This window comes from Engraulis encrasicolus, chromosome 16 (assembly GCF_034702125.1).
Source record: "Engraulis encrasicolus isolate BLACKSEA-1 chromosome 16, IST_EnEncr_1.0, whole genome shotgun sequence".
Classification (NCBI taxonomy): domain Eukaryota; kingdom Metazoa; phylum Chordata; class Actinopteri; order Clupeiformes; family Engraulidae; genus Engraulis; species Engraulis encrasicolus.
The window spans coordinates 24,124,092-24,196,180 of record NC_085872.1 but is presented as its reverse complement, the minus strand read 5'-3'; the positions used below and the strand labels follow the sequence as shown (position 1 = coordinate 24,196,180).

Sequence of the window (72,089 nt, the reverse complement as noted above, 5' to 3'; positions counted from 1 at the left end):
AAGCAGACAGCTGAAACGCCTCTTCATTGAATAAAATCATAAAGCAGGGTGTGCGGCGCGGCATCTTCATTTTCATTGATGTTTTGAACTACACCAGCAGTGGCCACATCCAGCACCTCAACAAAGACTTGGTGTACGGTGTGATGCTTTTTCTTTTTCTATGATAATAAATTTACCAACATGAATAGAGGGTGTAAATTACAGCACCTGGCACTTGTCATGCCAATGTACACACGGATTGGATTCCTTCTAAGTCATCACGGAGACTTGTGGTGCTGCATCTCTATCATCCTGAAGTCAGTGTTGCCAGATTGGGCTACTTGGGATGGCCGTAAGCAGGTAAAAACAGGGGAAAAAAATGGCCGTTTGGAGTTTTTTTCTGCCGTTTTGTGCCCATAGAAGTCAATGCAATTTGCTGAAATTGGGTGGAATTTAGCGCATTTTGGAAGTTTTTGAGAACTTTTTGGGCAGGATTTGACACATTTGGCAACACTGGCTGCAGTACATGGTTCAGCTGTGGGAGAACCTGGGGACGGGGTATAGTCATCTCCTCTGAATAGACAAGTCGGTGTGTAAAGGTTTTTTGATGTTTCTCTATTAATTTGCAGGCAGCGCTCGCTAGCACCCAGGACAGAGTGCATCTTTGTGTTTAGTCAGGATATGATAATTGCGCGTTGGGAAAAGGGGCCAAGCCTAAAGCATACAGATGGCAACAGTACTGGCACTGATGATCAATGTATGGCATAGAGGTCACTTCATCGAGGATCACTAAAGTGGTTTTAATATTCTAATGAAACTCAAAAGGGCATTGCGAATAGTCTGTCCTGGCATACTAAGTGGAACCGTCTGTCAGGACCTGTCCTCACTAATCACCATGACTGATGAGAAACACTTCAATCCGGGTAGTATCATATGCAACACTTTACTTCAAACCCATTATTGATTAAACACATTCATATAAGTATATAAAGTGCTCCGGTTGCACCATAGAGGCTAAAATAAGTGGAAATTGCTGTGTTTATAATGTACTGTGATTATCATTATGAAAGCTAGAGACAGTCATAAGACTGAATTGTGTGTACGGCTGCATAAACAGCATTATTTAAAAGCACAATGTATTATGGGTTTAAGCAAAGTGTTAGTGCTTAACCTATTGTCTGTCATGCACAAAACCTTCTAATCCACCCACATCAGAAATATGTATGAAACGCTGCATTGGTAGGCTATGTAATGGTTCTAAGAATGTTCTGTCTGCCATGATTCTCAGAATGCAGGAAGTGGCATGGAAAATACTTACTGTGACTCACGGATGGATGGCACTGGCAACTAGATTCCGCCCTGATGTCACCATTAGGAATCATGTTGGGAATCTACAATGAAAATGCTAATGTGTCTCCTATCCTCAGTAACATCTCGAAGGCGTCGTGCTCTCCGTAACAACACACAGCCATAGGTCTTCAGAGACCGCAGGCCCGGCCCTCTGATCTCAACACTGTCTCCTCATTCTTCTTCTGTTAACATAATTCATCAGGGCACAGTGGCGGTGGGGAGCCATCAGGTACAGTATAAAGTTGCCAGGGTCCTTCGGTGAGCTGAGGCGGTGAGGATGAAGATAAGATTAAGATTCAGTTGGCACTACTATTTGTTTCCGTCGGAGGCGTACCCTGCACTTATAGGATTTCATCACCATGAAACGGGGCCTTTACAACGTATAATGTGTATAATAATGGATGTGTTGCGGTGTCCTCGAGAAGGTCAGGAACTAATCGCTCCACTCTCATTGAGTTTACATCTCCTATCACTTCTGTCAAGGACAAGAATGGATATTTTCACAATAGCAAAAAGAAAGATATGGGTAATGCAACATATAATGCATCACAGGTTATATAAATCTACATAGGCCTACATGGACAAATAGAGGAAAGAGGCTTTCATGATGTTCTGTTCCCATGTGTATAGATTAGATACCCAATACAGATGTGCAAAGCAATCTGCTTATATCACTACGACAGTGATCAGCTTTGATATGAGTATTGGAAACATGGGGCAAACCAACCCTTGCACATGAACTGGTATGAATAATTAATCCCCTTTCACAGTTAAATAATCATCCCCTTTCACATGTTTTCCACAGGAAATATGACCACAAGAATAACAAACAATATTTGCCAGATACATTGTTGGCTGTACGGTATGTTTCTGGAAATGTACATGAGTCTGTAATTACCGTGTCAAAGACACAAAGTCGTTGTACAGAATATGACTGTCTAAAATTAAATCAATGTTCTTTAAACTTTGTAGAGGATACAACCATTCAAATGCATGACTGGAACAGTCCTGGTCTCATAGTCTGCTAATGATGGGGTGCCGCAAGGGGGAGAAAGGTGTTACAAATTCTAAGGGCCCAAGCACTGACAGCACTGATAGGGGCCCTTAAGGGGGCCCAAAATTCGAATCTTTCATGGGGCCCAAAATTTCTGGCTTCGCCCCTGCTACTAATGATGAGCAAACATATTGAAGACCTCTTTTGAAGCTGCCCTGTGATAGATTGGACCCTACGCTCCCTTCATCGTCCTCAAGGTGATGAGGGAAAAGCGGATGAGCGATAGAGCAATATCCACAATCGGTCACAGTGATCTCCTTGTAAAAGGTTTAGCACTGCGTTAGTACAGGTTGTGTTGGAAGATTTTGTTGGAGCTTGTGATTGTTTAATCGCATATGGCATAACAATCATTCCAAATACAATGTAATCAATATAAAACACTGTCAACCAATTCAAACAGACAGCAGCTATGGCTCACCTATGTCGAAGTAATTGGAAACAGATGAAACAATTTGGTATGACACCACTAAGCTATGATTGCAGTTAAGGAGATGTGAATGGTTAAGTCTGAATAAATGACGGATCAATGTTAGTTGTAATGGCTGCATCAAACTCAGTAGGCCTATTTATAGAAGAGCATGGCTGTTAGCACCTCTTTTCCCCAAAAGACAAAGAACATCACCCTTAGATTTTACTCAGTTCACTGACAAGTTCTATCGGGCTTTACAAATTGTCTGACCCGGGGAAGATTACATCTGGCGGTGAAATCTCCTGCGCTGCATTTGTCATACTGTACAATGCTGCATGCTCTCCCAGGAAGGGCCTCTCATTATGGCTGACTGTTGGTGTCTCTGGCATCGTTACATTCAAACAGAGGAATCGCTATCCTCTGTGTGTGTCTTTGTTTAATTATCTGTTGTTCAGCTCGATTTGGTAGCTTTGGACGGACCACTGAGTAAATCAGAGGACCCCCCCCCCCCTTTGTTAGCCCATGATGCTTTCTCCCTGCTATATCCTCTACAACAGTGGTTCCCAACCTTTTTTTTCAGGGACCCATGTTTTTACCATTGTAAGCTTTGGTGACCCAACCGCACGAACGCCTGGACGAGACATGACACTGTTATTTTATCCCTCAATTCGTCTTTGGTCAAATATAGAATAAATGTTTAGTGTAACACTTACATTTTGTTGCGTCTATGCATATATTAGTTAAATAGGTTAAATGCTTCGTCATTTATTCAACATGGGCTATATATGGTATTTAAAATAAAACCCCTTAAAATCAAGAAGGCTTCGCGACCCCCTGTGGATTTTTGGTGACCCATAGGTTGGGTCCCGACCCATAGGTTGGGTACCACTGCTCTACAACACAGCACAGCTCAGCTCAGCACAGCCATTCACTCAGGAGACATTTGCATTGTTATGCCCTACACTTGCCCTGCTTTGATGTGCAGAGACCTCCCCAAGGAACTTCTCCACCCACTGCAGCCCTGTCCTACCTGCCGGCTGCCTGGTTCTCACCAATGCAAGGAGATGAGCTCATTCAAATTTCAGACAAGCCATTCTGAAGTCATCACAACGTTTCAAATGTGAGTTAAATCTACTCAATGAATATTAATGAAATTCAGTTCAATTTCTTTACTTATAGGTACAGAAGAAAAAGGCAGCAGCAGAGGAGCTGCAGCTGCAGACATGGAGGGGGATTGTGGTCACTTAATGCAACTAGGTGTCATATTTGGGTTGTAAACATCACTCCTAATAAACCTGGGGAATGCACTACAGTCAAAGAGTAGTGTAACTTTCTCCATTTTCAGTTCCCAATAGAAATATCAAGATAAAACGAAGTCAAGCTTTGCAATTGCTTAAAGCTGAATGCTGAATACTGATGTGGCAATGATAAGATATGACATATATTAATTACAACGCTCATAAAATATTCAACATCACCATCTAGGATAGCTGATTTCCCTTTTTTTTTTATCCAGCCCTACATAGATGGATGTTTCCCACATGTGTATCACTTCACAGAGAGCAACCAGACAGACTTTTCACAACAGCATGATGTACTTTAGCACAACTCATCCCAATCCACGCCTTTGGTGTGGTGTGATGTTTTGCAGATTCTTTGACTTTTACTCTCACTTTAACACGTGGTGCAATCAATGCTGCAACAATCACATCTATAGGTGCAGATAATGATCCATCGAGGCTGAAGCACTGGGAGGGAATGCCATGCATTTCCCCTCTTCTGTAGGTAGCAATTAGCGTGTCACTCATTGCAAGACAATATGGCTGAAGCTGATATGAAAAGGTTGCCTCTCTATTGGCCTGTTGGAATATAACAGTGTTACAGCCAATTAGTACAAATCATGATTTCTAAAATGGCAATTTAAGCAGGTGCTGCTGACAAATAAAAACAAATCATCATTTCTTGTTGAAACCAGTGAAAATATCTGTCTAAAGTGAAAGCTCCTGGTCAAAAGTAAGTAGCAGTTACAAACTTGTTTTGCCCTTGTGTGGTAAGAATCTCTAGAATGATTCTTTTCACTGATGTATTTAGCCTTTTGAGCGCACAAGTCCACAGAAATGCTTTCCTAAACAGTGGCCAACGACGGAAGGAAAACACATCCATGACTGTTGCATCATGATAATGTGTTTTAAGGTTTTGTAAATCCCAGAGAGGCCATATATTTCTATCTTTCATATCATGACACACCTATGCAAATGTGGAAACAACTTGTGAGGCTTTCAATTACGCCTACTAATGAGACAGTGAGTTCCAGGGGAATGGAGATGTGTTTGAAATGCTAATCAGTTTTGAAAGAGGAAACAGTCGATCCCATGAATATGGAAGTATTAAATGTGTTTATATAAAGAGCATTCCTCACCATATGATAGCACTACTAAACAAGTTCAAAAAACACATCATACGAGCTAAAATAAGATCTTTAACCCTCATTTACAATAAAACGTACATTACTTTTCTTGACATGCCGTTAACTATTGCAAGAACTTTTCTTGACTTATAGCACCTATAGATACCACTGTACATTGTTTTTCTTCTGGGAGATAGTATCGCTAATGCAAAGGTGACTACGTGGAGTGCCTTCAGAGTCATATATTAGAGTGCTATACAAATAGCTGCATTTGATTTAATGGTAATATCTATTTTTATTTCTTTTCTGCCTACTGGTATGCTTTTAATTCTCACCTTTACTCTTGATATGTGCGTGCGTGCGTGCGTGCGTGCGTGCGTGCGTGCGTGCGTGCGCGCGCGTGCGCGCGCATGCACACACTTGCATGTGCTCTAAACTCGAAACTCTGTGTTCTCTCTGCTTTTATATTTAAAAGTCATATTTTTGTTTCGCTATTTCTATTTTCATTTTCAATTGCCTGTGGTGTGTCTCGTGGGTTTGGTGAGCAACTTATTAGTATCTCACACTTGCTCTGAGGTTCATTCACCTGGGCTGCATGTGGAGACCAGGTCTGGTTGTGTGTCTGTCTGCGTAATGTATTCTCACCAGGTCTCTTCCCGAAGAAGTAGCAGTAAGTGGACCCATTTGACCCTGGTATGGAGTTGATTTCCTTAATTTCCGTCGGGATCAAGAACAACTCTCCACTCTACTATTACTTGGTTGCATTAGAGATATTTCACAGAGAGAGAGCGCAGTCCCCATCAAGGTGACACATTTGGAGGCTTCCCTTTGTGGTGCCTCTCAAAACACACTGCTGATTCAGACAAGGTTTTGTGGGAGATTTGTGAAATACATCCTCCAATTTCACTCCTAACAGAATTTTGCATAGCATTTATGTCTACTTCAAAGTCACTCACCATCATAACATTACGCTGCCTTTTTTTTCTCCCAAATGTGTATTTGCATGACTTCAAAAGCCAACCATCGTCAAAAGCCCTACCGTACGTGGTACAGCCCGATTTCAGGAACATAGAAAAGAGATGGATCCATCACAAAGGTAGGTAGCTTGCCAGTCCTTCTAAACACACTCTCAGCAGGTGCATTTAATATAGTATACCAGGTCACTTTGGGCTTGGGCTCATGAAACATTCACTCCCATCTGATGTCTTTTCCTCTCTTTGAAAACAAGCTGGGGAAATATTAAAGTTTCATATGCATATTTCATGTTGGTAATTTCAGTGTCCCTGTTGGCAATTTGAAATTTCGAGTGTGCCTGTGGTGCACATATAGGAGAACACCGGACGCTGTTTTTGTTCACACAAAGTGGTTCCAGCTCCTTTTTTTTCTCCCACCCCATTCTTGCTTGGACTTAAAACCACACCCCTTTCTTCTGGATGTGTCCCACTTAGACATTCTGTGATACTGCACATCAACCAGACTGCATGACTCAGGAAAAAAAACAACAGATGACTGAAATCATTTATCATAGCATTCATCATTTATAGTTCCCACACATTTGAGTTGGGATACGGTTCTCACACATTACACTACACTAGTCTCCCATGGGTCCAAGTGCTGCTGCACTCTCCTCAGTGTCAGCACTATCTGCTATTTTTCACTCCTCAAGATTTATCATAGAGGCTTGTGGTCGGTATCGTTTCTGCAGCTTGCTATCCATTGACATTCAGCCCATCATAGTGCTTGTGTGTTCCACGCAGAATACTAAGAGGAAGCAAAGACTAGGCCGCTGTAGAAATTACTCTGACTGCAGATGAATTTTGGGACACAAGACAGGAGTCATATCTAGCCTACTTGCACCTGCTGTGAATTTATATTCTGTTGCCGCTATATGAGCATTGTGCATCGGCTCATGAGCAGAGGCCTCAAAAGTAAAAGTAAATTTGTGGTCTAACTACAACATAGCACGTGATTTTACACCAGTTAATCCATTGTACCCAAAGAGGTGGATAGACTGCTAAAAACCTAACAAAAACCCTCCATAATTTTGATTCAACCAGCATGGAGGTAGCTGATCACAAGACAAGTGCAAGCGTATAGTTACTCAAATAAGTTATCTGTGTTGGAAGGAAATTGTGTTTCCCCTTTTTTACTTTTACTTTTACTTTTGACACCTCTGCGCATGAGCAGTGGATAGCCATGCTCAAAGCAGGGCATCAACAGATGGAGCTGCTGAGTGTGAATGTTGCTGTAGTTGTAATGTACAGTATGTTTTCAATGCAATTAATGCAATGAACTTTGGCTGTAGCCCACATACTAACTGGAAACATAAAGTCTGTGTCGGTATAGATACCAATATGTCTGTGAGCATTTGGCTTCCACAGCTTAGAAGAAGAAAGACGCACGTTCACTTTCAAGGTCTGGAATATTCAGTTTTTTTTTTTAGGCCTGCGGGTAAGTCTGTCCTCTTCCTGTCCATGGATTATACATAGTTGCCTACTAGCCATGGCAGAGGCAGAGGCAGGCAGGAGCCTCCCACGGTGCCAAAGACATTATTATTATGTATGCAGTGATAAAACTCTCTCTCTCTCTCTCTCTCTCTCTCTCTCTCTCTCTCTCTCTCTCTCTCTCTCTCATACATGCATGCACGCAGGCACGCACGCACGTGCACACACACATGCACGTACGTACGCACGCACGCACGCACGCACGCACGCACGCACGCACGCACGCACGCACGCAACAAACAAACAAGCAAACAACCAAAATACATACTACATATCTAAACCATATGTAACAGTACCTTTGTTCATGTGCTGGGTGGGAGGAAAATCCATGTTGAACATATAGTTGCATTATGTGCTCTGGACAGCATACGGGAATAGGCTATGTACAGTTCACTAAATTGTTGAAAAACAATGAAAAATGCACATATTTGCATCTTCAGTGGCATTGTTTTCCTAGCTGCAAAGATCTGGTTGTGCCGTGAGGATCTTAAATCTGTGCACTCTATGGATGTTCACATTTCTTTCTTAAACTGTTCCCATATTTTACTCTCGCTTATCAAGGTGTGCCTGCCATGTCTGCTCACTCAGTAGTGATTGTTTTTTGCCCATTTTTGTTTGTCGTGTTGCACTGGTACCATAGTATTCACTGCACATATCCTTACATATAAAAAAAAATGTGCTTCAGTATTCACTTATGAATTTTTCATTCACTCTGAAATTCCATTTAACCTAATACTTAGCCTCCCTTTTCACACCAATTTGTAGCAATGCATTTCCTGCATTCATGGCCTGTATTTTGCTGTTTTCCTTGATTTTTTTGGAAGTATTTGTTTTTATTAAGTCATTACTAAGTGAAAACATCTGCTCTAAATGATGTACCAATATGCAGTACTAGGAGTAGGGACAGGAAGACATGCTGCAACACTACACTACATCAGTGCATTTAACAGTGTGGAGCCCGGACTGACCTTAAAATACATCAGAGCTGCAAAGTGACGCTGGGCAATGACAGCACATCCTCAGGGATGGGGCAATAACAAATCAGTGGCCAGCAAAATGCCACTGAGCAAATGTGTTACTTGTGACACCTTGGTTTTCTGATGAGATACCTCCCAGGAAGAGGGTCATTTTAATCTTCAGCGAAGCTTGGAAGTAACCTTTAGCATTATCACTTACAAGCTTATTATTCTTTTGGACAGTCTGTCTATACAGTGCAGTGCCAACATTACTCAGGAAGAGGTAGTGTCCTGAATATTTTTTTTCCCATGGCATACATTTATGACATTGAGAGTGTACTTGGCCTGCAGTCTTTCACTTTTGTTTCTAGGGAGGGAGAAGACTTGGAATGAAATGGCGGGAATACGACAACAGTATTTGTGTTGTGAAATGTCATTATTGTCTGAGGTTGCTGCCTCTCTGACCTGGGATTTATTGCCAATGCATAGTTGTCCGGCTATTTCAGCTGGCTGTTTTGTATTAGTTTTGTCTGGTGTTGCAACAGAACCTTCGCTTCTAGAATTTGGCAGTCACCTCAGTCTCTTTCAGGTGAAGTGTGGTTAGCCATAGATTAATAGCTTGTTTGATTGATCGAACGTATGATTGATGGCATACTCATAATAGATAATAATGAAATAAAAAATGTCCTTGCCAAAATTGTCCTTGTTTTGTGCACTGACACTGTTATGTGGCCTTCTGTGCAGAAGCATGGTTCACATAGACAGCACTTGGACAGGAGCCATGCTGTGGCATGGTGTGTGATATTCTGTTAGTGCTCAGGGTTGCCAGATGAGGCTGATGATTTCCAGCCCAAAAAATGCTCAAAACCCGCCTGGAAGCACAAAATCCCAATTTTATTGATTTCTATGGCAAAAATTGGGCGGGTTTTTCTGCTAAATACCATTTTTTCCCGCACACGGCCATCCTAAGCAGCCCAATTGGGCGGGAAACAGCCCAATCTGGCAACACTGTTAGTGCTCTGTGTTTCTGACCCTGCAGGCCCTTTCTCATGTCACAACACTGAGAGCATCTGAATGTTATCACATCAAATAACACATTGCTAACAACAAGCATGTGTTTTACTGATCTTCCTTGCTGTCAATCACACTATTTTGGTCTCCTGTGCTTTACAAAGTTGTCGCTTAGCAAAGATGGCAACATGAAAACTGTAGACTTCAGCTCAACTAGTGCTAGGGGACTTTAAAAATCGTCTGGCAGGCACATTTGTCCAGATGTGTAGTCCAAAGTCTGTTCATTGTCATATATAGACGTGAGTCAGTTTTACAGATGGTATCAGTGTAGTCAACCATCTAATTCAGTCTCCCTAAAATCTGTGCAGCAACAGTGGTAATATTATGTTTTCTTGTGTCACTTACACTAAACATTTCTGAATAGAGTTCTCTTTAACATTGTATAAAATATTTTATTTAATTCTTCAACATTTGCTGAATAGTCTCATGAAACAAGTGTAAAACGTGGACCAACTATTTTCCTTTGAGAAAAGACATGGCCGGCAATGATGGGATGGATATTTTAATAATTATTCACACCTTTCTGATTCTGATTGTGACAACCTATTTGACTTATCACTTAAGTTAAGGCAATATCTGACCTAAACTAAGATTTGAACTGAAAAAATCGCATGCTAAAAATGTGCTCACACTCACATCCAGAGAGCATCATGAGAGACTACTGTATCCCGCTCACCGCATCACCTGTGTAAAGAAAGCTTTAGTTAGGCTGCCACCAAGTGTTCAAGGATGGAATGAAAAGGTTTTCCACGTTAAGATGCAGAAGGCACCCAGTATACAAGTAGGCCTACCTGTGCGGTTGTAGAAACCAGTCTATGTACATGTACATGTTAGAATGGAGAGGCCAGCCTTCAAACACCCACACAGTAACTAATATACAGCCCCATAAATGTCTTAATCCCCTCCATTCTGTAAAAGCAATTATGTTTAAAATGCAAATGTACATGCAAACTGTTTATGCCATGGTGTTTGACTATGAAGACATGTCCATAGCAGCCATTTGAAAAAAAATCTACAACTGAAAAATGTCACCATGTGACTGCCTTTCAATTTTAATTTTCCAGCTTTCTTTAAAAAAATGTGACAGAAATTGGCAAAAAAAATATTAGAAGTTCAGATCCTGTGCTAACCTTTTATGTGCAAAGGGTTTTGCTCTGGGCACAATAATGTGCAATGTGGCCTGGTCTCCCTCCTTCAGTACAATGTAACAATCACCATGAAGCAAATAGCTCCAGCATAATTGTGCCAGACAAGCCACGTTCAGTCCAACTGGCAAGGGAGCTTTTCATTTCCCAGAAGTGCAGGCACCCTCACTTGGCCACTTTTTTGCTTTTTGCATCTCATCGACTTCTACAACTTTGTAGAAGACATATAACCGCTTTGGTCGCTTTTCATAATACGATTAATAGAAAAACGGATACATCAGAGCCGTATATAGAGCTCTGCGATACATTTGTGAACCAAAACCAAAAGTCAATCTTTTTTAAAAAGTTTTTTCTCTCTCAAACGGTCGGTAATACTGCTTCTTCATAAACCATGATGTCACATGAGAGAGAACTGTAACATGGTGTAATCTTGTGGTAGCTTCAGACAATCACAAATTGGCAAAAAGATCCATTTTGTTTGGCCCATTCTATGCATCACTATCCATCAGATGGTGAAGAGTTGATAACATTGTTAATGGACTTTTCCATTGCATTATGTATTTTGATTAACCCATTAAAATACTGCGTTATACATTTGCTGTTACCAGAATAGCAATGACAGAGTTGTAGTGCATTACTAAAGGCACTGTGTTATGTCATAGTAGAGTAGTGCTATGGTAATTAACCTTTCAATGACTATTACAACGTGCCTCAGATGGTATGGCGTGCATTAATGGGCTACCACTTTTGGTCACATGTCATTTTCTTGCCCTTTTTTTTGTGACATTATGTACCATTTTGTATTGAGATACCATATGATTGCGTTTAGATTGGTGGGTATGTGCAGGGTAAGCCACAGGCTGATACACTAAAAAAAAGGGAACCATAGGGTAATGTTACAATCGTCCTTACTGACAAATGCACTTACGCAGATGCATATGGGATGGTTATTACAATTATCTTAGTGGACTATGAACCAAAATATCCATTTTGTGCTCATGGGAATTACCATGTGATTGCTCTGTTTATGGGCTTGCTGGGAACGGAGTGGAGAGATTAAAGGGTGAGGGGTGACAGATGGGCAGCTGTCAGTTGAAAAAGTGCAGCTGACGTCACTTGTGAAAATATTTTAGTCTTAATCCTTATACCCCCCCCCCCCCCCCACCACACACACACACACACACACACAATCTCTGTACTGTATGCGATCTGTTACTGCATGACTGCACTGGGCGTCAGTGTTGCAGCATCCCTTTTTTGCATAGCAACGTCCAATCAAGGCACATCTCCATCTTCAAATTAAGCTGAAATACTAAAACGAAAGACTCCCAAGTGTCAAAGTTGCAAGTGCAAAAATCTCTGAGAACAGACAGCTGGCTTTTCTTGACCATGAAACTGAATCTGCACGCGTATCATCTTTGGATATCATCTGGGAGGATGTTAAATAGTAGATCAACGACTTGCCAAATGTTCTCCCTTGAATATTGGTAGCTGTTTAATGTATTACATAACCAAAAACCCCAAGTGATGAAGAGGCAGGGGGTAACAAGCAGCATGAGGTAGGTTTCTTGGGCTGCTGGTGTGGGATTGAGGGCACCATGCTATCAAGCTTTCAATTGATAATGAAAGCTCTAAGACTCAAGGCCAGTTTAGTGTTATTGGACCTTCATCTGTGCCTGACTACATATATAGCACCACTGAACTGAAGTTTTTAAAACAGGATGTTATTTTTTGCCATTCCCTTAGCATTATGTAACTATCCATTTGCGTCAGCTTGAGATCAACTAACAAGCGAGAGACTAATGCCATCTATTTTTGTTTTTTATTAAAAAAATAAAATTAATATACATAAAAATGTGTGTAGAAAACTCAAATATCCACCATACGTACATACATCAAAACGGACATCAATGATGTGCAACACCGGTCCCTTCTAAACATGTGTTTGCCGTCCATCTGACTCCTCAGTGTGACACCTTTTTTGAAAAAATGCAAATGCCTTCAGCGGAACTAAACGGAATTTTTTTTTTATATAATAATCTTTGAGGAATTCCAAGAACAATTCTCTCAACAAGCCACGTCACTACAGTATCAAAACCCAATCAGCCGTACTGCCCTACAAAGGCAAAGTGCAGTAACTACACCAGCATTGATAGTGAGAAAAATGCCTTCAAAGTATTGGTATTAGGTTGGATACTGCAGTTGCTGCAAATTTGACGTCTAAAATGGGACTCATTTGGACCATTAGGCTTTGTCACAAGATAAAGGAGGTGTTATGGAGACCATTTTCAGTCTAAACTCAATTTGGACAGAAATATGTAGTTACTGCATTTTACCTTTGTAGGGCAGCGTATACTCCCACACTGCACACAGACTTCAGAGCATGTTTTTCTCACTGCTGTACTGTACAATATAAGATGATTACCACGGCTGCTCTTAGAACTAAGCTGCTGCTGCCACATACACTTAACACCTCAATACCAGAGTTGTCCTCTGGTACATGTGATACAAATCGCAATTGGATGTCTTGAAGGCAAACATAAAGATGAAGGAAAAAAACCCAACGTACTAGAGAATGAAATCATGTGTGTGTTTGTGTCATGTGACTTGCATGTGTGTGTGTGTGTGTGTGCGTGTGTGTGTGTGTGCGTGTGTGTGTGTGTGTGTGTGTGCGCGCGTGCGCGCGCGTGTGTGTGTGTATGCGCGCATGAGGCCGCGTGTGCGCGCATGTGTGTGTGTTTGTGTGTGCATGTCTGCACGTTTGTTCAGAGTCACTGTAAAAGTCAAGCATGAGACTAAACTGCTCACACAAAGCAACGGCCACGATGCCATGACGTGCAACTAGGCTTTGTCCTTTGCTATGTACATGTCAGCAAGCTTTTTAAACTGAGGTCCCCAGCTGCTCAGGTAGTCAAAGTCATGGTCTCCTTCTGTGAGGCTGGACCCAAGGGAGCTCAGGGATTCGGCGGTAGATCCATTGCCTTCGTAGGCGTATGTGGCCAGGGAGTCATACGGCGGGGCGGCGGGGTCGTTGTCGTTCTCCTGAAGCCTGCAGTTGATGAAGTCTCTGGCGTCTGTACACTCCGGCGTAGGCGACGGCCGGTGGTAGGGGAAAAGTATCTCCGGGATGATGTCTCGCCGCTGCTTGTTGCTCTCCATGACCTCCGGGTGGCGCAGTGCGCCCATGTCGAAGGCCTGAGTGTCCTCCTCGCCGCCGCCCTCGTCGTTGTAGCTCACCACGTTGTCGCGCACGTCCTCCTTGGAGATGATCAGAGGCTCCTTTCTTCTCTGCCTCTTCAGTGCAGAAAACAGCGCTACAATCACTGTGGGGGTAATAGAGAAAAAAAAGCATAATCAGCACTTAATACTGAGGTGGCACGCCATGTTTTTTTCTTCTTTTTTTCCCCTTCGTTTTCATGTTTCAAGGTGAAGTGAGAGTGAGTGTCTGAGTGCACTTAAATAGTCTATTTAGTACAGCCTCCATCAGCCTGGATGGAGTGCGCCTCATGCAGTCCGCTCATTCACTCTGTTTATGAATAGCTACTCATAAAATTAATACCTTAGTCCTGGGTCTTGTAAAGTGGTCAAGTGCATCTCGCTGAAACCTAGTTTATATGAAAGCATGTCTGAGTGCTTCTGCTGTTTAGCAACGTCTGTGCTTATGGCCATGCTCCAGCGCATACAATGTGACGAACTGTATTTTGTAGAGAGAAAAACCCACAAACTTGAACCTTTCTGAGGTTAACTAGTTTGGGTGCAGATGACGCCAACAGAGTTTCATCATTTTATGGATATTAGCAGTCAGTGCTGTAAAGTCTTTAAAGATAACGATTCATTTACGGCTGTTGAACACTTTAGCTGATTAACTTGTGCTTTTCTAGATATTGATCCCGGAGATGGTAACTAAAAGGGTAACAAAAATGAAGTATTAAACAATTATTTATATATTAAATACAGCACAATCATTAATGTTTAGTATTAGAAGTATAAAAGCACTTGCATTACATTATCTTAAAAAGTATCAGCTTCAGCAATCATGCAATTAGTCCTCTGGAAACATGTCCTAATGTCAATGTGTCCCCTAAAGTAAAGCTGTCAGATCCCCATTTTAGTCTATACATTATGTAGATACATTGAAAGAGGTAGGCCCTATGTGATGTGTGCAAAGAGGTGTGTGGTGAGGAGGTGCGTAGAGTAGAGCAGGGAGGAGTGTGGGAGGGAGGTGGCAGTGACAGCCTCTATCCACCTTATTCCTGGGGCCGCTACTGTGGCAAAAGTGGTGAAACGTCCGATTCAGCTGATGAAACACGTAAACAAATAGTCTGAGTGGCTACTACTTACCTAAGGATTGAATTTCTAAGCGTTTGTACGAACCACTGGTTATTCAAATATCTTGGTTTTTGTTTTGGTTTAGTTTGGTAACCAGGGAATCACTAATGCCTCTTTTCCACTGCTGGTTTTCTGAAAGGCCTACAGCTCAACAAAGCACGACTCTGCCGTTTCTTTTTGCTTTTCAAATAGGCACAACACAGCTCAATTGAAAAGCAGAAAGTGGAGGCCGAGTCGCACTGTGTCGAGCTGTAGGCCTACCAGAAAATGGGCAGTGGAAAAGAGGCATAAGAGGAAGATGCACCCCTTCTTCACGCAGGGTATAATGGGAGCGAGGAATAAGGTGAATAGATCCTAAATGTAGGCTGCACAAGGTGCAAAGAGGAGTGCAGAGGAGTGTCATGAGTTGCTGAGTGGTGCCCAAAGCAACTCACTGAGTATTGTAGTAGACCCTCTTTGTTTTATCCCTCACAGTGTGTACAGAGAGGAGGGTAGAGCGGGTGTGTGTAGCTAGCCCGACAGGCCATACCATTCATTATGAAGACAGGCCATACCATTCATTATGAAGTCATTCATGAGGTCTGGTAAAACCAGGCTAGGAGTGTCGTGAAGAGGTTTCGGCTTTGTCGTGGAGCAGCATGAGGCAGTACTAGCATTTAATTACTTTATTTTTTTGTGATCAACTTTGTTATTGAATAACATTCAAAACCGATGCAATCAATATGGGGTCCTCACCCCACCCACTCAATCCCACCCAACTCTAACCCCCCAAAAACCCACATAAAACACAACATGTAATACACATATAAAACAAATATAGGGCATTTAGTTACTTTATTAAAGTAGTAGCCTGAGCAATCACTCTTTGTCTTCATCCCAGAAAAAAAAATGTCTAAAAAAGTGCAATCTGTATGGCGACCAGTGGTGGTGCTACCCATTTGACGGCCCTAGGCAAAATATAGACATGGGGCCATCTTGAATTATTTTTGCTGGCATTTACCATGGGTGGGGCTGACTGTTGGGGGGCCCTACAGTGGACAGTTTTGGTGCGGCCTACAGGCAATTGCCAAGTCTGCCTATCAGTAAAACCGCCTGTGGCGGTGCCTCAGTTCAGTTCAGTTCAGTTTGGTTAAATTGGTAGGGACAGATACATATCATGTAGGCTATACAAGCCCAAACAGAGTAGCATCATAGCATCTATACACGTATAGCTTTGGCTAATTTCCAATGGCAATACTCACTGAGTAGCAGGATGATGCAGAGCAGGATGGCGACGAGCGCGCTGGTGCTGAGGCCGGCGGAGAGCAGCAGCGCCTCCACGCTGCAGGAGCGCAGGTTGCCGCCGCTGTCGCAGCCGCACACGCGGATCGTCAGCGTGCTCGTGCTGGTCTGGATGGGGAAGCCGTTGTCGGAGATGACCACGGGCAGGTAGTAGGCGCTCACCTCGTGCCGGTTGAAGCTGCTGCGCCGCGTCAGGATACGGGCTGTGTTGTCTGTGGTGGCACATCAGGAAACAAAGGCGGGGGGAAAATTGGGCGGTTAGGGAAAATTGGGAGTTTTGGGGGCTTTGATGCCTTTATTTGAGGCATGGCAGTGGAGATGGTGACAAGAAAGCAGTGGGGAAAGAGAGACTGGTTGAGGATTGTGAGTGACACTGTATTGGTATAGAAACCGGGTCCCCTGGCGTGATACTTCAGTGCCTTAGCCATTTGAGCCACTGCCAAGACCAAAACAGTTCATTCAATCAATTCAAGCGCTCCTCTGTCTGAACTAAAATGTGTTGACAGATGAAGAGTTCAGATGCAAAACCCCCTAAGTGCCTTTTCAGAAAATAATCTTAATTCATTTTTATTTAATACAAATCTATCAAAATTGCATGGTTTTTTAAATTTTATATATGTAGCCTAATATAACTATTTATATGTATTATCAAGTACATGAATGTAAACCAAACCAACAACGGGGTTCTCTAAAAATATAGTGCAGGTATTCAGAAATGGAGTTAGAGGGTTTTGCATCTGAACTCTTCAGATATTACTGTAAGAGTTGTTGTTGGAAGTCTGAATGATGAAAGATGAAAGAAGGGCTCCATAGATAACGATATTTGAATGCAAAACAAAGGTTAAACAAAGAGGGGTTTATTTACCTTCGTTGTCAAGTATTGTAAAATTTGGGTTGTTGGTGTTTAAACTGAACACGAATTTATGTCCAACAAGTGGTTCATCTGTATCTGTGGCACTGATGGTCTGTATGATCTAGAAAGGTAAACAAAAGTGTAAATTAATCATGAATCATATACAGTATATATTCAATTTAAATATCACAAACACATACTGTAGCATCTGGCCTACTGTATAGTGGAAATAAATGAATTTAGGCATACCTGCCCAGCTTTTACATTTTCACAGACAAAGGTTTCATAATACATGGCAAATTCTGGGGCGTTGTCATTCACATCCAGGACTTTAATGAGAACAGGGACGCGGCTCAGCTGCTGTGGGTTATCTGGAAGTTCAACACATGGAGACGTTTTAGTTTTCAGTTCAAAGGTGAAACTGAAATAAAATGGATTAAATGGGAGCTCAACGGTGTGCGGTTTCTTTTTTCATTACCAAAGGTGAAACTGAGACGGCTTATTTCATTCAAAATTCCTATTGTATTATTTGTCTAAAACAATTCATAAAATTGTTCAAGATCCTATAAACTGTGGTTGATCCTGTTTACATGATTTTGTTTTCACTTATCTGGACAAGGTGTTGGCACTTGAGAGGTGCAGTTACAGGCACAGTTAGGCACAGTTACAGTTTCCCTCTGTCCTTAGAGAGCGATAGAGAGAGAGAGAGAGAGAGAGAGAGAGAGAGAGAGAGAGAGAGAGAGAGAGAGAGAGAGAGAGAGATAAAAAAGGGAAGAAACTCACTTATTTCGGTTGCCAGAACTGAGATGTTGTGCCATTTTGATAGTTCCCGGTCGAGGGGCTGTAAGGTTGTGATCGAGCCATCAATGGGGTCTATGTAGAATAGTTTTTCTCGGTTGGTATGGTGGTCAATGGAATACCTATGTTCATAAAAAAAGCAAAGCAAAACATATGCATGTCAATTCCTATAACAAACATGACAGTTACCGTACACCGGCAAGATGTTTCAAGTTGTTATTTTCTACAGCAATGAAAATGGTGCATCTGTTTCAGTGTATGAGATATTGTATAGTTGGAGAAGTTCAGTCTGCTGCTGACAGGGGGTGCTCTAGTTACATAGTAGGAGTCAAGCGACTATTACTAGCCTGAATGTTTACAACTGATATTTTTTGTTTTGCATTTCATAATACTAAATTTGCAAGATGATCCATATCAACAATAAAGTAGACTCATTTATGAGTTTGAAATTAGACAGAAGCCTTGAGCTTCTTTTAAGTAGTGTATTTGCTGCAAGAAAATGACTAAATATGAAGATTTGTTTCAAACTAATTAGATTCTAATTACTGCAGCTTAACTACACAAAATGAGATTTATTTTCTTACATTTATTCTATTTCCCCTGCTTATAGTCTCAGTTCCAGCCGAGAGAGTGTATGGAGTTACACCTAGTGCAATTCTTGCATGAAGTTAATGGAGTCCTAATAACACGTGATCTCTAAGGCTGTGTTTTAGGGTTTTGTAGAGTGCCGAGCAGGGGTGAAAGTAGTTTTCATGTCTTACCGGTGCTACGGATGCTACCGGTGCTACCGTGTACTACATATCTTTAACTCTGCTTGACTATTTGGGGTAACTTTGAGCTATTCTCTTCATTGGACACAAAGGTCTCATAGGTCTCAAACGGCAAAGTGTGGTTGTATATTTTCCACTTACGTAAATAGCACACCTTACTTTTTTCAAATGTGGGTTTTTGGCATGAAACCTACTCTCTTACTGATACTGCGCACTGGCTGTATATTTTATACCGGTGCTGTGTCTACTTTCACCACTGGTGCCGAGTAATACGTGATAAAACATTGGAAATAGGCCTAATTTAACTGCAATGCAAACTCATATCGCAAAGGTCTACTCTAGATCGATCACACTGAGCAGTCATTTCTGTTTGTCATACTGCATTTGCTGCATGCTGTTGCCATGTTCTTCTTCCAAAAAAAAGGTATTGTTTCTCCTTTTTGCACATACTTGAATCAAGAAAGGACCCAGTAAGAAAGGTACATTTGTCACGTTTCATTTCTCAGAGTAAATTATGATCGTTTCCTGCATTTCGGTGTAATGGTGATGACATGGAGTATTGTGTATTCTGCTTTTCGCAGTCATTATAGTAAACGTGGTAACTGGCTATAATGTCAAAGTAGCTAAGCAACTGTGAAAACCACTTTGGTGTGTGTGTGTGTGTGTGTGTGTGTGTGTGTGTGTGTGTGTGTGTGTGTGTGTGTGTGTGTGTGTGTGTGTGTGTGTGTGTGTGTGTGTGTGTGTGTGTGTGTGTGTGTGTGTGTGTGTGTGTGTGTGTGTGTGTGTGTGTGTGTGTGTGTGTGTGTGTGTGCGCTACTGTGTAAGTGTGAGTGTGAGTGTTGGGGGGAGATTGTGTTCTCCTGAAACTATCATAAGAAAAATGTCAAACTGAAATCCTGAGTTCACTCCTTTTGTTGGCTATCGTTAGAAGATGGTGAAGTGTTCCACAGTAGTTCCAATAGGACTGCAGATCTAAAGCACAGCCATATTCAAGGCCCTGCATTCAAGTCAGTGTAACTCCTTCTTTCTACAGCTGCCCCTGTGGCCCTTGGCTCTGTCATTTCATGTACGACATGGCCTATTCATGTGCTTTCTTTATGAGACTCATACAGAAAGAGCCTTGGGCATCCTTTAGTTTTAGAACATACTGGCATTATACTGAAAAGAACATTGCATTTCATTGTCTGTTTCTACATAAAGCTGCACTACTGTGGAGGCAATTTGTATTTTTAAGGGATGTTTTTCTTGTTCTATGAAAAACAGCATGGTTTTCCTTCCCCCAAGGACATTTTTGGTATCATCATTCCACAGAAACCTTTGTCAAATATAATTTTTGTTCTGAGAAACTACAATGTGTCCTTTCAAAACAGTAAGTAGTTTTTCTCTGCAGTTGTCCTGCTATAAGCAGAAATATTTCTCATTCGAACTTCAGAAACATAGGTGGCTTTGTAAAACTTGCCTAGTGGAAATCAAGGCCCTTCCAAAAAGTGAGCATAGTGACTTCAGCAGTTTTATTAACCCCGTTAAGTTGAATAAATACAACCATTTTGGAAGCATTAAGTTAAGGTTGAGTTAAGGTTGGAAAACAAGAACTTCTAGAACCAACTACTTAGTGTTGCTTTAAGGCCTTTCATTAGTGTACTCTCTGAAATTTGGATTAAGCATGTATGCATACATCTTTGTTCTCCACGCGGTGGACTGATCATCAAAGTTCTTCATGGGGTCCGCAGGGACCACTGCACTCAAGCAGCTGAGAGATTACGTGGCATATTGGGCAAGATCGCTGGCCGTGGTGCTGAAATACTGCCACGGCTGACAAGTGTCTATGCAGCAAACATTGTCGAGCTTGGGAGTATGGGGCGTGGGGCGTGGGGCGTCATTGGTTTAAACTGTTCTTTCCAAATCTTTTTCAAATATACTGTACATATATGGATACCAACAACTTGTTTGGACAAGGTCATATGTTTTTCATACTGTATACGTTTTGTCAAAACCGTCATACGGTAGACCTCCCCCACCTGGCTGGATGATGAGGGGTGTCCGGGCCTACCTGACTGGATGATGAGGGGTGTCTGGGTCCCAGGCTGTGACCTTGCCGATGGTGTTGCCTCTGGCCATGTCCTCCCGAACCTCCAGCACGTACGGCGACATGCTAAACACCGGCGGCTCGTCCACGTCCTGCGCCGTGATCTTCACGGTGGCCGTGTCCTTGAAGGGGCCGAGGGAGAGGTAGCGGTAGTCCAGCTTAGTGTTGTTCACCTCCACCTTTATGGTGTACACCCTCTGGGACTCATAGTCCAGTTTCTGAAGGAGTAGGACAGAGCAGGTTAGTGTTGTTCACCTCCACCTTTATGGTGTACACCCTCTGGTACTGATTTGTGGTAACATCTGAGCCTGTTCTGTCCTACTCCTTCAGAAAACTGCAGTTTCTGAAGGAGTAGGACAGAACAGGTTCAGCTGTTACCACAAAAAACAAACTCAATAGTTGCCAGGGTGTGTCTAAATACATATACAGTATAATGGTATATGGATATACTGTATATGCATGATGTATAAAATAAAATACCATATGAATCAAGATACCAAGAACCACAGTATCTGCATAATGCAGTTTGTCTGTTGTAACACTGCACATGGGTTGTACGGTATATATAGATACTGTATATGCATTGTAAATCACCCATTACTGGTGCACAACATAATTGTCTATTTTGTAAGATGAAATATGATGCATTAAAGGGACACTGTGCAGGAAATGATCAAAAAAGGTACTGCAACTATACTGCTCATTGAAACTGGGCTGCCTATTGCCAAATTTAACCTTTACATGAAAGTTTAGTAAGTAATAAACAAGTATTTTCTAGTATGGTCCAAGTAAAGTCATTTTTGCAGCTAAAAATGGCTATTTTTGGAAATTCAAAATGGCGGACCATGGAGAAGATCCCCCTTTTCATGTATGAAAAGTGCAATTTTTCCAGTCATAATGAATACTTAGAATTTGATGCTGGTGGTAAGTATTCATGAAAAAGGTAACATTAGTGAATGGGCAGCATGAATTCTGGAAATAAACAACTAAAAATCTCACACAGTGTCCCTAATAGGAATTGGCGAGGTTAGTTTACCTTTTTTAATGTGATGATCCCCTCCTGTGTGGTTTTGTCACTGACGATATTGAAAAAGTCCTTTGCATCTCCATCTGTGATGCTGTACTCCATCTCAGCATTTTGTCCCTGGTCACCATCTTTGGCTTTTATCCGTCCAATGACGGAGCCTATGTCAGCAGATTCTAGTGTGCTAAGATGGTAGGAACCTTGAAGAAAAAGATCACAAGAAAAGAACAGAGAGAGACAGAGAGAGAAAAGCTGTGGTGTGATGATGTGCTAAAATATGCATCAGTTATGTTTTAATGTCAATATTATATGAGCGATTCCTTCTCGTTAAAAAACCTACTGGATGAAAATCGGGGTGGGCTATCGTTGACATCAGTGAGGGTGATGTTTACATCGGTGGTCCCAGACAGACCACCCATCTGCCCTCCCATATCCTTGGCCTGGATGACCACGTGATACTGCTCCCGCACCTCCCGGTCCATGTTTGACAAAGCTATTTTGATCCAACCTAAAATAAGAATAATAATGAAACACACACACACACAAAAAAAACATGTCATTAATACTCCTGACCAACAAAGGCCATGTCTCGCATCATGTGACAGACACAATAATGATAAAGAAAGTAATCATCAATAATAATTACCATGTCAGTACAGAGCAGCAAATAGCTATTTTTGATAATCATACAAATATAGTACAGAGAATACAGGATTCATCACAGAAAGACGTGCTGTATAGTTCAACACGTTTGTCTTGTGATGAAAATGTGAAAATTACGACAATAAATTAACACAGTATACATAAGTGTGGCAACTGTCCTATAATCAGAACACTGGCTATTCACACCATTCCATCATCAAGAGTTAATGCACTTTGAGGTGTTATCGCCTTGAATATGCATTAACTTCTGCTACCAAACTGCTGTGTCTTCCATTATCCCCTTTCACATGTGACAATATAAAAAGCTGCACCCTTAATTTGGGTTTTGCAGGATATTAATAACATTATAATTCATATTATTTAATATAATTCATATTATTGGCTCTTGGTGAAATGAAGGCCACCAATTGAACAGATGGGCTGCTGTGATATATGTGCTGGTGACTTTTACAGTTTAGTTCCTCATCCTGACATTGAGGTTATGCTTGTCTCTGTTGCTCTGTGATGACTTCTATCTTTGTTGCAGATTCCACACTATCAAGCCTGGAAGATGGTGGATCGTTGTGGTCTGTAAATCCATTCTGTGGTGATAACTTTGTTCCATCTCCTGTCGTTGGCAAATGGGTGAATCATCAATCACTAAAACGCAGCTTGCTGAATCAGGGCTTGAGGAATTAAAGACACCGTTTCCTGGCATCCGTCTTCTCTGTTTCAATCCCAGTTTTAATTGGGTATTTTGCCCACCACAGGGATGGGTGATTATACAACTAACGGTGGCCATCACGCTGACTGTGGAACAGTGTCTGCAACACTTGCTGTTGATTTCCCCTCTGTTATCTGCAGTTCGCTGGCCCAGTCATCATTTACCATTGCCCACCATCATGAGGCCTGCAGATTATTTATAGCTCACCATGCTGGCTCACTCATCAAGATTTGTCTGTGTCTAGGTGTGCAAACAGGCCCATGACTGGAGATGGCAGGAGATAGTCCTACAAGTCACTATCGCACAGCATCAGCTAGCTAAAACCAAATGGATAAGTACAAACAAAGTACTACAAGACATCACACAACAAATAGGCCAGAGACATCCATCCACATGCTAACATCCCCTACGGCCCCCTCAGGTCTCTGCCACTGCACAGGCAAAGCAGGAGCTTGGATTGGGCAAGCAAACTGCTTTTCAATGACTTCAATGTCCAAACTGCCCTAGCAAAAACAACAACAACAACAACATCTAGGCTAAAAGAAAAAAAAAACTGAAAGCTAAAGGCATGCTTTCGCATGTGTATTTTTGTCTTAAAATATGTGCCCACATGGTGTAAAGCATGTGAAAAAGTGAAATAGCGAAACCCTTCACATGAAAATAATAATAATAATAACTAGACTGCACTCAGAGAGTGCAGACCTCCGCCAAGGAAGCTGTTTGATAGAACATTTGACTATGTTACACCCTATTTTATTCTGTCACCCTATTTTATTCAGTCATTCTGCCTTTTTGTGGAGTTGTCATGTCATGTCAAAATTAGCCCTGTCACGCATCTTAATTTGCGGTCACTAGGGGCGTTTTTCTAGGCTAGCAATGGTAAAGAATATTTTCATAAGTTGTGATAGGCCACCGCTCATCTGTTTAGAAGGTGCAGGATTCAGTAAAACATTCTATATAAAAAGAAGACAATCCCCACACTTCAGGTCTTTTTTTGTGCAAAGAAGCTTTACTTGACTTGCACGCTTTCGGTCCTTAGACCTTCATCAGGCCAGAGAATATTTTCAAAAATCCTGGTTTGTGATCCGGATCACCACCAAAATTGAATAACTTCAATAACTTCAACTCCACAAAGTTTCATCCAAATCCGTCCATGACTTTTTGAGTCCTGCTGACAAACAGACAGACAAACAAACTGACAGACAGACAGAAAAACCAACGCGACCGAAAACATAACCTCCTTGGTGGAGGTAATAATGACTTGGTTTTATATAGCGCCTTTCAAGTAACGCCTTTCAAGGTCGCTTTACAAAAGAAGATGGGGCTAGGGAATAGAGGGAAGAAGAGAGGATGAGGTCAATTGGCCAACCATTCACAGGGTGTGTATGTTGACTAACTCCAGTACTACAACCAATAAGCACATCACTGAAATTGCTTTCCTCCAAAAATGACATCACACTGACTGCAAGGACAGTAAGACCACAATCCTGATGCTAAGCTCCCTTTTCTAAGTTGTAGGATGGCTGGGCTCTGATGTGGTGGGGCAAGTCATAGAAGAGCCGAACACCATAAGCCCTGAAGAAAACAAGACTTATCCATAGAGCCTATGGACATGGGTAAACAAATACATGTTTGTGCCACATATGGGCTAGCCTGGGCGAATAGCCGACTGTTGACTCCGTCAATCAGTCTGCCAAAAGCCATGAGGAATCCGTGGACGATGGGAGATGGTCTGATCTTTCTCTATCATTTAAATTAATTGAAGTTCCAAACTCAAATTAAAACCCATATTGTGCTTTATTAACATGCCTGTTACGTTATAGCGTCTCAAAAGCATACAAATAACAAATCGAAAGTGTGATTATAGTTACCTTAACCAATCAGTAACGGAGCTCGCGGGTGAGTTCTACGTCACCTCTCTCAACTGTTTGCTGATTGGCGAAACACTGAGAGAACCGAGCTCGAGGTTTTTGCCAGACGATGTGCGGAGCCAAAATCTTTGGGTGGAGTACAGAGGATGGCGTCGCCAGGCTACATATGGGCTGGTGCCCATATAAACAACATAGTAACTGGTGATAAAGCCATATAACTGTCTCATTTGTTTTTTGTTTATTTTTTTAATTCATGTTTAGTGAAATTGATTGTAAATTGATTGAGTTGATTAATTGTATTTTTTTTCCCAGTTTATGGCAATGGTCACCTACGGATGAAGGATGAATCACTTCACCCCTAATGCTATTATTATACCTAAACAAACATCGGTAGGCCTACTGGAAAATAAAAGTTGACCAATGAATATATTTCTGCAGTCCTTTTTACAACAAGATATTTCAGACCAAATATGTATCCAAAATATACAACCCATCATATTTGCAGTGACCATTGGAACCAGGTAATGTTGGCTGCTAGGCCTATTAACAAATGGACAGATGAGCGCATTAGGTCTACTGTCTCTGCAATTAATAAATGGTCTGTGACATCGTCAACACTCCATCCCATAAGCAGCAATGTTAGGTACAGCATGACGTACAGTAGACCTGTACAGGAAACAAAAGCTAAAGAATGTTGAAAACCCAACCACGCGTTCTCTGGCAGTTGAGAAATAGCGTTCCTGCGGCAGAGAAATTCTCCCCCAAGAGGACAATTTGTGAAATGCGGCTTTCACCAAGCTTTTCCATACAACAGATGTGGTGTAACCCAATAAGTGGGTAGTGGACATGAAAAAGCATAATAGGACCCCTTTAAGGGTCCTCTCAAAACTGAGCTGTTCCGACCGCGTAGCCTCTTAGTGCAGATGGGGTCGCCGGCGGGCCTATTCATTATTTGCTGAAAATACTCAACTACATCATAACAATATTGCTATGACAGTGACGAGAGCCTTAAGTAACAGATTAAGACAAAGACATTACAATTTTAGTGACAGTAAGGTTATAACATAGGTGCTGTGCAGGTTAAGTATTCAGTCATCAAGTGACTGCTTAGCCTTACAGAAAGTCAAACTAAATTCCATTGGCGGTGGTCATCAGCACACAGCAAAAGTCAAACTGCATTTAACACCACAAACATGAGCCGGGACCAAGCATGACAACTGTCCTTGCGAGAGTAGTGTGTGAACACAGTGGCAGTCTTAGAACACCCCATTTTGCCTTAATTACGTGAATGCATATGAAATGTAATATTTTGACAAAGAACGATTGTGATATTACATAATCAGAGGAAATTCAAAAGTGATAGGCAAGAGGTTTGCAGTTCATCTAGCTTCACTGTGCATATAGCATACAAAGTCCCCACAGTCCTAGAGAGTGGAAAATCATTCTCAGAAGCTCTGGGCTCTCAGGATGAGAAACGTGACTGTCAGATCTGTGTTCCTGCTCATGCCTCCTTGTCAACACGGCGAGGGCCTCAGGGACATATGTCAGCTGTGGGCCCGTCTCGTTCCATATGCTCTGCAGTGCGCACCCACCTGTGTCAGGCTCCACTGAGAAGTATGGCTGACCTTGCAGGATGCTGTACACAAGCTTGGCGCTGTTACCGTACGAGGCGTCGTCGGCATCTGTGGCAGTGACTTGCAAGACAGGAGTTCCTGAAGATTGAAAGGCAAACGGTGGAACCAAATGGTTAGCTGATAACGGAGCTCATTGTGCTCCTCTTAGCCCATTTCACACTGTAAACACACCGCGCTATGCTGCGTACAAGCTGCTCCAAAGGCGAGATGAGACAGTTGAAATATCTACTGTGTGTTATTGAGTTATATTCATTATGTTGCCAATGGGTTTTTTTTTTTCAACATAAGGGGAATAATAACTGAAAAATATTTACAGATTCTTATCTTTAGGCCCATGTTTTTTTTCTGTTGCAGAAAATATGTGTGCTTTATAAAAAAAAAGTTCTGCGAATCATGCTGCTATTCAAGGACAAAGTCTTAAAAAGAAAATAAACAGCCACAGTGCTGAAGAACATAATTAGTTTTTTTTCCCTCCAAGGTGAGCTCACACTGAGACGGTTGGCAGAGTGTTTTGAGTCGAGTTAGAGCGGTAGGAGTTATCTTTATTACATTGCCAGGAAACAGCACGACACTTTTAAAATATGCATGGGGTATCTATCTCCTGTATTTTTAGTTGTACTACCCATGACAGGCTTGGATGTCAGCTCTTAGCCTCTCCCCCTTGATTTTGTTTGATTGTCATGATTGATGAGCTTGGAATAGAAATGAGATGTAAAACAGGTAGGGAATGTGATGGGGAGTAAAAAATACAGTGCCTCGGTGCATAAGTGAAGTGTGCAACTGTTATAGAAAGGGCGTGTGTGTGTGTGTGTGTGTGTGTGTGTGTGTGTGTGTGTGTGTGTGTGTGTGTGACTGAGTGAGTGTGTGTGTGTGTGTGTGTGTGCGTGTGTGTGCGCGCATGCGTGCGTGTGTGCGTGCGTATCTGTGTATGTGTGTGTGTGTGTCTGTGTGAGTTTGTGTGTGAGTGTGTGTGTGTTTATGGGGCTCGTGCAAATGGCAAATAAATATGCATACATAAATGCACACCTATTATGCAGGGTGGGCAGAGCGAGCGAGCGGCAGAGGAGGTAACAGCTGCCTCCCAGCGTTCAGATTACTGTGATTTTTGCTCGTGCTCATTTTTCATCCAGAGAGGCACTCAGACAAACTGCTGAATGCAGTACGCCCAGCCTGCATCTCATCAATTTGGTACAGCCAAACCAAAAATACCTCCTGTTGAACACAGTCGGAAAACTGACTAGTGTTTCCTGTGTACGGGTAAACAAGTTTTATATTCTGTGCCCTGTGTCCTATTTATAAATATTCGGCTCCAGGATCATGTTTGCCAGTGTCTCTATGCAACAAGGATCCTGTCAAAACAACTTGTGTGTTACTGTTTCGTGTGGGTATAAGAATATCATGTGACATTTTATTTTACATTGTACATGTAATATTATGTAGTGATGGTGCACATGCCTAAGAAATTGTCATCAAAGTCTTGCCAAAACAATAAACAGCCTCAAACAGAAATCAAAGTAATCCCAGGAATGTACAACACCAGGCAAAGCACATATTTCTGCGAACATCAGTAGTGAGTCTCTTTGAGGATCTCAGAGAACCTTATTCAAAATTAAACATGTTTGAATATGTTTGAGTATATGCCAGACCTGAAAAATGAAAGTTGTAGTTCTTTGACTTTTTATGTACCTAGGCTATATGTACAGTAAGTTGATGTTGACTATACATATGTACGTTGGTTAGTACAGTCTGTAAAAACCTGTCTAGATGTCTGTGAAGATTCTCATTCATCTTAGTCAATAGAGGTTAGATGTAGGTCACTGGACTTCTTTCGTAGCTTGAATCTGTCTTGGTGCATTCGTTGACCACATCAGTCTGATCAATGGGTCAGTCATATATAATTTGTGTGTGTGTGTGTGTGTGTGTGTGTGTGTGTGTGTGTGTGTGTGTGTGTGTGTGTGTGTGTGTGTGTGTGTGTGTGTGTGTGTGTGTGTGTGTGTGTGTGTGTGTGTGTGTGTGTGTGCGTGCGTGCGTGTGTGCGTGTGTTTGTGTGTTTGTGTGTGTGTGTGTGTGCATATGTGTGCGTGCGTGTGTTTGTGTGTGTGGGTCGATGGATAAAAGCAGTGGGAAATAACAATCTGTATCCATGCCAAGACATGAGCTAAGGCAATACAAAAGCAGCCACACAAAGATCTGAGAAAGCCTCAGATCCTACATTACGTGTTTCTTTTTAACACTCTCCTCACGCTTCAAAAGGCCTGTCAAAAAAGAGAACCTCAAAGCCAAAGCCATGAAACTGCCTTTGACCTTGCAGGGCCTCTGGTGACAGCCAAAATTTCCCTGTTCACTGCCCCTGAAATACGTAAAATAGCGGGGGGAAAAGCAGAGAGAGAAAGAGAGCAATGGCCGACTTACCAATGGCCGTCATCTCAGGGACACTTGCCGTGTAGGTGGCCTTGGCAAACTGCGGCGCGTTGTCGTTGATATCGTGGATTTTGATAATGAATTCAGTCTCGGGCTCCAGAGGCCGATTTGTCCTTGTGTCGACAGCCTGAACTTGTAGCGTGTAATTGGCTTTTTCTTCCCTGTCCAACTTCTTGACGGCGTGCAGATCACCAGTGTGTTCATCAATCTGAAATACAGTCCCTGCTCCTTCTCCAGTGAGAATGTAACGCACCGTGCCGTCGAGCCTGTCCATGTTCGACTGGAGCTGTAGTGCAGAGGAAACACAGACGTTTTAGCCAATGACGCTGCTGCAATTGACGCTAAATAGCAAGCTCAAAAAAGGTAAGCCTAATGATGCTACTGTAAATGACACTGTTTGAGCTAGACCTTCATTCCTCACTCAACCCTCAACTGTGTGTATATTGTACAGGTAGTTGGGTATCTATTACATTATTCCATGCTCAGGGCCATATTAACCCATAGGCTGGGGCCACCAGCAGCCAGGGGAAATGGAGGGGGGGGGGGGACGACACTTTTTCTGAATTGCAGATGGGGTATTGAAAGATTCATCCCTTGGTAGCCTCTTACTGCAGATGGGGTCGCCGGCGGGCCTATTCACTATTTGCTGAAAATACTCAACTACATCATAACAACATTGCTATGACAGTGCGGAGAGCCTTAAGTAACAGATTAAGACATAGCCATTACAATTTTGGTGACAGTAAGGTTATAACATAGGTGCTGCGCTAAGGGGTTAATAATCCTCTCTATAGTTGGCAGACTTAATATGTAGGCCAGCTCGGAATTAAGACACTTTTCCACGTTGGGCCTATCGTAGTAGCCCCAGGCCAATTTTAATCCAGCCCTGTCCATGCTAACTGATTTTTGTATTTGTTGATATGTGGCTTTACTGTGTGTGTAGTTTTAATGAATAGTAAGCATATAACTAGGATATTGTGCTATACAAATACATTTTGACTGATTGATCGATTTTTATGACCAGTATTTAGGACTACTTGTATGTCTTTTTCATTTATTATTTGACTTGTAGGCTTTTTTCTACCTGTACAATAGCTTATTTTTCTATTTGTCCCTATTTTATGTTATAGCTAGGATGAAGTCTGCAGGTGCCTAATAAAAAAAAGATTGGGTAAAATTTCACAATCTCAGTCACCAAAACAAATTCTTCAGCCTGTACCTTAATGCCTGCTGGGAGACATTACTTATTAGACAGTGAAGGCAGCAGGTAGCTAGCTTCCAATTTCAGCCACGGCTAAATTCACGATTTTATCATCATGTTTCGCAAGAGAACAAACTCTTATCTTTCGTGACTTGCTCGGCTTGATGGCAGATGGGAGTTTTTACCAGACCAAACCTGCACACGCTGGCATGGAATCAGTCAGAAGGAAGATAGCTCAAACTTAGCAATCAATGACACACACACACACACACACACACACACACACACACACACACACACACACACACACACACACACACACACACACACACACACACACACACACACACACACACACACACACACACACACACACACACACACAGAGTGGTGTAGTCTACGTAGAACCCAGGTATACGGAGTATACCCACTTCTAAATTTTAGGGGCTTCAGTATACCCACTTAAAATTGATTGATCCATTGTGTAGAATAGCATAAATATATACAGTATACCCACTTCAAAAAAGTAGACTACACCGCTGCGCACACACACACACACACACACACACACACACACACACACACACACACACACACACACACACACACACACACACACACACACACACACACACACACACACACACACACACACACACACACACACACACACATACACACACACACATTTTTTGAGAAAGGCTGTTTTCAGATCCAGCAAAGGGATCAGTGTTTAGGCTACAATAACACCAAATGAGGTGGTGATCAAAAATGGATGGATTAGTTTTGAGGCTTGCAGATATTAAGCAGATATTAGCAGATAACTCACAGATGGCTCGCGGACCTATGGTGTTCACTTCTAGTCAAATATGTTGGATGTTGCCTCTTTCAGTGTGTCCACTGCCAATATCACTGCACAATCTGATTTTGAGCCAAACGAGGCGCTGGGGATAGAGCTTGTCTTGCCAAAGCATTCACGAAATCGCAACATGTGCAGTTTGGGAGCGGATGAATGCTAGAAAATAAATACGCCGTTGTTCATTATCAACGTCATCAGTTAGCAATTCAGTTTGTGCCTTTTTATGCCTTTATTATGGTAGTGACAGTGAAGTGAAGGAAATGGATGGGAGAGAGAGATTGGGAGAGGGGGAGGGTTGGAACCCGGGTCCCTGGTGTTTTATGGTGCCTTAGCTATTTGGGCCACGGAAAAGGCCATCTGAGGATTTAAAAAAAATTCTATATTTATTTTTTATGAATCTATATTCATACATCTTTTTATGTTTGGTCCCCATCTCTTGAAATTTAATTAATAGAAAATAATGAGGTTAAACATACGTATAAATTATACTATACAATGAATGACTGAAAACTGGATGTGGGTTGACTACGCCGAAGAAAGCTAAGGTTGATGCACAAGAGGACACATTGTCACACGTCCTGCAGCAGACAAGCTGGTGACACAACACTGATTTGAACTTGAACAAAGTAAACACAAACTTGTACAAAATACAACAAATAAAAAGTCAGTCTGCTCACTTCTGACCATTTTATGTTAAGTAAAAGGGATGCTCAGTACATCTAAAAGCTTAGAGGACAGACCGAGTGTACATGCACCAAGAATGAATGGAATGGGAAATGTATTTAAACTACAGACTGTCCTTTTGAAGAGCAACTCTGTGAATAGAAATGAACTCAGACGAAAGGAAAGCACTCTAGCAAAAAGCATTTCATTCCACGGGGACTACGTGGATTCTCTTGCAATGGCCCATAAAGTACTAATGACACTTTTAGACCACATGTGATCAGTCTGGGCACCCAATGTCTCTCGGTTGCTTCCAAAATTGTAACTGTTATAACAGCCAGCCGCCAAGCAAGCCCCCACCCATCCACACCCACACCCACACATAAACAAGCTAGCTTTTATACGGCAGGATATAGGAACAAATCAGAGCATTTCAAGAACACATTACAGAGCGCAGGAACTCATTTGAAGAGACATTTAAAGCCTGATGCTGATGCAACTTCAGAAATACGCTGTGTGACTGCAGCATTGAATCAATCAATCAACAACTGGTCAAAATCTACTGCACGTCTCTACAGTTCTTTTCCAAAATGGTCACAAAACTGACATGCCACCACTTAAAAAAAAAGCTCACCACAGAGCGTCTGACCTCAACCACCACCAGACATGGTGACATCACTTCGTCTTGAGTTACAGCATGATGGATTAAGTCGATATTTTTATTCTGCTCCCTCATTGAGAAAAAAAAACCAAACAAGCAGCATCCCGTTAATGTTACTGTTGCTACTGTAGCTGCACAAGTACACGTTTCGCTATAAATGAACAAACTGCCAAATAAAACATAGTATTATCAATACTGATGACAACAGTTTGCAATGGATACCACCAGCTGTGATCCACACACTACAGTTAAGGTGGTGAGAGTGTGCCCTTATGCGTCCCCTTTTCTCTGTGTTACTTGCAGTAATGTAATTCATATGAACTGTTGTTCCAAAGCAATGTCAATGTAGCTTACCTACATTATAGACTTAATATCATGTAATGTGGAGATGTTAATGGTCTAGGAGTAGTTTTCTTTCATGAACATGAGTGGTTAGGCTATTTTCAAGAATAGCCTACATTCAGCCTGTTCACGAATCCACTGGTTTCTCAGATGCCAGTTTACTTTGATTTCAAGTTTCATTTCTGTTGAGTGTGTTTTAAATTTCTTGTCTAGTCTTTCCACTTCTGGGTGTACTAAGGTTGATGAAGTCCTTTAACACAGTGTTGTTGTTGTTTATTTGCCTTATGTGCATCAGAGCATCCATAATGTTAGCTGAAATTTGCCTCAGAATGGTGTGTGTTGTCGTGTTGACTGTAGAAATTGCCCAGAGGTTCTGTGCACTGCACCCATAACCTGACTCTCATCAGATGAGTGGGTTTTGCCTTGCTCAGGGCCGGACTGGTAATCTGGCATACAGGACATTTTCCCGTTGGGCCGACAGTCCTGGGTCAATGCTTTTGTGTATCGTTTCTTTTTTCTGAGAGGCCAGCCCTCGATTTAGATGGGGGGGGGCATTGGTATATCTTAATGGACAGTGGACTGGGATCATCATAATTTTGTAGAAAAGCAGGTGGCTGATCTCGGTTGGCCGGTCTATGCCCGGGCCGTTTGGTGGTCTCAGTCCAACCCTGGCCTTGCTCCACGAACGTTCATCTGGAGCTACACCATACATGTAGGTCTGTGAAGGCATGGTCTTATTAAAAGCTTCTTTTTCATTGGGCAAACACTTGTCTGAAATTTTAACTGAGATCCTGCTTTAAACTAATCACAGATTCGAAAATTCAGTTGAAATGACATAATCAATGCCGATAATGAGTGAGTCAATGCAAGTGGCCATTGTTGTCTGAAACAACTGTTGTGTTTCACTTATTCTTCCCTTCTCCACTACGTTTTAAACTTTTATACATCGCATCTCGAATCCTCTTGTAAGCTCACAAAGCTGAGCAGAAATAAACAAGGGTCTGGGGTGAGTCAGGCTTGTGCACCTACTGGCTAAGCCCTAATATTTGTGCTTCATTGCTGTCAGAAAAAAACTAAAACAATGTTGGTCCAACATTTCATATAAACTCAGAAAAAATATACATTCACATAAAGAAACCATTGTGGATGCCATTTACTGCCAGCTGTTAAAAAAAGTAATAAAGTCAAAAAGGCCTAAGTCTTGCTGAGGTCATGTGATCAAAAATCAATAAGGCTGGAAAATGTAAAGGTCAGATCACTCGACGGTCCGACGGAGTGCGGAAAGATGTTTGTCAATAAGGGCCATGTGTTCCCCAAAGCCAGTGTGGATGGTGCAACATCATGTGACAGCCAACCTCCTAAGGTGGCTGGCTCCTGTCATGTATGTTAGAATCAGATCATCTCTGACACACTAGTGTCTTTTGACAACCTCATTTCACCGCTTGACCTATAACTATACCAAGTCATAAGAGAGACACATAAAATAAAATAGCATTTCTGGAGACCTCATATGTTGTATTAGTTTGAACTCAAACTCTTCCAATAAAGTAGCCTTCTGCACACAATACTGTAGACAGGGTATCAGTACACAGCACACATCCAGAAGAAACTGGATTCAGGGTATGTTTTCCTCCTCTCAATTATGAGGCTATTGGCATCTTGAAAGAAAGCAAACCTGACTTCATGTGCCAGAAGATTGTTGTTGTTTACATGACCTAAAACCATCGTTGCATACTATCATACTATCATAGCACGGTATAATACTACTGCTTTTATCAGACTTGGCAAGAAAAAAAACATTACAGTTATAGCTCAATGTTTGAAATTTGCTTCATAAAACAAGAGCAAAATGGAGCAACCAAATACGCAATGTGAAGTTTGAGAATAATAGGATAGGCCTATCATCACATTAAGATTAGCTTTGGCAACACCACACCGGTCTGAAAAACATTATCTGCTGGGTCTTCCTACCTGGTCCTGGAAACACTAAATGCGTGTAGAAAAAAAGTATCGAACCTAGTCTTTGCCTCCTTGCCTCCCTTTCACTATCACCTCTTTTTCTCCTTGCCTTCATGCTTATCATTCTTTGAAAAATATTTAATCCTCAGTGACTGTGTAATTCATATTTCCACTGCTTTGCACCCCTTTGATGATACCATAGGGTGTGGGGGAAATGCAGACCAGAATGAAAATGGGATGTCAAGCCTCATCCAGCTCAACTGAGCCACACGTCTTAGCCCTATGACTCAGGAAGGAAGTTGATTTAGGGAGGCACACTATGGAACACTAAAGAAGAGGCATCTTACACTTCCATGAGGGATGCATCGACACACTACCATGGAATACACTATGTCACTCGTTCTATTCTTGACATGTGTGCTTATATTATATTATATTATATTATATTATATCATATTATATTATATTATATTATATTATATTATATTATATTATATTATATTATATTATATTATATTATATTATATTATATTATATTATATTATATTATATTATATTATAGCCAGAAAGTCGTCTGACAGGACCAGGGCACCTTGCACACTGTTCATGTGTTTTACCACCTTACCCCTGCTGCTGAATCAAAGTAATAACTCTGAATTTAAAATGGGTGTGAAGGGCAACCATTATTTAATTTTCACAGCATAAATCGTCACCTCACACATCTGATTGGAGAGGAGTGCAATGTGCAGTGTTGATAGATGTAAAAATATGGGGTCTAAAATGTCTTCCAATAATGGCTACTGTATATGCTCAACACGCCTAAAAAAGGAAACAGTACAGTTACATGTCATCGTTACTATTTATGGTTCAACATCCCATAATATTACCATGGTCAGGCCCTACCGTGGCTGATATGGTAGGGCACACGTTTACCACTCAGCCGACCCGGGTTCAATTCCCGGTCCGGGTCCTTTGCCGGCCCTTTCCCATCTCTCTCTCCCAGCTCACTTCCTGTCTCTCCTCCACTATCCTGTCTCACAAAAAACAATAAAGGCTGAAAAGCCTCCCAAAAAAAATAAATATATATATATATATATTGCCATGGTCTTGCCTCACCTTGCCAACATACTGGTACTCGTTTGCCGTGTACTCCTCCATCAGGTAGAACTGGTTCCACATCCAGCCTCTCTTGGACCTGTGCAGCACAGTCCCGTCTCTGGGTCCGGCCTCCGCCGCCGCGGTGTCCATCGCGGCAGCGCCGGCAACAGCGACGGCCCTGCTGGGCAAGGGCTGCACGGGGCGGCTCAGGTGGGAGGCGAGCAGCAACGGGAGCAGTGGGAGGAAGCGATTCATCATCATTACATTGATCAATCCGCAAGACATCCGCAAGACCCCCGCAGGATAATCTAATAAGGGAGCTCGCAGGGTGGTGAGGCAAGAGAGAGAAGAGCGGTTGGCAGCGCCAGGGAATCTGACATTCTGGTCCTCGCTTTGATCTCCACCTCAAAACCCTGTAAAGGAAATCAGAGAGGAAAAACATGAGGTCCTGATGAATGGCAACAGCTGCTCGTCAGGATCTATCAGCCATACAAATAGCTACTAGTTGCCGTCTTCTGGCCAGATTTTCACCATGATTAACCTCAGAATGCGGTTACACTGGGGAGAGTGTTTCTCTGGTGGTGGCTAAAATTGTGTTGAAACACTTTTGGTAGTTATTCATAGCCCTTCCTCTTGACATGGGGGACTGAAATATGACAGTGGCCCAAGGTACAGTATATTCCCAGTCTATTTGATCTGTGTTGTACAGTTTTTGACTCCCATCCTGTCTAACATCTCTGGCAGTTTTTGCTACCTATCCTCGTCTCTGTACTACTGAAGCTACTGAAACTTCAGAAACTTGAAGATGAAAGAAGAACATGATCAGAGACCCTCTTTTTGAGTTGCTACCCTTGCACGTTGGTTTCCAGTATGGTACTTCCTCTAAATTATTAAGGTAAATATTTTGCTGACTTATATTGCTGAGCTGATAATGTTACACATAAGAGTGATTCACATTCAGAGTGCTTTTACTTGACATCCTCTATGCATTCAATTATAGTCTGATCATCAATTTCTCCCACCCATCTGTGTGCCTATGCAGGCTTAGCTCATATTGCTCAAAGTCCACAGGGTTAATAAGCTGAGGCTAATAGCTGGGTTTTAAGGTACATTGATGATATTGAAGGGAAGATTTTGTTGTTTTGCTATGTGGTTTCTACTATACATAACATTAGCTGGAAAAACATATTTTATACCTACAAGAGGAACCAAGCAGTAGGGTATAGTCATACTCATACCTCTCTGCTCATACTCATGTAGTCATGGCAAGACCTGCTAGCTATAGCTAGCTAGTTCCCAGAATAATTGCACAAACCCACCAGTTACATAATTGAAACGATCATTTCCACTGTCTCTGATGTGTGCTGCCGTGTAGAGGAAAGGTACATGGAACATTAAAAGCAAGAGCTATCCAACCGTCAATAGTCAGGTGGAAAAAAAAACCTTCATTATACCCCGTACAGCCAAGAGCAGCCCCGATGTGCAAATACAATGTTTGAATCATTAATCAAATCATCTGTTCATCCCTGTGTGTGAAAGGGGGAAGGTAAATTGTGAATGCAATGGAGTGTGAAGCACTGCTATCTTCAGGTCAACGTGCTCTCCACATATGTCAGAGAAAGCCCCACAGGTTGTTTGGCTGAATACTCTAACTCTCTGAGACAGATTTTTTTTTGTCACTGCAGTCTTTCACTGAGCACTACATTATAGGCTGTAAAAAGCAGACACTGAATGTTATTTATTTGCACCTTGCTTTTTTTTGGTTAACAGTAATTTAAATTTCAATTTTGGTTTCATTTATATGGTGCCAAAACCATCTGAAATTGTCCCAAGGAGATTTACAGAGCTCTCAGCCCCAAACACCCTGGAGCCAGTACTAAGGCAATGAGGCCTAGGCAGAAACCTTGAGGAGAACACTGACTCATACGTGTTTGTGTGTGTGTGTGTGTGTGTGTGTGTGTGTGTGTGTGTGTGTGTGTGTGTGTGTGTGTGTGTGTGTGTGTGTGTGTGTGTGTGTGTGTGTGTGTGTGTGTGTGTGTGTGTGTGTGTGTGCGCCCATTTTTTTCTGTCTGTCTCTCTGTCTCTGTCTGTCTGTGTGTCTGTCTGTTCTCTGTCTCTGTCTGTCTGTCTGTCTGCCTGCCTCTCTCTCTCTCTCTCTCTCTCTCTCTCTCTCTCTCTCTCTCTCTCTCTCCTCTCTCTCTCTCTCTCTCTCTCTCTCTCTCTCTCTCTCTCTCTGTGTGTGTGTGTGTGTGTGTGTGTGTGTGTGTGTGTGTGTGTGTGTGTGTGTGTGTGTGTGTGTGTGTGTGTGTGTGTGTGTGTGTATTAGAATTTCCTATAGATGATGGTGACAGTAATGTACAGTAGCAGCAAACTCAGCAAAAAAAATGTTAGGACATTTTGAATGCAAATGGGGAGTGCACATTTAGTCTGGCAACATGTCTCGCAACTTCCTCCATAGTTGGAGCTAAAAAAATGTTTTGGTTTGGTCATGAACTGTCATAGCTGAGTTTGTAAGCTCCATTTTTAAAGGTGGTCTTGTGGGAGATCTGTGTTGCTTTGCAGGTTGACATGACGTGAACCAAAATGACAGCTCTGATATCAACCGAAAATAACTGACTGAGCTGTAACTGCCTATAGGCAAAGTGTATTTGGTGGTCCCCTCGCAAGTCAGTAAAAGACACATGGCCACAATCAGGGCCGCTGACAGCTTTTGCTAGACCCGGGACAAATTTATCTGAAAGGGCCCCCTACACAATACATACAATGTAATGGGGACCCAATTCTGGGCCCCCTATCTCCCTGGGCCCGGGACAACATACCCCTTTTGTCCCCCCGTTGGCGGCCCTGGACACAATACTGCGAAATATGATCCTATTACTGTTGCTTTTAAATAATATGCGTACTACTTAGCACAGCTGTTGACATCATGGTTAATTCAGTTTCTTGCCTCCAGCTTGCAGCAAAACCAACTCCCTATTGTAACAATTAATCCAGGTTGATTGTTATTATGATTGAACGTTTCAATTATCATTTCAAGCCTTTCCAAGAATGTCATTAGCATAGTGGATATTAATCCAGGATGCATGGTGCATAACAAGCAGAACCGCACTCCGGAAACACCTGACAGCTAATGAATTTCTGATAGCGAGACCCCCGTGAGTTACTGTGCAGTCTGAAAGCTCACTTATTTGAAACAAATTGAGCCTGACGCTGACAGTTCTGCTTTTTATCCTGCAGAGTTCTCCGCTCACCAATTTCAATGAGCGGTTTTCCCCAAACATTATTTAATAGCATGTTCAAATAGATGCCCTTTTATCCTATACAATTAGCTTGCAGGACAACATGTCTGCCCTCGCATTGCATGTGAAAACAATACCCATTGGATTCAGCAGAGTTATTACGCTTCATACCCTCTGGGGAAAAACAATGCATTTCATATGCTGCCAAGTCTCAGGCCAAGCCCATCATCCCACATATCAAGCCTTAAGATATCCATTAGAAAAGTGCATCAGGTGTTTTGGCAAATTGCTGGACTCCATCATCACTGCGAGAGGTGTCTAATCTGCCTGTAATCCCCACTTCTGCGCCGCTGATTGAGGGGCCCAGCCGCCCAGCTGCCCAGCCGCTCAGTCGATAACACGAGCGTCTACCCGTCCCTCGCAGGTGGCCGCCACTTGGGGGAGCCCAAGTGCTGCCTTGCCCTCTGCTTTGCAACCCCCAGATTGCCGAGTTCCTCCCCCAGCCTCTGTCCATCCATCTCCCCACCTCTCACATAGGATGGCGTTCACAGCTGGCCTCTCCTCTGAAATATTCATGCCATGTCCTCTTTGTTTTGAAACTTTGATACAGATCAGATACGCTGCATGTTGATGGCTTGCCCGCAGGAGCGCCTTTGATTCCAAGCAGGTCCACAGATACAAGGCAAGTCATTTGAATGAAAGAAAATTGGACTTAACAGGTTCCAGGATTAGGTGTTTTTAGTTCAAGGGTTTAATGATTTAGGCCTTCCCCCTGTGCTTGGCAGGGGAGGTGGCACGCTGGGTGTACAAGAAACGACCCGGAAATGAAAGGTACACTGTCATACTGAGCTTGAGTCTCTTACAAGTGAAAAACTACCGAAAATGATGCTTTAATGCACAGACTTTATATAGCGGAGCAACTATAAGTGTATTAATCTGCTCTTTTTATTTCAGCTGTCTATCCTTCGCCTGGGCGCATAGATAATATTTAATACCAAGTTGTGTTTCATTACTTCCAGCAACAGACATCCATTTAATGTGCTAGCGCCTTGGCCCATTTACATCAGCTTAAGAGTCTGATATTAATATCACATTACACCGCTGCCAAAAAAGAAATTGATTGTCACTGACTTTTATCTCATTATGAAGCAAATTGCCTTGCTTGTGATCCCCACTATTTAGGAGGCAAAGTGTGATCGCAGCCCTGAATGAGGGCACAGGGAGTTTATCTAATGATTTATCTCCATGCTGAAAGGCTATTATATATGTGACACTGGCTGAGAAAGTGTGTGTGCGTTTTAATTTGGGTGGAACATTGTGTGTGCACATAATGCGATTGCTCATACTTGTTAAACCCACACAAATCATGTGCCGGGCATAAAAGGTGTGGTAAACTTCACATTGACAAAAGACTGCCTTTGTCCAATGCAACAGCTACCCTGGAAGTTGATAAAATGGCCTAAAAAGTATGTCATTATGTGGTAGGTGTGATTTGTTTTGTTGCGCTGACCAATTTTGTGCTTGTGATAGAAGTTATTGTGCTCACAGCCAAGGCAGTCAACAGCCATCACCTCTGTGCAGCTCCAGACAGCACCAGACTGTGCACAGCTCACTTTCCCCGCTCCAACTGCTACACTGAATCTAATCATACCACGGGCTGCCTGACACACACACTCTAGCAGAAAGGTGCAGTCGTCTTACTGAAGCCTCAGCTGTGCCTCAGTGTTAACAGATTGCAATGTTTGTCCCCGTATTTGTACAGTAAAACCTCGGGTAAGTCTCTGAGGGCAGAGACAGTGACTGACGCATCAAAGCATTTGCCATCCTGGAGCCATGCATTTCCTCGGCAAAGGAAGATCAAACACAAACACCTCTAAGCACGCTCTGAGAAATTAAATTGAACTCCCCAAAACACGTGTGCTGATTTCACAGTATGGGTAAAACTCCCGGCACCAGGAAAATGTGTCTAAGTGGAGACATGTTGTGTATGTACCACACCGTGTGCTTGAAGTTCACGTCTATTAATCAAATCCTCTGGTGGTGTGTCACATACCTTCCTGGAGTTGCGTCTTTTTATTCTTGTTACAGTATAATATGAAACATGGCTGTTTTAATGCCATGCACAAACTCCATCTCTTTTCAAACACAATAATGCAATAACTAGGGATGTATACACCTTTCTAACACTCTAAAATCCACAGATCAGATCTAGTATAACATTTTTTGTGAGATCAACCCTGTCTCATACATAAAAGTAATATACACACTTAAAACACATTAAAACCTAATTTAGTCATCTTGACTTTGTAACATTAAATCTTGGGTGAAAGTTTGAAATTAAAATATACTTCATTGCAACTCTTGTCTTACCAAAATTCAGTCCACACAGCAGGCTCAAAGTATTCCCGGAGTCTAAGACAATAAATAAAAGAGCCTTTTTTTCCATCTATAATGTCACATGTAAGTCACAGTCTTACCTTTTAAAAAGGTCCTCTGTCCCCTCTCAGAGCATGTCATTTATCCTCATTTAAGAGATGAGCTGGGGCTTGTGCTCCTCTCTTGGCAGCACTAGGATTCCGACACTGACTACAGTTGTATGCACGAGCCCAGCTGCTCCTTCCACCCGCTCTCTCTCTCTCTCTCTCTCTCTCTCTCTCTCTCTCTCTCTCTCTCTCTCTCTCTCTCTCTCTCTCTCTCTCACTCCCTCTCTTACTCTCCCGCTTCCCTTCTCCCTCTCTCCTTCCCTTCTGCTCTCCCTCCCTCCCTCCCGCTCTGCCTCTGCCTCTGACTCGCCGTCTCCCTCTCCCTCTCCCTCTCCCTCTCCCTCTCCCTCTCTCTTCTTTTTCTCTCTCTCTCTCTCTCTCTCTCTCTCTCTCTCTCTCTCTCTCTCTCTCTCTCGTGCACCATGCCATGCTCTGAGAGACAAGGAAGCAGAGGTTCACAAGAGCAGGCTCTGATTGGTTGCCTTTCACTGGACTGTGATTAGTAGGAAAGGAAGAAGAGCGAGCGAGCGAGAGAGAGAGAGAGAGAGAGAGAGAGTCCACTCCTGTCAACTGCACATTGCAAGCTGTCATTGATGAAGCTCTGTGAAATGAGGGCAGAACTTGGAGCCACAGAGTGGTCCAATGATACATACAGAACCATGGTATGAACCATCAAATTGTATATAGCTGGATATCAGGGGGTCTGTGTCAAAATCACCCAACTATAATGGGAAGTACCATTATCCTGAGTCATTTAGTTTTCTTGATGACAGGACTAGATGTAGCTCACAGATGAAGCCCATAAAACCTTTTCCAACTGTCTTTTCACCGATGCAAGATCCATTTCATTTGACATGACTCCACAGTTGATGCGAGCGGGCCACAAAATATAACATATAATAAAAATATGGATTATTCCATGTCAAGATGAAATACACCTGGATGAACAAAAAAAATCCCAGTGCAGTGCAGTGTTAAGAACTGTGTAAACATGTGTCCTGCTTTTCCCATGGTCTTGTTTTAATGTGCGGTTGTAACATGTTATATGTTGATTTCAATTATTTGTGCTGTGGAATACAGAACACATCATCTATTTTTCAGGTCGCTTACATGAAAAGCATATATGATGCACCATTGCATCAAATCACAAGTGCATGGCAGCTATGGTGTGTTGTCGTTCTATCCTTGGGTGTGTTTTCTTACACTCTACTAACTAACAGCTCGGGGCAGAAAGTGTAAATTCTCGCAAAGTCTTCATGAGAGAAGGCGCATAAACAGACGAGGACCTCAGCTAAGGCTTATAACGCCTAATTATTGGCAGTGTGCTGATGTTTATCACCGCGGGAGGTTAATTGTGCACATGCGAAAGAGAAGAAAAGAGTCCTCAAGTCTCTCTGTTCAACTCCTGGAGTATTTATAGAAAGGGCCTCCTGTCACACAGTTGGAGGGGGAAAAAAAGTATTAACAGGCGAGACTGAGCTCATGTGTAATCACTGAAAATGTGACTGAATTTGTCTTGCTCTGCAGCCTTCATCCTCCGAAGACTATCTAAAATATTTACATCGTATAAATATATGAGCACCACATGCAAAGATAATTTATTCAACATATATCATTATGTATATGTACTCAACAGTTTCACGTTTGTCTGCAATTTGAACATTTGACCGCATGACATCTGTGCCTCCTATCAACTTCATCAACTTCAGAAAATTGGGCATGACCACCACATTTGTCGGCTTAGGCTTCAGCCATTATGTCAAGTAATCACAAATTTACATCAACCCTGAAGCAAAGCACAGGCAATGGTCATGTTTAGAACACAGATGTCCCAGCTCATCTCCTTTTCTTTGCATATCTATTGCTAAGTAACTAAGTTATATTTGATCATTTTCCTGCCAGATATTGTCAACATTGCACATTGAGGGAATTGTTAACAATGTCCATCAACAACTCTTGAGGGCAGTGTATTCCAGTGTCAGATTCACGCCATGATAGGAAGTGTTGAATAGGAGTCATCCAGTCTTCCAATAACACATAGGCCTATTCCAAGAAGTACTGAAAGAGGTGGAAGCGCAGACATTCAAAAGGCATCGGATTCAGGTTAATACCAGGAAATGCTTCTGCTCTCTTCAAAGTGCCAATATGCAACAGAATGAGGGAAATATATCAATAGTTCTCATACAGTACCTACCACCATGCTACTCCCAAAGTAGGCCTACATCAATCAAGCGCACTGATCATGTATGCATGATGGACATGTTCATACTGTATGCATGCATTTGAAATGTGGTAATCTGACTCATTTTGAATACGAGCCATTCTAACATCACTAACAATACACAGCAAGCCAAGTTTCTCCCCATTCCCCTATGTGTTTTAAGAGCTTCAAGATTATGAATGCAGCACATTTTGAGGTCAAATATTCAGCACAAAATTCATAGCCATAGATTCCCCGTCCTCTCAGAGATTTAAGGACAACTGCACTATTTCCAACATTAGGCCCCTTTTCTGAGTTGTCTGCATTGTTTTAGAACCCCCTCACCATTTATTTCATGTTTGCGGCTGTGTTTGTTATTTGGCTAATTTGGATTTTGTCTCAACCGGCTTTAGAATGGCCGTCTATGGGAATGTCCAAATATGTTCCTAAATCCACCATTAACATTTGTTTTCAATACTGTGAAACTCACCAAGTGTTTAGGGGTGCTCACTGGTATTCCATAACAATTTTCGTAGCTAAACATGGTTTCTGTCATGTTTTATGTAGGCCTAGCATTTTGTAGGCCTTAATACAATTTTGAATTCTTTAATTCGCAAAATACCTAATAAAAAATGTCAGAAGACATTTTTCGCCTTCAAACTTGTTATAGGGAATGCCATTGAACACCCCTAACCACTTGGTGAAATGCTTTTGAAAACAAATGTATAAAGTGTTTTTTATCTACATGCCCATAGATAACCATTGTAAAGCCAATTGAGACAAAATCTAAATCAGCCAAATAACGAAGACAGCAGCAAACATCAATAAAACAGTGAGTGTGGTTCTAAATCATTGCAGACAACTCATAAAAGGGCTTAATGTTCAAAATAGTGCAGATGTCCTTTAAAGGGACACTGTGTGAGATTTTTAGTTGTTTATTTCCAGAATTCATGCTGCCCATTCACTAATGTTACCTTTTTCATGAATACTTACCACCACCATCAAATTCTAAGTATTCACTATGACTGGAAAATGTGCACTTTTCATACATGAAAAGGGGGATGTTCTCCATAGTCCGCCATTTTGAATTTCCCAAAATAGCCATTTTAGCTGCAAAAATGACTGCACTTGAACCACACTGGAAAATACTTGTTTACTGCTTAGTAAACTTTCATGTAAAGATCAAATTTGGCAATAGGCAGCCCAGTTTCAATGAGCAGCATAGCTGCAGTACCTTTTTTGACCATTTCCTGCATGGTGTCCCTGGTCAAATGCCTAGTTAAATACATGAATATAGCTAAAACAGTACCTGAACACAGTTAAAGTGTTATTAAGTTGGGATTTTAACCACATCATTATGATGGCACTGTATAGCTCTGAGGCCATTGGGAGGGAAAGTGTGCAGAATGGATTTAATTCTGTCTGGTCTTTTTGGCTGCAATGAGCCAAGGTGGAAATGGCAAAAGAAATGCTTTTCATTTCATATCTACTTTGATGTACTATACGAACTGGATCAAAGACCAGATCAATGTGACTGTCCTAGGGCATAAATGGAATGAGTTGAAGACACAGATGCTCTCTCTCTCTCTCTCTCTCTCTCGCTCGCTCTCGCTCGCTCTCTACCTGCTGTTTCATAGCCAGGAAATATTAAATAACAATTGTTTTTTTATGTTATATTTATATTCTATGCATGTCGTACACCAGGGCCCATGGTGTTACAAGACCTGTCATATAAGCATATGCATTCACATACTGACTTTGTGTGCATATTCTGTCCATTTTTCAATATGGTGTTTCAGTGTGGATGTGGTAACCCCCAAGACTAACCTGTGTGTGTGTGTGTGTGTGTGTGTGTGTGTGTGTGTGTGTGTGTGTGTGTGTGTGTGTGTGTGTGTGTGTGTGCGTGCGTGCGTGTGTGCGTGCGTGCGTGCGTGCGTGCGTGCGTGCGTGCGTGCGTGCGTGCGTGCGTGCGTGCGTGCGTGCGTGCGTCTGCGTCTGCGTGTGTGTGCATGTGTGGCGTGGTGTTTGTAATGAAAACTCACTTCCTGCTCCTCTTCATAACTGGCAGCTGGCAAAAGGGGGAAAAAGCCACGCGTGAAACATGCAAGAAATTACAGCTGAAGAGGAATATCAGTGTTCCGCAAACCCACTGATTGAAATCATAATTGCTCGCATCTAGTGAACCCAGGTGTTGTGACACAGTGTGGATTCGGCATTCACATCAGAATTATCCAATCAAAATTGTTCTCCAGCTGACAAACCACCTGAAGAAATTAGCATCGTGTGCAACAGATGGGCTTTTGGCCTTGGACGACTTCAGGTGGAAATTACTTATTTTTTTCAAGGAGGGAATGAGTGCTGCTATGCGCCTGTGAGTGGCTACTACTATGTGGCCGTGGCGAAAGCAGAACAGACAGCATGTCCGTGCTTCTTTGTGCATGGTGTCACTGCAATGGTGTTGAATGACATGTGTTTTTGGTGGTTGTGAGAAGCATGAATTCTTGAAAAGAGCAAATGTAAACATTCGAATCATTCATCATGTTTCAGTTCAGTTCCATTTTCAAAGTCATCAGTTACCATTTGTATTTGTGACACCCAAAATAATAATGAAAGATGTCTGCGCTCTCCTTTATTTTTCAGTTTGGTGGATAGTGATTGAATCCTATGGTTGATCGATTCCAAAACAAGGGCAGATTTCTTGGGGGTGTTATTGAGAGTTATTGACCACCTGTTATATGAGATCTCATCCCTACCAGCCAACAGATTCTGTTGTCTTGGAGTGCACAATGCTGTTACAGTATGAGAGCACATAAATGTTAAAACAAACCACACATTGTTGATGATGCATCATCTACAGTATTATTTATTCTGGTCTATTCACTGTTCTTTAACCCCCCCCCCCCCCCCCACCCCATTTGCTTGTGTGTATACACATTTGAATATTCCATGCTTAACCATCTTTTACATAGCAGCACATTTATCTGATTTGTATGTGCTTGAGGGAATATTGCCTTTGTCCAGCTTAAAAAAGGTAAAGAGAAATGATCTGCACCATCTATATTTAACATGCAGTGAATGCAAGTGTACAACAATATGTCTGGATATGAAGTAATTTGTAAACCTTGGCATTGCAAGTACACAGGCATGTTCTGGTCATTAGATTATTGTGTTAAAAATCCTCTCGCCTGGTCTGGTCATGTGCTGGGAGAATGCAGTATTGCTTTACTCAGCTACTGACACTTTTAAATTAAATGGCCTTAATCGCTGTAATTCAGAGGATGGCGTTGATTAAGATGAAGTAATCAGGCAACTAGTCATCTTACCCCAATAAAAATCCAGCCAAACTCGGAAGCAGCCACACTTGTCCAATTACAAGAACAAGGGCTGTCTCAGCACTCCATGTTTGTCTCTGTGCGACAGCAGACGTTACAGGAGCATGACATGCAGGTTTGTGTCTTAAGTGTTATTTCTTTAGCACAGGCAGTCAGGTCAGAGGGAAGTCATAACACTTTTGCTAGCCAAGAGATAGATGGATGGATGGGCGAATAGGCCAACAGGCAGAATGGAGAGGAGGCAAAAGAGAAAAATAACACAAGCAAGGAGTAAGGGCTTTGGGGCATTTGCTGGCTGAGGTCCATGCAGAAAGACCATGCAGAAAGATATGTTCTGAACTCAGCTTGCCAGGAGCACTTACTACCCTTGGAAAAAAAAAGTCTTTTGAGTTCCTTTCAACGGTCCTGAGGCAACTTGTACTCGCACATCTTGTATACCACATGGAAATCTTGAATTCTGTTGCTAATGTGAGGAAGAGATTGATCATATGCCAAGGAAGCCAATGGCTCCCAAACACACTTCAACTGTTGCATAGATTAGAATTTCTGGAGCTTGTGGAGCCACGGGAACTGCTTTAGATTCAAAGAGGGAAGAGGGACATTTAGAAACACAAGAAAAAAAACCCACAGAGGCAGAGAACTAAAGAAAATGACAGAAAGAGAAGGACAGAGTAGGTGAGTAAGAGAGGAAGCAGATCATTCATTGCTCTTCTCTCTCATAACGGGTCTACTCTAAGTGAAGAGTTCAGATGCAAAACCCCCTAAGTGCCTTTTCAGAAAATAATCTTAATTCATTTTTATTTAATACAAAGCTATCAAAATGTCATCTTTTTTCATTTTATACATGTAATATAACTATTTATATGTATTATCAAGTACATGAATGTAAACCAAACCAACAACGGGGTTCTCTAAAAATATAGAAGTGCAGGTCTTCAGAAATGGAGTTAGGGGGTTTTGCTTCTGAACTCTTCAAGTGTTCCCCACAATCGAACTCCATTTCCGCACCAAAAAAATGAGCAACCCACTGTGGAGAGAGGCTCGGTGAATAAGCAGAAATTGGAATGTTTGTCCAAAACTACAGGGGCGTTTTAGCTCTTGTCATCATGGTGGATGCCTGCATCTCTTTTAAGCACACAATATTGAGAAACTCTGGTTCGGGTTCTGAGAATAGAGATACTCATTTTTTGATTGTTGTTTGATCGTTCACTTGAAGCTGGTTGTACGGCATGTTTCACAGGAGATTGCAGGATATAATGATGCAGTACATCCAAACCGCCAAAGCTGCAAAGCAAGTCTCCCTTCAGACAAATGCCTGGAGAGGCCCCTTCCTTCAGTTTATCAAAAATCTATTTGATCAACTATTTATACAGTCATTAATGTTAATAAGAAAATTAAGCTGTAGTTAGTTAACTTGTAAAACATTTAGATGAATATTTAACTGTTTCACCCATATATCTGTCTTGTTCATTGTTAGCGTTACCTTTCCCCGGCTGCATGTCCATTGCAAATGTAAATACTTCAGTCTTCACTATGTTATGTAAAACTTTGAAACTACACTTAGTAAATAGGCTATTGTGCATGTGACATTTGTTTTCGTTCTCTGTCTTTGGCCAAGAGCATTTTAAAAGTAGGTGAGAAAAGCATTTAGTGATAGGCTATTGACATTGCACTGATGAGTTAATGTTTGGTAATGGAAAGGCCTAATGTGTTTTGTTAAAAGGCTTGAAATATGTTTTGGTGAGTTTTAGCACAAGGCGCTACAGCAGCAAAGTACCTAGCCAGCACTAACCCAATCACCCCGCCACCCTGCCAGGCTGCTGTTGCTGCAGCTCAACTCATGACCTTTGAATGGTTTGCGGTTGTTCAGTCACGATGAAATGGTTTGAAATTGGGTAATTGATGTTATATAGCCTATTGTGGGTAGGTTGCATTTGAAAGACAATCTAGAAACACTGGCAGTAACATTACAGTAAGCACATCCAGGGGACAAGAAGAAGCAACCATATGATTTTAGAACAGAACCACGAAATTAGGACAAAAATGGGATTAAAAAAAAAATTGAAGCAGGGGTGCAGCAGGTGCAATGGTTAAAAATAGGGAGGTCTTTGCTTGACCCCTGCTGGACAAATGGCAAATATAAGCCGTATAGACCACTGCTGGATTTTACAGATGAAATTAACCATTTGACAGTAACTGTTGGACTTAAAGGTACACTGTGTAAGATCTTCTCCATTTCCAGAAATAGCCATTTTTAGCTGCAAAAATGACTGTACTTAGGCTGTCCTCAAAAATATTAGTTTATTACTTAGTAAACTTTCATGAAAAGATCAAATTTGGCAATAGGCAACCCAGTGTCAATGAGCGGCACACAGTAGTTGCAGTACCTTTTTTGACCATTTCCTTCACAGTGTACCTTTAAAGGGACACTGTGTGAGATTTTTAGTTGTTTATTTCCAGAATTCATGCTGCCCATTCCCTAATGTTACCTTTTTCATGAATACTTACCACCACCATCAAATTCTAAGTATTCACTATGACTGGAAAAATTGGGGGCAGATTTTGTTTACATTTAAAAAAAAATCCCAACATAGGCTTACTCCAAATATTTTCACAAAAGGTAGGCCTAGTGTTTGTTAGTTGTCTGCTGATGTTGCATAACCTTTTGGATATTATTGGGAATAAATCTAGATGTTTTTTTTAAATGTAAACAAACACCTGCCCCCATTACAATGACCAGGATCTCGGAAAAGGCTGTAGAAGAAAAAAAAAACTCAGTTACTGACAAGTCCAGGGCAGTGTGAGCATTACAACTGCATGTTGAAATTGGCTGGTTATCCTTTAAATGTGTAACTGATAGCCTTCTGTTGTGCTCATTCAACATACAAGGATAATGTTTAATTTTGTCATCCACTGTGCTGTACTTCAAGTTATAAGCACATTTTATCTGATGCTAACCACACCAGTTCAAAAATAATGGGTAAATAACGATCTGTTTGGAAGGACAAGATAAATGCATTTGAGAATATTAAAATATTTGCACTATATAAAGAACAGTATTGAATTAGCTATAGTCACACAAAGGAAGGAAGGAAGGGAGGGAGAAATGAAATGGCTACCTAAAAATGGTTTATTAAAAAAAAATCATCGTCATGACTCATGCTGCCTTATGAGCCAGCTGAAGTGTCAGGAACAAATATGAATGCTGTCAATGTTTATGACTCAACATCAGTCCTGTCAGAGGCGTGCGGAAGATGGCAAAGACTTTGGTGTTTGACAGGCTTGTCAAAAGAAACCACAATTCTAATCATTCAATCATGCTTGCATGGGAGACTGTGTGGGCCGACTCAATCGCGGCCCAGTGATGGAGACCTGTCCACCAGCTGTGGCTGCTGGTTGCATGCTCATTGAGATTGACAGCGGAGCAACGCTCACAGTTCACTGGTGCCAAAGTTGAACCCATCTGCTTCCTCCCTCCCTGCCCGGCTGCCTCTCCTCTCAAACCCCTTCTCCTCCTCGTGCACAGATTCACAACCGAAACGATTTGAAACGAACACAGACTACAGTAGTTATCGCCGCTGTAATATTTTATGGATCACGTTTTTTCGAGCTCCTCCTCCGTCTATTTGGAGAAGCCTCACCCTTATGTCAAATGACTTTATTGGCACTTAAAAGATTCCATTGACATAACCAACCATGACTGCGCCTCTTTGACGTAAACCATTTTCCGTCATAGTATTAGATATGACTTGACTTGACATGACTTGACTTCACATGATTGCACACATCTGCATCTTACTTTCTATTTTTATGAAGCCGTGTCAAGTCTCCGGTCTGGCTCTTTGATAGCTTAGGCTTATCAGTACTGATCCTGTGCTCACAGTAAAGAAAGTAAGGATGGCAGTGATCATGAAAATAATTCAAAGTGGGGGTAATTTAGGTGCTGTAGAATTAATATACATCCCACCCGCTACCCCCTCCCTCCCTACCCCTGGCCAATGTATTGCATCTCCTCTCTAAAAATGAAAGTCCCTGCATGAAAAGAAACTAACCTTTCCATTAACCTTTCCAATGTCATTAGAACCTGTGGGATTTGTAAAAAAAAGAGAAAACAAAGAAACTGTAGAAATTACATGATGAATGGCATTACATTTTTCACATATACAGTAAATGCAGCTTAAATTCCCACAGTTGGTCCTGAAGTATTTTGATCAAAGATTTGATTATATCTGTATTTTGGGTATTTTGTGTGTGTGTGTGTGTGTGTGTGTGTGTGTGTGTGTGTGTGTGTGTGTGTGTGTGTGTGTGTATTTAAACGGAAAATAATCTACCTAAGCCACTTCTGGACATTTTACTCACAGAGGTGTTATCACTCAGATCCAAAACGAGGTCAGATTGAATCCACTCACAGGGATCAAAAAGATGATGACTAAACCAATGAAAGACTGGAAATATTGAAAGAGCTTCTAAAAAAAGATTGATTACCTGAATATAAATGTTAAGTTTGCACAATGTGCATCTTAACGGAAAGATATGACATCCACCCAAGAGTAAGTCCACTCAAAACAGCCTCCTCCTGAGCAACACACCCTTTTTTCACCTCACAGCATTTTACATCAAGCCATCTATACCTTCATTAGCCACTGCAGTATAGGCTGCTCTTACTGCCCTGAGAGGGGCAGGCGTCAAAGTTATTAGCTGCCTTTTATATATTTTCCACGGCACTAGCTTAAAAGGAAGTTGTGAAAAGAAATCACACGCCAGCTTTCATGCCACTACCTTGAACTGCTCATGAGGCTGATTTGACCCCACTTGCTAGCCGACCAAGCTGTGTGCATATTAAAAGTTGTAACTTACCATTCATGATGCAAACATGAAGGGAGAGGGTTAAGACATTCACTCATTTCAAAGCATGTACCCATTATATTGTCAGAAAATATTAAGGGAGGAAAGCTGACTTTTAAACTTGTAAAGTTCCTGGCATGCGTGTGTGGTAGAGTTGTTAAATAAAAGTTGTCATTCTTATTTACTTTAATAAATCTAGCGACTCTTTGTTGCTTTCACTTTGAGGCCTTTTGCATAAGCCTGCCCCTATTCATAAGGGTGCCTCTGATCAGAGTGGCTAGGGGAGAATAATGAAGAACTGAAATGCACCTAACTAATGGGGAACAAAAGGGCCACCATACAAGTGGCAGAACCCCTCTCCCCATACGGTCTGGAGAAAAATATTTATTTATTTATTTATTTATTTATTTATTTATTTATTTATTTACTATGTGTAGGCAGTTGCTTTTACTGTCCTGCTCCTTGTTTGTTCTGTCCAAAATGTGTTTTTATGCCTCAGAGCTGCATGTTTACATTTGCTCCTCTACTTTATGTGTTGTACACTAAAACAGAACACTTGGCTATCTTGCCTACTGTAACGAACCGTTGGTGCCAAGATTAGACTCCTTGGATAGTTACAATGAAAAATGTATAACGCACAAGTGGATATGTGTAACACATAGCACTCAACATTGCATATTATAACCAAGGCCTTGGCCCTCCGCCCAATGTAGATGTCTTGGTTATCCCTGAGTATCTGCAAGTCCCTCATACATGGTCAATGATGGTAAGTATCACAGTGCCAATATTATTATGACACATCTGAATATAAGTTTGATTTTAAGGCCAGAGCCGATATTAAACTAGTCGGAATGAAAGCCTTAGAAAGCAATGTGTCTGATCTGCATTTTCATTAAATATTCACTTTCACAAGACATCACACGTGACAACACAAAACGACATCTCTCATCCCCAAACTGCTGTGGTTCTGGCGCATGCTGTGTGGAGTTGGGAGGATGCACTGTAAAACATATCCACCATCTAGAACAGGGGTATTCAATTAAATGTCAACAAGGGCCAGTTTTTGAAATTCCTCCCAGTAAAGGGGCCGAACTATACGTATGTATTATGGTTGGCTATTCTGTCAATGAAAAAAATATGGGAGACTTCATTGAAGTGGAGGGTCTGGGGGTCCTCCCCCAGAAAGTTTTGCATTTCTTAGATGTAATTTCCTGCATTTTAATGTCCTGTGTCCCGTTTCAGCACGACAACGGAACCCATACTTTTATCTCTAAATTCCAAAAAAACAATTCTGTATTTCAAGGAGCTTGTGGGGGCCAGAACCTTGCTTTCCAAGGGCCACATCTGGTCCCAGGGCCGCCATTTGAATAGCCCTGATCTAGAAGAACGCTGACACTTAAGGCATTCAGAGGAGAAGGGAAAATGTAGTTTGTTCAAGTATCGCACTTAAAAATGCCCAGACGAGCGAACAGACAAACCGATGGATATCTCTAATCCATTATGGTACCATTTGGAGAGCAATCAGCCCGGGCTTGCATGTAACAACAGGGTGTTTATCTCTGCGGTACGGAGAATGGTGATGGATGTAATTTGCGCATCACCGTCCCACGACTCACTGTTGCACTGTTGACTTGGCTACACTGATACACATTTCTTTTGCTTTGCGGGTCAGACTAAACCTACGATTTTGTTTCATTTTCATGAGATGGCAACATGTTGACCATAGGCCAAATAGTTATATATTACACCTTATTTTACTGCCCCTGTTACATTATTTTTACATTATTTTTATAGTGTAACAAAATAGGTAGGCCTAATGATATATAACGTTATGTACGCCACTTGCACAGCCCCTTAGGGTTAGGGTTAGGTATGTACTGTGTAAGTAAAAATATTACATGTTGAGAGGCCTACATTAACATATAGTTGCACAAAATAAAGACACCATAAAAAGTATTATAGTATTGGAGTGCCTCTGAAACATGTTGGACTGTTATACAGATAAATACATCTATGATTTTAACATTTAAACATCTGTGGACCAGAAATGTTTGGATGGTAACACTATGATGTGTGGGTGTATAGCACAACCTTTACTAAATGCGCTTTAATAGATGAACCAGTGATTTAAAAGGGTAAAAGAAAAAAGCCATTATTGCTCATCATTATTGCTTTTCCCGGAACTCTGGGTTCAGATGCAACTGCCGTCATATTCTAAGGCGTTTTTTTTTTCCTAATACCTCGTGAAAGAGCTGTCTTTGTTCAGTAACATTAAAGTTGGAAATTATTGTGGTATTTAAATTCAAAACACATACTGTACCTTGGCATCAGCTTTGTGGCTCAGTAGGCTGTGGTATGAAATGACCATAATCTGGGGATGCACTCCGCAGGTTAGGATCGGTATCCATGGTGAACGTAATGCTTAGATAGTTATCATGCTGGAGCTCTGCTCAGGGTATATGCAAAGCTGTGACCAAACCCTGCCCGAAAAATATTTTGTGATATTATCCATGGCAATCTATTGTCATCTATGTCAGGTATTATTTCCTATTATTCTGTGCATGTGACAGTTGGCAGAACATCACCAAATGGGCATTGCATTCCTATTCTTTACATAAGGAAATTGCAAGAGTTGTATGGTGGATAACAACATCCAATATGCAGGAATGGTAATTCGTCAGTCTTTTACACACAATGGGTCATGTTACTGTATGGGTTAGTTACCAATGTAATTATTTCATTTTTTCAGAATGAAAAGCAAATGCACTGTAACGGCACATCACCAGTCATGTCGGCTGTTAACATACTGTACACATTTACATTTTAAAAGTACCTATGCTTTCAAACCAGATATTTACTCATTATCCCCCAATGCATTTCCATTGGTTCTTTGAGAAATAATATTTCTCAAACACAGATGTACGCATGGAAGACAAGATGGTAAATGGTAAATGGACTGCATTTATATAGATAGACTAAGCTTCTCCAAACACCCCACCTTTGTTCATCCCTAATCATACTGCCTGCATCCTTTCTCAGCAAAATGTCATGAACTCTGGTATTTCCATCTTTTCACATTTGTGAATACACCACAGAAGTATCCAAGATAATTCAGGGAAAAAGAAACATACAGTATTTAGCAGAGCAGTTAGAAGTCAGCAGACCCAAACAACAGCAAACAGAGATGGCAACTTGGCTCACTAGCCAATGCTAGATACAGTACGTGTGATTTGTCTGTGTGTGTTAGCCAAATAATTTCTGTATGACTCCGAGTGTATCTGGCGCACCCTGCACGACAGCAAAGCATTACCGGGCCCCACCCCCTCAGAGGGTTCAGGTACCAAAAGTTGTACAGATGGGTATTGCCTACAGGCTAGTCAAATGTCAGTATATCTGCGACCATCTCACAATAGTACAAAAACACATTAGCTTACGGTAGATGTCTCTGACAGTGAACCATCAGTTTGTCTTTTTTTAGGTAAATAAAAAACAGTGTCTACTCTCACATGGCTGCACTCATAAAACAACAACATTATCATATCTAACCAGCAGACTGATACAATTAGCCAAGGCTGAGTGAATAAGACTGCATACCCCCCACCCACCACCGCCTCCACTCCCCTGTCAGACGGCCGGGCCTCAGCATTAGCTCCGAAGCTTAGTACAGGACCACCCAGCGGGGACTGTACTAATCAGGGCTAATGTGCCCATCATTGGTCACTGGCTGCAGGAGCACCCCCTAGCCCCGGCATGCTGCATGGCTTTACCGTTTGAATGATCACATCTAAAGATAGAGCGTGCATGCATGATCCAGCCAGTCGTCATGATCCCATCACCTATCAATCTCTTTGTGTCAGCCGTTACCCTTGAAAGGTCTTAGAGCAGCCCATACTGACAAGGGGGGGGATTGACAATTCCAGACATAAGCAATTTTCTCTGCATATTGTGCCCTTGAAATGACTGCAGTAATCCTATCTCCTGCAGGACGTGATTCAAACTATGATGCATGCTGTGCTGAATTTAAAGTAATGTGTAAACTATTTGGTTTGATTTTAAGGGGAAATGTTTTTCTCTTTGTAAATGTATTCAACCGGTGCCGGTGAAGATAAATGAATGATAATGCAAGTCTCTGACTTTTGTGGATTAAGTTTGAATGGTCTAGACCAGGGGTACTCAATTAAAAGTCCCCGAGGGCCAGTTTTTCAAAATTCCTCCCTATAAAGGGCCGGGCCGGGCTGACACGACACGACCCCCACCAAAAAAATTATAAAAAAAAATAAAAAAAATGATAAGGCCTTTGTAATCACAAAACACACGCACTCACACCCACAGCAGATATTTAGTTTCCAGTGACAGGATGGGAGAACATTTCTCTCATAAAGGGCCTGCATTTTTCTGGAGCACTGTGGGGTGAGGTGCCTGCCTTGCTGTCATTGCCACCCACCCTTCAGTATTTTTTTTAAATGACATAAGATTAGCCTATATTTGCAGACTACATTCATAAACATTTATTTCTTAGTGAGAAAACCAATAAGCCTGAAGATAACACTTTTCAAACAAATGTTGCTTATTATGACTTTGTTTATGCAGCTCTCACATGCATAATGAGAATCAGATGCAATAATGGACTCAACAAAGAGGACACATAGATAGGAGGACACCAGGTTTTGCCAACAAATGGCAAATTGATGCAATGTTGATTAAATGCAACAGCCAATAATAAATAATCAAGTTGCTCATAACTTTGTTTGAAATCTTATGAGGGGCTTAGCTTTCCAAACAAACTATTTGGGGACTGTTTAAAAGTGTGAAAAGTTTATCAAGCAATTCGTTTTTAAGTAGGCTACCCCTAGTTAGCTGCCAGCAGAGCTCAAACACAATTTGCCTTAATTTGTGTTAGCAACTAGCTACAGCTAGTGCTAAACCAATTCGAAGTCCTAACACACTGTATGCAATGAAATGTGGACCATTACTTTCAAAAACCAGGCAAAGAGAACTTTGTAAATAATTTATTTACAAGTTCTACCGTCCTTCCCTTCTGTAGTCTACCTCACAACAGCCTCTGCCACCCTCATAGTCACTTCTGTTTGGAGCCTACAGGGAGAAACTGATTGAGGGGGCGGAGACACGACACGCATCTTCCTAGCGTCTGTGGCGCGATTTCAAAATAAGAGCCGGCAGCGCGATCGGAACAAAAAAAAAATAAAAAAAAAAAAATATATATATTGTTTTTTTTTTTCAAAATTATTCGAGGGCCACAAATAGATGCCCCGCGGGCCACAAGTGGCCCGCGGGCCGCTATTTGAGTATGGGGGGTCTAGACACAGTGCCCTGCTGACGAGACGAGCTAACAACTAAAACATTGTGACACAGCACAGTGTTTGCCATGAAAAAAAAAACATGTCACAGTCGCCGTGACTGTCTGTGCAATCACAGAAATACACAACATCCACTGTTTTATTCACTGTGCGAGTGGGTACCCATGAGTTTGCCAAAGAAATCAGACCTCATTGTTGCAAGCCCAGTTTTGATGACAGACTATGCCCTAGCTATGTTGCAACAATGTTGGGGGAAAACACGGCAATTTATAAACATAGTTTGGGGTGGATCAAATTCAGACGAGCAAATGGTAAGACTTCCAGCTTTTTAAATCATAACAGTAGTGGAAGAGAATCTGATATGGGATGGGAGACAGCTCCAGCAGCACACAGGTACAGCAACAGGTAAGGTCCCCCTCTATCTTGTAAACAGATTAGGCGAGGCGGCTGTGTACATATCATCATTTCCACTGCTCATTGGAAGCAGATAGTTTGTACATCGCCGGCAGGTGTTAAAGAGGACAAGATACACTATCATCCAAAACAATGTGCATTTTCAACAATCATGTGATAGGGAAAGGCCAGAGGCATCCTTCCGCTCAGCTCTGCCGCTGACCACTGAGTAGAAAAAGTGCTGGTTGAGGAAACAGCAGACAGCAGAGCACCAAAATGGAAATCAGAGGGAAGGAGCAGCTGGCTAGCCAAGCATGCACACCACAAATGTTTCCATAATGCACCTGATCGGGCAGTGGGAGCCGGGTGAGTGGGTAGCTATATGTGTATGTATCGGGCCCTGGGGCTCCACTCCTGCTGTAATATTACAGAGGTCAATGGTTTAAGACCATGGTCGCATAATGACACATAATGAATGGTGGCACACTATAGAGTACAGATTGTGCCTGGATCAGATCATAGGGTAATAAGCAGCATGCTATGCTTTGCCTATATGTACATGTAGGAGTTAAAGGTAATATACTGCTTGCTTACAGTACAAAAGCAACAATAGAGATGATGGAAGAAAAGAAAATGTCTAAAAAAAAAGTTAGATTTCAGAGAAAGCAGGGTTGATTGAAAAGTAAGAGGAATGAAACGATGAATTTTCCATTTTTTTCCAGAGCAACCCACTTCTGTCAAAAATGAAATGAAGTGAAAGTATTAAAGTTGCAAAAGTGCTATCCCCAGAAAGTTTTAAGCCATACTGATCATCATTTTTCCTTGAAGTTCATATTGATGTTTTATGTAAAAATAATTATATGACCACACAAAAATAATAATAATAAAAAAAATATATAAATAAATAAATAAATAAATAAAAAATAATAATATGACCACACAAGATCGGAATTATGACTTAAAGCAGTCCTGGAATATACAGTGTAGTTTTGTATCATTGTTTTGAGGTTTAGATGCAATTTCAACAAGTGTCAACTGGTGTAATCGGGGTGACTTGTTTGAAATGCTCCTCAAAGCAAAGGCGGTGGCCATTGTGACAGTAACATGTTTGAAACGCTGAATTTAGGGCCCATCTCAATGCCCAGTGTTCTAGCCTTGCTAGGACGTGAAACACCCAGTGATTGGATACTCTTTAGTGGAATTCCGCGCAGTATCCAATCAGTATCCAAGCGTTTCACGTCCTATCAAGGCTAGATCACTGGGCATTGAGATGTACTAAGTCAAAATTTGCAGGGTAGAAGTCTTGACCAAAAATACTGAATCAGACCAAGATATCGCAAAACATGCCCACTCAATGCAAAAGCGTGTGCTCAAGTTGGGTCTCCTAAGGAGGCGTTGTCCCCTACTTCTTCTTCTCTTTTTGAGGTGTTTGCGCAAGACATGCGCTACCGCCATCTACTGCGCTAAGGGGACTTCATTGATTCTCAACCTTAGGATACCGGAAAAGAAACAAAATGACGCTTCTTGTTAGATCCATTGTCTTTGTCTTGAAATGTTGCCTACCCAGGGTAGAAATTGCCATATGCCATATATGTTTTTTTTTTTTACAACATACAACTTGTTTCATTAATCTCACATACAGTACACCAGTGGTGTGCAGGCATTTTGGAGGGCAGGTGCTCGAGCGGGGAAGGAGGGCGTATGGAACTTATGGCTGCCTTTGTAGGCTATAGAGGCTATATCGAGGCATTAGGCTATCACAACACACTTTTGATCGTCAAGCGTTTGTACATGTCAACATGGACGAGAGTACATTTGGACAAAAAAAAAAAAAAAAAGAAATGTTCAAAAAGGTCATTTTTGTGCGGTGGGGCGAAGGGGCAGGTGCTTAAGCACCACCTCGTTCAGATCTGTGCACGTCTATAGAGTACACGTTTCAACAATCAGGCTAGTTGAAAAAAATGATGACCGCTATTCAAAGTTAAAAAAAGAGTAATGTCAAATTGTTTATATCTGCTACAAGATCTTTGAAAAGCATGTTTTAAGAAGTGTCAATTCACCGGACCTCCCCCTACTATATGTATTGTTGCCTTTACATGGCTTAATAATAATAAAAGCTACAAATATAATGCCTAGCAGCTTATTAACTCTGTACAGCTGGTTGTTTATATTCTATTGCAGTAAGTGAAGCAGTCCTAAATAGTTGTTTATTATTTGTTTTTAAATAATTAATACAATGCCATGTTTTGACAAAGACTTGATGTAATGACATCAGATGCCTCACATTTCGACATATTTCAGTCTAACAAGGAGACAAACAACCAGTGTTACTCTTTTGTTTTGCCAGAAATGGTCGTGCTTGTCTTCAGCTATCAGTGATGAGTGAGATGAGCTCAAACGGAGCCACTGAAATATATTTGCAGGTTGCAATTACGTGTGCACACACAGTACCATCCATGCAGGCCTGTTAAGTTCTTAACAATGTCCTGGCCACCCCAGGTGTATCCTCTGACAGTTTATTGACTTGTTTTTATCTGGTTGCTTCCATCACAGAGAATGTTTGCCTGACAAATTGCCTTGAGGTCCAGTCCAGTCAATCACCTCTCTCACGCATGAACTGCATCGTTTAGCTTTCAGGTGCATTTTTATACACTGAACCACCAACTCCACACGCCAGAGAGGTGAAACCATTAGCATTGCCAATGCTGCCACTGGCCCAACTGTCACTACTACACACTGCTTGGATCGTTTAATGACGCTTGCATTTCATGTTTGTTACCCTAAGAGCATCACTTAACTGGCAGCCCCCTCTTATTATTTAGCTGTTAAATAAGATATTTTTCAGCATGTGTTGGCAGTACAAAGTGTGTGACTAGAAAAAAATAAGGAAGTCGTTCTTCCCCCACAGTTGGTGAACTTCTAAAGTGTGAATTCTTCTGAGCATTTCCAACTCACATTTATGGGGGGGAAAAAACCTCAGTCTAACCTCTGTGGATGTTCCACAATCAAGTCCACAAAAAGCTATTTTCTTTTCTTTTAGTAACTCCTTAGTAGAAATCTACAAACTTTTCTGCTGTCAATGAGTTTTAAAACTGAGGCACTCAGGGCATGGAACAGAATCAAATGCTCAGCCAGAAGAAGACATACGCCTGTCTGTCTATCTGCAGTCCCAATCTGACAGTAAGCCACCAATTCAGTCTACTCCACTGCTAATCCTTTCCCTCCGGCGCCATCCTTACCAGGCTAATTATGCTGTGTCTGTGTGCTTGTACTCCCCCAGACACAGCACACAGCAGTGATACAGACAAGCCATTGCAAAGTACCTTTTTCTTTCCATGTTTTTTTTTTCACTCGCCCTCCCCTCTCCCTCTCTTCTTCCCTCTGAATTATGCATTGTGTGAAAAGGCTAGCGCTAATACATTTAGCTCAGCAGGTTCATGTTGTTTCTTGGTGGAAAATACACAGAGAAGGTCTACATACGTAAAACACGACTTTCTTCCCAGACAATAGCAAATCCCTCGATTTTCTTAATGTCACTATTATTATCATTAGGAGAGCTGTTTCTCTATGTTTCCAACAAAGGCTTGTATAACTCGCCTGGTATACTTTTCTTGCATGCTACACTTTCAACATGCAGCATTAGGCCTACATCAAAGCAGGCTGTGTTGTGCTTATTAAATAAAACATAACAAAAAGGACGGTAACATTTTCATTTTCAGTTTATTTGTTATCTACACAACACTGAAGTGAAATTTCAACATCTTACAAGCAGACTATGATGTCATTTTGATAATTGTCATTAAATTACCATTTTGACCGCTTCTTACACTCAATAAAGGATTTCAACCATGTTAACCTTAGTTAATAAGCACACTTATAAACACAGTCAAACATGCCAACCTGGCCCAAAGTGACGCATACATAGGCTACGTACGTGCATGTGACGTTGGATTCTAATGACACTTTCCACGTGTATTCCCCATTTGAGGCTACTAACCAAATTTGGTAACTGAACTATTAGTGACGGAATTATTGACAAATCAATTGGGCAGACAAATAGACAGGCCACTGCAATACATCGTCAATCCTCCTGTGGATTGGAGCAGCAGTGGTGTAGTCTATACGTAGAACGCAGGTATACGGAGTATTCCCACTTCTAAATTTCAGGGATTTCAGTATACCCACTTAAAATTGATTGATCCATTGATTTGAATAACACAAAATACAGTATACCCAAAAAATGCTCAAATATACAGTATACCCACCATAAAAAAGTAGACTACACCACTGTGGAGCAGGTAAAAAATTGAATGAATGCGCAAGAAGGAATATGTAGTTTTTCTGAAATTGTTTGTTGCCACTGTGGGTAGTGTACCTACAGAAGCTACAGCGGCAACAGATACAGTGCTAACAAGTATGGCCGTAGCCAGGAATTTGAAATAAGGGAGGTCCATAGTGCACTCGCAGCTCGCCAGAATTTTTTTTAAAGGTGCACTGTGTAGGATGTTGCCCGGAGTATCTATTGTAACTATGTTGCTCATTGAAACTATGCTGTCTTTTGCCAATTTTGGTCTTTTCATGAATATTTGCTAAATAATGAACTAATATTTACTAGTGTGACCACAGTTTACACTGTAAACTCCTAAATACCCAACGACGGTACTATTTAGGATCAGGAACACTTCCGCTCTGGATTGTAGAAAAGATTTCATTTCATCCTATTTCCAATACCGCAATTAATAGAATCTCAGTCGAAAGACTCTCTAGGTCCAATGTAATTAAGTGATTGCACTTAATTACTATATTACTGTTATACAATGATTAGTCTACCAATCTCTGTTACGTCTGGGTTCAGCTAGTTAAGGGTTCATTTCGTTGGTGCTCCATCAGCGCGCGACTTTTGGTTATTTGAGGGCCCAGACCTGCACGTAAGTCGTTAAGGAATGAGACAGAGGTCATGGTGCCAGGATGGTATTACAGCTATTAAAAGAGGTGTTTCCTCCGTGTCCCGCGACTGATCGACTGCCTCAGGTTAACGGGCGGAGGCTACACGGCCTAAAAGAGATGCAATCACCCCGCTCAGTACGTCCCAGTTTTCATGACATATTTCACCCCCAGGTAAACACCATTGACGTCGGATCCAAATCTTAGTTGGTCCAAAGTGTGTGTGCCTCGCTCCATCCACAGGGAATGAGCCTTACTGCCGAATTACCAATAACCAGAACAATAAACATATGCATAGACCAAACGGAATTCTTCCCCAGATTTGTATGACATTTTATTAGCAGACAAAACCTACTGTGTCAGCAATACGATTACGAACAGAATACAATGTTGAAAGAAGCCAATGCACTACCTAAATTAAGGGGAAAATACTACGTGAATTGAGGTTCACGGGAGCCCTTTACCGGGTTTCGACTCAAAGATTTGATCATTACATCAAAGTTTAATACTTGGTTGCCTCGTGGGACGACCGCAGCCAGGGACCAATGAGCAATCAGTTACCTGAACATGGGCTGTCCTAACGCCAAGGGGTTTGGCTTGGGAACTTAAGCTTCTAGCCAAGTTGTACTCAAATCCTAAAATACTACATTTTTATTACATTACCTAAAACAATTACAAGACCGAGACCTGTTCACCACCCAAAGTATTTCCATCAGATTGATACCAAACACATCATAGGAATTCTCAATACATCATATTAAGCGTTTACCACACATATCAATACATTTGGCCCACGTCTCTCCTGGGCACGTGGTATCTGTACGCAAATCCTGTGCACGCGCAACAGCTGGATATCTCCCACACCGGAGGGGGCGAGTTTGAACAGCTGGCGTGTCCGCACAGAGGGTATTGTCTTGCTGTGCGTCCTTGTGATTCAAACGTCAGATAGGCAAAGTTTGTCTTTTTTAATTTAAAGATAGCAAAAACAGTAAATAAACACATGAATGGCAGAAAAGCAACGAAACGTGAGATCCTTCAGGAACCCGTAGGTAATGATTATGAGGATGAAGATGAGGATGACGATGATGTCAGTGGTCATAGAACGGTCAAGACAGTGGGGGGGAATATTTACTAGTGTGACCACAGTTTACAGTATGTTTTGCAGCTGAAAAGATTTCTGGAAATTTAAAATGGCGGACAATGGAGAAGATCCCCTTTTTCATGTATGAAAAGTATTATTTTCTCTAAAAATAAGGGAGGTCCAGACCTCCCTTACCTCATATGTGGCTACGGCCATGCTAACAAGCCTTTCCCCTGTACCCATTTAGGTCACTGAGATGTGTGGAAGGACAGTTTTACAAACAAGCACATTTTAATAATAAAACCTTTATATAAGGGCCAATGAAGTGCAGAACCATTGGTATGCCGCCAATGAATTGTTGCTGACGTAGTAATGTTTTGGTGTTAAGGACAGTACTGCAGAGTAGCATTAGACCAAAATAGTATATCACAAGGGCAGTTTTATTAATGCACACACTTATTTCTTGGAAACATGCCTTTTTTTATTTACTTATCTCGGTTTGAAAACAGGCAATTCTCAAAACATGCCACCACAAAGGATTTGCTATTAATTAAGTGCTGTTAATTTCATATCTGCTATGGTACAGCTTCTAAAACTGTCCCAAACACAAGTAAAAAGTCTGGCTCAACCAATAGTGCTCTGCTACTGCCTGCACCCTAGCTCAGTCAGAAGAACCTTTATACCTAGTGTTGTAGATTCAGATGTGCTGAAATTCTGAAACTCGCAGAACTTTCACAACCCTGAAACAGATGTGCAGTAAGGGTAAGGCACAGAGCATCCTCCTAGTCCTTTTTTCCAGAGTATAGGCTACATGGACCAATTAGCATTCTCAACACAACAATACAGATGGTAGATTGATGCCACCTTTTTGGGCACGGGTGACTGGCTCTCCAGCATCCATCATCACCTCCACTTGTTTTTGCTCCTGAGCTCACTTCTGATATTGCTGATAGGCCCAGCATTTGTTTTGCTGCATTATGTTTTATCCAACTGATTTAGTAGATTTGTGTGTGCTTTGCCAACCATTTGTTTGTGCAGTATTTCTAATGGTAACATTGTGCTGTTGTCTACCACCTTGTTGCGCTCATATGAGTATGTCCGTCCGCACTCTCAGGTTTAGGCTCGCTAGAGGGGTGTACAAAACATTGTTGAGACATGTGCGTGTAAGATTGTGCATTGTAGATGCTAAATTCATATTTTCTGTATTGTTATGTGTTAATTAGCACTCATTCTTCTACCGTACAGTTTGCACTAGTATATTCCTCTTGGCCAGGATGTTGGTCAAAATGTTGGAGATGCTGCACATCAGATTATTTGCTGTGGTCCGTGTTCCTTTACTCTGTTTAACAAGTTTTTCCCTCCTCTGTCTGTGACACTACTGGAGCAGACAGATATAAGAACAGGTATCACAATAGATGAGTGTCAACAGAGGTGCGAAAGGCGAGAGTCAACATGGTAGCAGCCTACTTGTTGACAAACACGGCAAGATATCAACACAAGATTAAATGTGTAAAACTAAAACTTTTAAAGATGTTCAGGTGCAAACATCAGTATGCGGTACTCCTGTGTATGGTGTACGCACAGCAAGAGGTTGTAGGCCTACTTTTTCTGTCATCAAACTGCCTGTTTAAGTCAGTGATTCTCAACCTTTTTTGTCCTGCGTACCCCCTTAGCAACTTTTTCATATGATGAGTAACCCCTCGCCCTCATTCAGGCTCTGTTCCTCTATCCCAATGTGACTACACTTAATAGGCCTATATTTGTTATTATATTTTTCAGCGTACCCCTTGAAGTGTGCTCGCGTACCCCTAGTGGTACACGTACCCCTGGTTGGGAAACACTGATTTAAGTACATGCAAAGAATGTAGTGTTTTCAAAACTCTCCCAGGAAAATGGAAGATGACTATTATCGTTGTTGTTGTTTCTTTTCATTTTTACGCAATGCTTAGCTTTTGATTATAATTCTTACATGTCCGCCACACCACAGGAAGCAGCAGGTGCATTGACTACGCTAGGCTACTGCCGTGCAGTGCTGTTGCCGTGCCGTGCGTCTGTGCTTGCGCCCGCCTTGTGCTTGTATTCCTCTGTGCTTTGTTTGTTTGTTGTTCTTGCCCTGACACCGTGGTCTTTGAAAGCGGCAGGCTAAGTGATAGTGACATGCTAAGCTCGTTCCCCATCCTCAGCACGATAAACAAATGTTTTCATCTCATCTGCCTGTCTTTTAATTTCAGCCGTCTCTCCTCCACAATGACCATCTATCATTGGCTGCTATTTAAGTGTCATTCTCATCCCATCCGTCTGTCTTGTGCATGAGCATGGCTGGCTGTCTTTGCATAATTGTTTGCCTCTATTTTCTTTCATTGAGTTGTTTACTCCTGATCGTTTATCAGCAAGTTGCATTTTTGTTCATTGACTTGCTAATTGATTGTTTATTGACCTTCTAATTGTACGCCTGACAGCTGTCCCAGGCAGCGCCCCCATTATGCCGCAGCCTGGCAGCCAGAGGTTCACACCCACTGGAGCTATGTGTTTCAGGCCGCTTTGCTATCTCTCCCTCCCTCTCTCTCCCTCTCTCTCTCTCTCTCTCTCTCCCTCCCTCTCTCTCCCACTCTCCCACTCATAGTGCTCATTGGGCTGAAGTGGGAAGTTCAACCACCACTCAGGACTACTAGATGGTGAAGAAGTGTTTCATAGCACTGCACATTACACTTCCTCCCTCTGTCTCTGTCTGTGTCTCTCTATATATACACTGATAGCGAGAGAGAGACAGAGACAGAGACAGAGGGAGGACGTAATGTGCAGTGGTATGAAACACTTGACCATATATAAATATATATATCTATATATATATATACATGCGTCTGTGTGTGTATGTGTGTGTGTATGTGTGCGCGCATGCATGTGTGCGCGTGTGTGTGTGTGGTGTGTGTGTGTGCATGTGTGTGTGTGCATGTAAGAGTCGATGTGGGTGTGGGTGTGCGCCTGCATACTGTGTGTGTGTGTGTGTGTGTGCGCGCATGCATGCGTGCGTGTGTGTGTGTGTGCCCTCCTCTTTTTCTTGGCGAATCTTCCTCTGCCCCTCTTAACTCCGAGAGCTGGCCTAATTAATGCCTTCCCCATCCTCATATTAGCCACAGTTGGTCATCCAGCACAAGTGATTACTCATGCCACCCAGCGCTTCTTTATGTGCACACTGGTCGATTTCAATACATTACTGTATTATTGCACTGGACATGTCTCTGTCTCTGTGCTGTGAGTTTGAGTGTTCCCTCCCTGGGTTAAATTCCTAGGATGGCAGAGTCAATTTAATTACACAACCCTGCCAAAGACGGTTGATATAGCTGAGGCCTTCTCCTTGTGTCCATTCCTCTCATTGCCAAGTATTGCCGGTATTTTTTTTTTCGTATTGAGTTTTCAGAAATCACCATGCCGCCTAACCCAAATTTGAACAATCCCAAGGCTATTTCCGTCCCATGTAGAGCACTGCTACTTTATTTTATTCATGCTTGAGTGCATTCGTATCACCTCCACACCATGACAGTTCATTAAACTTCGGGATGAGCTTGGTGAATTGACGTGCACACGTAATACGGTGAGATAACTGGGACACAGGTAGATAAACAGACGAACTTAATTGGCATCATGAAAGAGGCATCACAACAGGAAGACCAACCAAAACGTCTTGGTGTGTGACCACAGTAATGAGTGATGGGCATTGTCACTCGCCAGCATTTGGTTGCCTCAGTGGTGTAGTCTACTTTTTTATGGTGGGTATACTGTATGTTTGAGCATTTTTTTGAAGTGGGTATACTGTATATATTTGTGCTATTCAAAACAATGGATCAATCAATTTTAAGTGGGTATACTGAAATCCCTGAAATTTAGAAGTGGGTAGGCCTATACTCCGTATACCCGCGTTCTACGTGGACTACACCACTGGGTTGCCTGTAGTTCACATATCACATAAATAAACATCTCATACTGTTCCATTCAAGGATAGGCTATGTGTGATGTATGTGATATATCTGCACACGACATATACAGGCATGAGATAGAATCGGCACAGGATTCAACTATTGTTCACTAAAAGACTCATTTATTTATGATCAATATTCCACTTGATGATTATGCAGGGGAGCTGGTTTTCAAACGACTTCCCTTCGGTTTTATATTTCAGCAATTTTCAACAGATATTATGACAAGCTGCAAATTTAGTCATGATCGATCTGCTAAAACGATAAGACTAAAAAGACACACACACAAAAAAAAAGCTTTGTTCTCATTCCCATGCACAGCATACCGAAGGAAATAATGACACGCTGAGGAGCTAAGTTGTTCAAAAGACGCAATCACAGCGGCTAGTTTTGCAATCTGTTCGGCTTTGTATGAAGACAAAGGGGCAGGGGAGAGAGAGATCTGAAAATGTATACAGTGATAACCAACATGGCCCCATCATTTCTGCAGGTATGGTTGAATGATAAATAGAGGAACAAGGGCATATTCTATGACTCACTCCCAGCGTCCCCAGAAGAAAAAAAAAAGTGCTTTCTTCCCTCGACACATAAGAGCATGTAAATGGGTTAGGGGAAATTGAAGTGAGCAGCTGTAGTCACTGGTATTTTTATAGCAATTTGCTTCACTTGATGCTCCCTCAGACAATTGCTGTAAACACAGACATGTGCCCACACCACACCACACCACGCGGATAGCAGCTGTGGGAGGGTGTTGGTGTCACCGTCATTCGGCCTTGATGCATGGCCCTGCATTTCCTGTCACCCGTATGCACTCTCTTTTCTCCATTTGCCTCTTCCCTTATCACTTCCATTATCTGACCCACTCTCTCGAAGAAATCCTTTTTCTACACTGTGCCTGGTAGTCTGCATCTGAATGTTTCCTACTTTCTGGGACCGAGATAAAAATATTGTGATTGCCACCAGATTTTTTTTAAGGAAGTAAAAAAAAAGAAGAAAATCACAGAACAATTATTGGTTAAGACAGATCTGAACCGCACGAGGCATGTGTTTAAAAGCCACACGGAAGGGGCTCCAGGGGGGCCAACACACACACCATCCCCTGAACACAATGCCACACAGCAAATAAAGATCTAAAGCCCTGATATCAAAGCTTTTTTTTCTCTCTCTCTAACGCTGCCTGTATTTCCAAGGGACAAGTCTGCATAGCTGAACGATGCACAGCTCTGCTGAGAAATGAAAGGGGCTCCTAATGGCTGTAAACTATGAATCGAAAAAATATTACTTTTCCCCCTTATTCTATTCTAGGGGGTGGAAGTGTTTGCTGTGATGATCACAAAGCTCACTTATTTACCACGGAGAGCAAACAGAGATTTCCTGGATGCACCCAGTCAGCCCCCCACACCCACCCATCTGTTGATCTCCCTTCTTGGACTCATATGCACTACATTTTCATATGCTTTCATAACTTAACAGCTGGCCCAAAGGTTTTCATTTTTTATTGATGCGCTTTAATAATGCATTCCACACTGCACACAGCCCCCCTAATTTGATCTTTTGGTTTGAAGGCATCTATCAATTCCCATCTTCCCCCGAATGTAAAATACACACTCTCCATCGGGAATTATTACCTTATTATGCTTGACACTAATGCTGACACATAAAAACCCTCACTAGCGAGGTTTGTGGATTCTATTTTATGGCAATAAATAAGCCGGGGCTGAAGAAAGAAGAAATAATTGAATAGTTTAACAGTATGTTGCTGAATCATCTAGTCACAATGGCTGAACAACACCATCAAAAACAAATGAAATGGGGGCTGAGGTGGCACTGCTGTAAGAGCAAACCATCAACGTGGTGATTAATACTGCAGTTGTTTGCTCTTACAACCTAACGGGATTGTACTATTAGTGGAATAGCTACCGAAACAGTTTACACACAATCTGCAACAATACGCAGTCACGTTAACGATAATGGCCCATTTTTGTTTGTTTCAATATATTTTTCAAATAGCTCAGTGCAAGTATTTAACTAGCATAATACTGATTGGTAGTTCTTTGCCAGGCCCAGTGTGAATATAATACATGCATGTTGCATGCAGAAGAGAAAGAGGAGGCAGAGGCAGAGAGGCTGGCAGTGTCTTTTTATTATTGCATGTACCATGCATTAGGTCCTACTGTGAATTCAAGGTAAACAAAGCCCTTGAAACAATATTGTTTTAAATGTCAGCAGTACTACCAAACCAAAGGATGAAGGACAATTAATGGACCATTCATAAACCTTTTCAGCAGCGTAGTTTGATGATAAAAAGGTACAATTGTTTCACTCATGGCCGCTTCACTTGTTTATGCATCAGACTCATTTCTCATTAATGTCCTCATACGTCCGGTCCATCCATCTGACTCTCATTAAAAACATTGTCCGCACATATGACAAAAAGAATCTGCACGGTGCACTTCACAGGAAGGGATGAAAGGCAGAGACTGTAATGAGCACAAAGGATCCCCGTGGAAGAAATAACCTTTTGGTGGTGTCGCACCGCAGCACAGACATGGTGGAAGACAAACATGTAAGGTACCAGATGACTCACAGATGACAGACGACTTGTCGAATGTCACAGATGATTTTGGTTGGAATTAATGGACCCGCTAACACCTACGGTGTATGCCAACCTATCACATACTGCAGCATGCACATGTACACATATTCTGTTTCAAGGCAAGGAAAGGGAAAGTCGACCCTCTGATGGTATATAGATTTGGGTAGTTGGGTAACCACATGATGGGCTAGTAGAATGCTGCCAGATTTTACATAACCATTAAAAAAGCACCATCCATTAGGTAATACCTACTAACTAATTAACCTTCACCCACCTACAACCAATTTGAGCAGTGTGGTCAGGATCTACCATTAGTGTCACCATATGACAGTTCTACCTCTTGAGGTACTACTGTATCCTCTTAGGTAAGTTACAGGTGTTTATGTCTTCAACGAGTGTAACTGTTGTTGTACTGTATGTACTTAACGTGACAGGTGTCAAACAGACCCAAATATTGGTCACCACCTTACTCTACTCTCTAGTGTACACAGGGCACCCAAGCATCCTCTCAAAAGATTTAGGTAAAGCAAATTGTGTCAAAAGTCATTTTGATGAATTGGACTGTGACCAAAATCAATTAGAGTTAGCCTACCAGTGGTCCCCCGAACCATGCAGCTCCATATGCACTTTTATTGTTTAATTTTCATCCCTCGGGCGAAGAATCAGTTTGAAATCATTGAACTGCCAAATGGTATGAGACTGTCAAATATGCCGGTTGAATTTGGACATAACCATACTCAGCTCCAGTCCTATGACTTGCAACATTTGAAATGAGACGCCATCGCTGCTGAATATATTCATAGCTCTGCCCACACATATAGGAGCTGTAGATGTGATTGCATTGTGCTCTACAGTAAGCTTTCAGCATTTCATAAAGTGAGATCTGCATAATGTACACAGAGCCAATTCAATATATGCTAATGAAACGCAAGCAATGTCCTGCACTGGCACGGGCCGAATTTCTACCTCACTAGTTAAGTTTAATTACTATGGCATCTAATCTAATAGTCTTAACACATACCTGTACTGTAATGTCTCATACATAATGTGACTTCCAGAAAAACACAAAAGAAAACATGTTTTATTCATATTCCTTTTGCCCATTTTCAAATTAACACTTGTTGATCAAGCTTTTTTTGCCACTGTGTGTGCAACCTTTTTCTGAAAAAGAACAAAACAGTTTATAACGATGTGCTACATTAACTTGTCTATCGCAAGGTTCTGCTGAATGTTTTGATAATGACTAGTCATTCAGGGCACTGGGGTCAGCCACTTTCTATGAGACCGAGAGGGACTTCCTCACCCCTGAAGTCTCCCTTTGGTGGGATCTGAGGTCTTTCTCTCATCACTATTCCTCTGCTCAGTGGTGTAGTCTACGTAGAACGCGGGTATACGGAGTATACCCCCTTCTAAATTTCAGGGATTTCAGTATACCCACTTAAAATTGATTTATCCATTGTTTTGAATAGCACAAATATATACAGTATACAAAAAATGCTCAAATATACAGTATACCCACCATAAAAAAGTAGACTACACCACTGCCTCTGCTCCGGAGATTACTGTAGATATCTTGTTTCTCTAACTGTATCA

The 72,089-nt window shown here is 41.7% G+C and overlaps 1 protein-coding gene across 1 annotated transcript; it reads right to left on the bottom strand.

Annotated features, from left to right (window-relative positions):
* Nucleotides 1-13,579: 13,579 nt before the first annotated feature.
* Nucleotides 13,580-36,352, bottom strand: cdh10a (cadherin 10, type 2a (T2-cadherin)). Its single transcript, XM_063220314.1, has 11 exons — nt 36,110-36,352; nt 29,300-29,594; nt 26,846-26,965; nt 22,357-22,524; nt 22,029-22,216; nt 20,957-21,210; nt 18,122-18,258; nt 17,588-17,709; nt 17,351-17,459; nt 16,446-16,697; nt 13,580-14,198 (listed from the first exon to the last, which is right to left on the bottom strand). The coding sequence occupies exons 1-11, from the start codon at nt 36,350-36,352 to the stop codon at nt 13,717-13,719; spliced, it is 2,370 nt and encodes a 789-aa protein (XP_063076384.1). The 3' UTR covers nt 13,580-13,716.
* Between the last annotated feature and the right edge of the window lie 35,737 nt (nt 36,353-72,089).

Bases quoted from the DNA above. Each gene is read 5' to 3' on its own strand.
- cdh10a (XM_063220314.1), bottom strand. From the start codon at position 36,352: ATGATGATGAATCGCTTCCTCCCACTGCTCCCGTTGCTGCTCGCCTCC. The intron at 29,595-36,109 runs GTGAGGCAAGAC...TCTGCACTACAG, and splicing joins AGTACCAGTATGTTGGCAAG to CTCCAGTCGAACATGGACAG. The intron at 26,966-29,299 runs GTAAGTCGGCCA...TTCAATCTTCAG, and splicing joins CCCTGAGATGACGGCCATTG to GAACTCCTGTCTTGCAAGTC.